This window comes from Podarcis bocagei (genome assembly GCF_964188305.1).
Source record: "Podarcis bocagei genome assembly, chromosome: 10".
Lineage (NCBI taxonomy): Eukaryota > Metazoa > Chordata > Lepidosauria > Squamata > Lacertidae > Podarcis > Podarcis bocagei.
The window spans coordinates 41865695-41926305 of record NC_138135.1 but is presented as its reverse complement, the minus strand read 5'-3'; the positions used below and the strand labels follow the sequence as shown (position 1 = coordinate 41926305).

The 60611-nt window shown below is 40.9% G+C and overlaps 2 protein-coding genes across 7 annotated transcripts in view; one reads left to right on the top strand and one right to left on the bottom strand.

Annotated features, from left to right (window-relative positions):
* The first annotated feature begins 22510 nt into the window (after window positions 1-22510).
* NTS (neurotensin) lies at window positions 22511-36795 on the top strand. Its single transcript, XM_081211930.1, has 4 exons — window positions 22511-22833; window positions 27719-27780; window positions 34771-34995; window positions 36431-36795. Exons 1-4 carry the CDS (start codon window positions 22764-22766, stop codon window positions 36575-36577), a joined length of 504 nt encoding a protein of 167 aa, XP_081068056.1. The 5' UTR covers window positions 22511-22763; the 3' UTR covers window positions 36578-36795.
* Window positions 36796-50962: 14167 nt separating this feature from the next.
* The window catches only part of MGAT4C (MGAT4 family member C), a 323744-nt gene continuing 314095 nt past the window's right edge, over window positions 50963-60611 (bottom strand). For all 6 annotated transcript variants that reach the window (XM_081211244.1, XM_081211245.1, XM_081211248.1 and 3 more), the window contains one exon: window positions 50963-59296. In XM_081211244.1, coding sequence (XP_081067370.1) covers window positions 58140-59296 — 1157 coding nt within the window. In that variant the 3' untranslated portion in view covers window positions 50963-58139. The remainder of the gene's footprint in view (window positions 59297-60611) is intronic.

Sequence of the window (60611 nt, the reverse complement as noted above, 5' to 3'; positions counted from 1 at the left end):
GGACCACAAGGGTCATCTAGTCCAACCCCCTGCAATGCAGGAATCGTTTGCCCAATATGAGACTAGAACCCATGACACTGAGATTAAGAATCTCATGCTCTACTGACTGAACTACCAGATAGGATTCCACTGGCTGCATCAATTTAGCATTGCCCTACAGTGGTACCTCTGGTTGCGAACGGGATCCGTTCTGGAGCCCCGTTCGCAACATGAGCAGATCGCAACCCTGTGTGTGCGCTGGTCGCGATTTGCCGCTTCTGCGCATGCGCGTGATATCATTTTGCGCGTCTGCGCATGCGCAAGCAGCGGAACCTGGAAGTAACCCTTTCCGGTACTTCTGGGTCATCGCGGGACGTATCCTGAAAGAACATAACATGAGGCGGACGTAACAAGAGGTATGACTGTATTTTGAAAAGAAAAAAGAAAAAATGAGGATGCTAGGACACTATGATGGCCATTAAAAGCAAATACATGCAGTTTGTCTCAAATTTTACCCCTGAAGAAGAGGACACATCTTGGAAAAAGAGGACACATGAACATATCTCTGCCTCCCCAGAGAAGATCACCTGCCACCAACTCTGTAAAGACCTTCCAAAGCCTTTAAAATAGTCCAATCTTCTAAGTTTTTAATTCTGTCTTAAATTGTGGTTCTGTTTTATTTTTATTTTTGCTGGAGTTTGTTTGTTCTATATGTGGACTTTTGGGGAGAGGATTTTTTTTGCTCTTGGTTTTTTGTATAACTCTTGTAAGCAGACAGAAATAGAAGGGAAGATTTCTCCATGAGAGAGGGGAGAGTGGATTTGTGGAAGTATCTGTACCTTGAACACAGTGCGGTGGGAAAGATATCTCAAGCAAGTTAAAATAAAAAAATTCCTTCCAGTAGCACCTTAAAGACCAACTAAGTTAGTTCTTGGTATGAGCTTTCGTGTGCATGCACACTTCTTCTGAAGAAGTGTGCATGCACACGAAAGCTCATACCAAGAACTAACTTAGTTGGTCTTTAAGGTGCTACTGGAAGGAATTTTTTTATTTTGACTATGGCAGACCAACACGGCTACCTATCTACTCAAGCAAGTTAGGATGCAATTCTGACTCTCCCTGAGAATAAGGCCCATTACATTCAATAGGACCTCCTTCTAGATATGATTAGTACTGCAGCCTGGAAGTAGCATCAGACATTAATAGAAATAATAGGAGTGGGAATGGGGAAATGTGTATGCTCTTGGAATGGTTACAGCATATATTTTCTTTCCCTGGGGAAGGTATAAGAGAAGAGTCCTGACTTTGAAAGTTAATTATATACTTGAATACAGGAAACATGGTTCATTCACCCTTCCTGTAGTGCCGGATTTATGTATAGGCTAAGAAGGCTGAAGACTAGGGCCTCTAAATCTAGGGGGCTCACCAGCCCTCCCACTCCCCAGCGGGCAGTCTCCCGTCTCCCAAGATTGCAAACCCAAGACTTCATACATGTAGGTAGCCAGCCATGTTGGTCTGCCATAGTCAAAACAAAATAAAAAAAATCCTTCCAGTAGCACCTTAGAGACCAGCTAAGTTTGTTATTGTTATGAGCTTTTGTGTGCATGGAGTGGCTTGCCGGTTCCTCCTCCAGGTGGATCACGTTTAGGCAAAACTCTCCACTATGACCTGTCCGTCTTGGGTGGCCCTGCACGACATAGCTCATAGCTTCTCTGAGTTATTCAAGCCCCTTCGCCACGACAAGGCAGTGATCCATGATATTACTAAAGTGCAAAGTTACTTTTAAGGCCCCTTCCAGTGTCTCCTGAGAAACATGAGAGCCTTGTGTTTGTATTTCTTGTACTGCCACAACAACATAGCAATGTAGCATCTCTCCATGCCAGCACTTCCCAAGCATCATGGGGGTCAACACTAGTGTGGGAGGCAGGCACATTGCTGGATCTTCCCACGTAGCCTGGTACTTTCAACATGACAGCAGTGGAATGAAAAAGAAAGGACACTCCTGCAGCTCCTATGCATGCTATTCAAGTATTTATCAAGTATATATGATTTTTTTTTCATTCCATCAAACACTTGTAACCAACTATTCATTTGAAAAGCTCTAAGAACAGCTTACAAATCAACAAAAATTAAGACAATCTAAAAAGACAAATCACAAAAGGAAAATTGATGGTGAGGGAAGAGGAAAACAAACTCAAATATCAAATTATTGATGTTTTCAATGACCAATTTGAATGAAAACTAACTGTTCACAGTTAAAAACAAAACAGGCCTTGTCAACCCCTGAGAAAAATTAAACAAAACATGATGACTGTACCTACTGGACTGGTAGTGTGGCAACAATTTTTCATCTTTCACGGTGCCCCAGATCTAATGTTATTACAGAACACTGCAGAGAAGAATGACAGTTGACACAAAAATATTTAGAGAGCATTTGGCAAAATGTCTGCAGGTTGTTTGCTTATTTTTGGAGGTGGGTAGTGATAAAAAGATGAATTTTATTTTTTTTAAAAAAAAAACTCCCCCAAGAAATTTCAAGTCAGCTCTAAATGCAATGTAAACATTTATGGCATGAAAATATGGACACACAAAACTCCCAAGTCAGCTTTGTGGCACAAATCTAAAGTACCCCTGAACAAGAAAGTCATCTTTCCCTCTGAGGACAAAAAAGCAGGCAACCAGCTGTGTATTATGCATCCAGCCTATACAGGATCTCACCGTTATCCCCATCAACTCTAGGGGAGATGACAGCAGATTGACAGAAACTGAAATTACCTGTGAGAGGCAGTGTGGAAACGAGATATAGAGGACAAATGAACAGGTGTAAAAACCCATCAAATGAGGGTGTGGTGCATCTTCTTTAATCATTTTTACACATCACAGACATAAAGAGTTAGAAGGCAGCTTTGATAATTTTGGGTATGTTTTACTATTTTATCTCTTATGCTTTGTTGGTATTATTATTCTTTCTGACACTTTAACAGAGTCCTATAGTGCAGGGACTGTGCAAAAAGCTTTAAATTAGAATCCCAATTCTTTTCTCCTGTTACTCTCTCATTGAAGGAATGGGGAGGGTCATGAGGCACATTCTGCCTTTTTAACATTATGGGCTGCTTTGCTCACTGACAAGTGAAAAAAATGAAAAAAATAATAACATAATTTGCATGAAGATAATAACTTGGAAGTCAATTGTGATGCTCTAACAACAACCTATATTTTCCTCCTCTCACCTCCCCCATATAGAAGGAAGAGTTTTCCTTGTCAAATTTTTGTAAATTTGTGAAACAGCCATGAATGATGGCAAAAAAATTAGTGCCAGCATCATCCCTCATGCTGCTATAGTGGCTATCTCAATCAGCCTATCTAGTTCGGCATTTCGTTTTTTAAAAAACGTGTCCTTGTTTTTTTAAGGTTTTCTTGGATATAGAGGTGTGGTAGCTCCATACTGTCCTTTTCTAAGGTTTTTGCTGCTGATTTCTTTTACAAATGCATTTGTTTTTAATGGTTGGACTTATCCATGAATGTTTTGAATAGGGGAAGGGCATGCTCTACGCCAGTCCCTAAACCATGGTCTGGCACCTCATTTTGTAGTTTTTCATCACATGCTGAAGATACGTAAGCGGAGCCTGCAGGATCAGGCCCCCAGCCCATCTATCATCATCATCTTCATCAATAATATACCGCCCTATACCTGCAAGTGTCAGGGCACTTCACAGAATAAAATAAAAATATAAACCACAAAATACATAATCAAAATAAAAACAACAACCCAATACCCCCCCAAACCCCACATTTTAAAAGGTTATCTAGTTGAGCATCCTGGAACTGGCACAATACCAGCAACTGGTATTCAGAAGCACCTCATTACTTTGACCTTTGACACCAGAGAGAGATATTTCTAGGAATCACCATATTTTCTTGATAGTTCATTTGTTTCTATTGAAATTAGTAGGGTAGCGTTAAGCTGTTGTGACCTGCTCTGGGACCTCATGATGAAGGGTGAGTAAAAAAACAAAATTAGGAAGGAAGTTAATATTTTGATGTAGAGAAAGGAAGAAGTTGAGTGACTAGGGAAATAGGGACCTGTTGTTTGCATGAAGAGGTTCATTGTGTAATTGTGGCAAAGAATGAAATAAAAGAATGATGCCTAGTATTGTAGCTGCACTGAACAATGTTGAAACTCATTCCATGGATTACCTATTACCAGCTGGTTTGGGAATACCCTACATACTTTCAGTTAATCCCATGGCACTAAACTGTGACTACAAAAAGAAGAGACAGAGGAGAGGAGAGGGGAGGAGAGGAGAGGAAAAGAAAAGAAAAGAAAAGAAAAGAAAAGAAAAGAAAAGAAAAGAAAAGAAAAGAAAAGAAAAGAAGCAAATAAATTCCCTAAACTTGGCAATTGCACAGCTGTCCTTGTTTCATATCTCCATAGAAAGCTTTCTACTGATACCTCAAAACTGGGGTTTAATTCAACCGGAGGGAATTTCCACACCATTCAATGGTGACAAATATTTCTCAACCACCTGAAATGCCTGCCAGTCTTTTCTTGGCACAGAAACCTCATTCCGCAGCTGGGAATTTCTCCAATACACATTAACTTACTTTCCCCTCCCTTTCCCCTCTTTCTTTGTCTGACTTACAATATTATAGGCAGATTGTTTCAACAGGCAGTTTTACATTATGGTCCTAGGTTTCTCTTATTACAAAGATAAAAGGTAACATTATGACAGCTACGGCTTATCTGACATTTGTACAATTAGCCAATTACTACTGCAGAACAGAAAGTGGTGTAGCGTGGTGTCTAAGAAGCTGCACTACAAATGAGGAAATCTGTGATCTCAATCTCGTTCCTGACATAAATACCCAAAGTAGTCTTAACCAAGCTCTCAGGTTGGAGTAAAACCTGTGTTGGGACCACGGTACAGTCAATCCATTTAACACATGTCCAGCTCAAGATTTCTAGCTTTTGAAAGAGGGCTGTGGCCCAGAATCAGAGCATCTGCTTTGCATGTAGAAGGTCTCAGGTTCAATCCCTGGCATCTCCAGGCAGGGCTGGGAATGTAGCCTGTCCAATACCCTGAATAACTGCTGCCAGTCAGTCTGGACAATACTGAACTAGATGGACCAATGGGTTTTTTTAAACTTAAGATAAGACAGCTTCCTATGGGCCCTTCTGGATGTCAATATATTGTGCATTCATGATAATTTGCAGTCATGATAGTACTGGGGTGGTTTGATGCGTTCAAGACTATTTGCACCTGCAAAAGTTTCAGAGAGGACATACTGCTTTCATTCCCAGTCAGTGCATGCCCTGTTCAGCTTCCTACTGAAATCCTGTAATTTTTTATACCACAAACATTCCAGGAGTTTTGGTCTCGCTTTTGTTGTGCAATAGTGCAAGAGTGCCCCTCCAGATGACAATGGGGCAGTAACTTTGGGGAAAGGATCACAGAACAAGGAATAAAGTGGAGTGGTGTGTGGACTTTCAGTGCAAATCCACCACGAATGTGGGAGCCGCCCCAGGCATTAGGCAGGGTGAGGCCACTGCTTCAGGTGGCAGAAGCACACATACACACCCCGGAGTGGGCACGCCCACAGGTGCCCTGCCATCAACACCAGTCGGGGGTGTGATTATGTCCATTTGGGAGAGATGTCACTCCTCCACATGCAGCTGCTGGGTGACCTTGGGCCAGTCACACTTGTCTGAAGTCTCTCAGCCCCACTCACCTCACAGAGTGTTTGTTGTGGGGGAAGAAGGGAAAGGAGAATGTTAGCCGCTTTGAGACTCCTTAAAGGGAGTGAAAGGCGGGATATCAAATCCAAACTCTTCTTCTTCTTCTTCTTCAACATTTGTACTGATGGCGGTGCTGCTTCTGTAATTCAGCAAAAACTGTGAAATTGATACTGATATTCTGAATCCCAGAAGCCAGAACAGCAAGAGGGATCGCTGCGCAGCAATCCCTCTTGCTGTTCTGGCTTCTGGGATAGCTGCACAGCCTGCATGCGCTCCATAAGACGCACACACATTTCCCCTTACTTTTTAGGAGGGAAAAAGTGAGTCTTATAGAGCAAAAAATAAGGTATACAACTTGAGCCTATGATGGAGAGGGTTACAGCATTAACACCCCAAGAGGGTCTTGCTTCTCCCACAGCCACAGCCTTGGATTCCCATACTTGAGAGGATCTGTAGGGATAGAGGTGTTCTTTCAAATGTTTGGTACCTTGTTTGCCTTGGATTTGGCCCAGAAATGAACTGGTAACCAGTCCACATGTTCTAAATGGAACCCAGTTTTGCAGCTGGTGGTTATGGGAGTTGGAGTTCAAAATATCTGCAGGGCACCACAGAGTCTGAAGAATGTGCTTAGGGCCCTCAAACTGCAAGTTGGTGATGCCTGTTGTAGGTGCCACCTCCTGACTCAGGGTTCCTGTGCTTCTGATAGTTGTCTGACAGGAAGTTTTTTTTTACTAAGTATATATTTTGCCATTACAGTGCTCCAGGATGTCTCTTCCATCTAGCGATTATAGGTACAGAAAACCCTTTAAGGCCAGGTGTTGACATCCCTGTGAGACTATTATGACGACTGAACTTTCTTTGAAATATACACCTAGTTCTCTCCTCGACCGGATGTTTGTTTTTATTTCTTGTTTGTATAAAATATTTATATACCACTCTTTACCAAAATTGGTTCCAGGACATTCGACAAAATTAAAATGATGATAAAAGTACCACAATAAAGCAATTAGCAAATAAAAGTGGCGGTTGAGGTTTTAAATGTGTGAAATAAATAAAGAACTACCTAAATGAATCTTGATAAATCTGGTTGATTCCCAACCACCAAACTGCTGACCATACTGGAAGCGTTTTAAATATAACCAATCCATAAACAGCGCCTCTGTGAGGATAATTCAACATTCATGGTGGTAAACGCTTTGACAAGAGCTATAAAATCTGTAATGAATTGGACTCTTTTCATATAGTTTCAGGGCTAAAGGCAAATTATAAGAAGTCTGAAATGTTCTGCTTTCATGTGCCTCCTTTAGAGCAAAGACAAGCCTCGGCTCATTTGGATGCTATGTTTCACCGTGAGGAAATACGTCATTTACATAAATACATTTTTTTTGTAGCCACAAACATGAAAAACAAACCTGTTTGAAATTCACCAGAAATCATTTAGATGGTTCTCAAGTAATCTGAACACCTGTTCAGATTACTTGAGAACTATTTAAATGATTTCTGGTGAATTTCAAACAGGTTTGTTTTTCATGTTTGTGGCTACAAAAAATGTTCTGCCCATCCATGCTTGTTCCCCACATTACCAGTATGGATTCCAGGAAAAGTAATTAGCAATTTGGCAAAGGAAACTCTGGGCCATTGTTTTTGTGAACATAAGGGAGGTGTGGGAGATCTGAGGAAGAGAGCTGGGAGCGGGCCCAAGTGCTGCTCATTGGTCAGTTGGGCCAATCCCGGGGAACACCTGTCTGAAGCCTGCTGGGAATGGCCAATTGCCAGCAGCTGGATGATCTGGCCTGCCATTTGTCAGATCACTGGCCTGGCCTGTGGCCTGGTTGCAATGCCACCACCACAGAAGATGAGCAGACTTAATAAATTAATGGTGCGAATGCAGTCTAACAGTGTAATTATATGTATGTGTACTCAGAAGTGAGCCCCATTTAGTACAGTAGGACTTACTCTGGTTACATTTATATAGGATTGCAGCCTGAAGGAGCAATCCCTTCTCAACAGGCAGGTGGGTTTTGCAAGCCTGATGATAGCACACTGCAGACTGACAATGGTTATTTCAATAAGTAGCAAGAGACATGTACTTTCATCTGTGCACACATGCTAATTATTTTGTTTGCAGCATGCCATATTTGCAAAGAACCAGACTGATTTAGTTTGATGACTGTTATTATGTATGGTTATCCCTGGTATAACTTACTATTAAAGCAGAGGCAAAATATGCATGTCTCTTTATCAGTTGATATACAGAGTCTGTATATAAAAATAAGTTCGCAGTGTTTCATAGAGTTCCCAGCAAACCAGAGACAGAAGGCTGTGGTCACTGGTGAGAATTTGTGATCTGTCCAATCTGTTACTGTCTGTTTCAAACAGGCTGGGACATCTCCCCTGTCAATCTGACATTGTGCAATATATCCACTTATGGGTATTTGAAGGATCTGAATCTTTCCCCAACTAGGTAAGGAATCAAAACCAGGGCACAAGACTATGATCGCATTGAAATTAAGCCTTATTACATTTTTAAAAATCATTGTCTTATTTTCAGACTGCACTCCTATAAATATACACACCAGGGAGTAAATGCTGTTGGACACAGTGAGACTTACTTACGACTCAGCATGCATAGGAATTGTACTGTAAAAACAGCAGAGTTAATAGATCTAATCAAAAGCATTCAAGAAATGGCATGTGGATGCCATGACTAATCACCCTTCCCAACTTACAAGTCATGAAACAATAAATCATAATTTTGCAAAAATGTTATTTAGCAAACAACTCTAAATTTTCAGTGGTTTCCAAACAGGTATTAATCAATTACTGGATGAATCATTTGGGAGATGTGTGATACTGCTTTGAAAACAAAACAACAATCCCTAACATGATGAAAGTAAAGCTCTGATCTTCAGACTGTCCTGCCAAAGCAAATCTTACTCATTTCTGGCAGTGCCAGGTATTTTGACTTCCCAAGCAAAAGGATTTCTGGATGTTCCAGCTTCCTCCCACTTCAACCAGCCCTCTGGACTTTGCAGTACCAACTATATCATTGTGAGCTTTGCCTAATTGCTTGTGCATTTTCCTTTCCCACCAAATAACTTTGAGATTCTGGAGTGCAGCATTCATGTCCTGCTCTAGCTGCTTAGTACAACCATCATGCCATCTTCTCTTGCTTCTACAGGTGTCCCCATTCTTAACCAGCTGAGATTCAGGGCTTACCTAGATGGAAGCTTTCTCAATGGATGGTTTAGACCAGGCCCTGCTTGCAGGCATCTGGTTGAGAATAGGATGCTGGACTAGGTGGGCCACTCTCCTGATCTAGCAGTGCTGTTCTTATGAATGCAAAGCTGGAAGTGAATGAAAGGCACTTCTGAAAATCCTTTGGGTCCCTTCAACCTCCTGATTTGCTACAGGAGAGATGTACCAACTACCTTATTCTAATTGTGCCAGAAATCCTGCTTACCATTTTGACAAGTGGCAACAGTTGAGGCCTGATGGGATCAAAAAGCAGAGTGGGTGGGGGTGGAGGCATCCTTGGCTCTCGTGTGACTGCTGGATAATGTGTTTCCTCCATTGGCTGCATGAGAGGCCTGTAAAGGTAAAATATTTTTTGGGCCAATTGCAGGCCACCTGTAAATTTGAAAGGCCTAATCACATGCCAGTTTGGGGCAAGTCACTCAAGGTGGACCTGAATGAAGCCTTTCCTTGTCTGGCTTCAAACAAGTTCACCTGCTATCCATAAAAACTGATTGTGCTTGCACCGGGCAGTGCAGTCAGCAAATGGATGTCCCTTATCCTACCCAAATTCTGGCCCTTCTTGAAGGAAACGAGCAGTTTGTTTGAAAGTATTTGCTATGGAATTACTGGGTCACCATATTCAGTGCCATGGAGGAATTTCCCTGCAGACAAAATTGGGCTTGTCTTTTTTTTTATATATATTTATTAAAATTTCAGAAACAAAAAATTACATAGTTAAAAATAAAAGAGACAAGGGAAAATATAGAAGAAGAAAAAAACATACAAAATACAAAATATAGGAAAAAAAAGTTAGAAAAAACACTTAAAGACAGATTAATCCCTCCGTATCTTACATTTCATTTCCTTGCTTCCCTGACCTCCTCTCACCTCCCTTTTTTGTATTCCAGTTCAATTGGTTAATTCAGCAATTCCTTTCCCTCTTTGTTTTTGTCTTAGTCCTTTAACTTAATATTTTATAGCTTTAGATTCTCACCTATTAACCAGCCATTTTTTCATACACCTTTATGACATTGCTGCTAGAACCACTTAATTTCATTCTAACATCATTCTAACATTCATTAATTTTACAATATTTCTGTAAATAGTCTTTAAATTTCTTCCAATCTTCCCTGCAGACCAAATTGGGCTTGTCTGCAATAGTCACAACTTGCTAGCAGAAAAAGGCATTGGGTTGGATCCTTAGTCTTCTTGAGTAGGTGGGTTGTAACCCCACCCCCCATTTCCTCCGTCTGTGTATCAGGTACCAAATTAAAAGGGTACAGGGGGAAGATTCTGTCCAGTACTCAAACAGGGGCTATCAGGTCATAGAACTCCCCAAAATGGCATCCTGGAGAGATTGCCCATACATGGTGCTCATCATAGGGTGATCCAAAAACCCAGGATCAACCCTGTAGCAAACAAGCTGGTTGATTCAGGATACACACCCAATGACTTTGCCAAACATACTGACATCTGTAATCAATAAAATTGTCACCAATTTGATTCCATTAGTCCTGTTGTTATACAACCCAGCCCACTGTGCCTGGGAACACAATTGCTGATTTGGCTCCATCTTTCGAGATCCCATTTTGTCATCTAGACTAGCAAAGATCTGTTTGGGCATTGTCGTCAGAAAGTCTATGTAGTTTGCTGGCAAGTAGCATGTCTAAGCTCTTCACCCCCGCCCACTGCCCCCCACCTTGCCAAAAGAACACTGTGCGACTCCACTGAGTTTCCAGCCAATTAAGATGCTCAGGCTCACACATGTCTGCATTTGTGTAGCAACAAGAGTTCTGCTTGAATCAGAAATGTGTGCTTATGCATCTGGATGGGATTGTAGCTATACCTGTGGTTTTACTGGCAGCTTTTGCGGCTGACAGATTGGGGAAGGCGTGATTACAGCCAGCATAGGGAGCAGCAATGGATGGCATTGTGGGGCATTGCTGTTCACCTGTAGGGCATGATTGAAATTTCATGTTTCATCCTTGCAATTAGAGAAGACCAAGGCCACTGTATGGTTGGTTTGTATTATCATGACCTCTTCAGGTCAAACCTTTGAATATGCCCAAGATAAATTGATGCAGTGATAGAGCTTCATGCTCTGGCACTGGGGGGCGGAGAGCAGGCGGGGACGGGGCTGACGAGCATCCTGGGGGTGCGACACGCCGCCCGCAGGGGTGTGGTGCGCGCTGCCTGTGGGGACGTGGCACCCAATGCAGGGGGAGGGAGCAGCCATGATGGCACCATGCCGGGATCGTGCTGCCGGGGGCGGTGCGCTCCCTCCACACTCCTCTTCCTCCACCAGTGAATTGATGCAAAATCTTTGCACTTAAAAATGCACGGACCAAAGTTGAAAGCTCAAAATGCAGAACACTGTAGCAGAGGTACCATTGATGAATTAGATCTAACAGCTTACAGCACAATCTTAACCATATCTACTCAGAAGTAAAGCCGATTGACTTCATTGAGACATTCTCTCAGATAAGTGGATTTAAAATTGCAGCCATAGCTGGGCATAGTGTTAAGCAAATGACAATGCAATTCTGTTCATGAGTTGCACTGGCTAGCTATGATCAAATTACAACAAACCCCATTATGTTTGCATAATTTTCCCCCAGTCAGTGTGATTCATATACCACCTTACCTAGGATAGAGTTGTGGGTATGGTGAAGCAACATTTTAGCCAGATGGGTATGTTTCCTCAGTGAGAGGGATTGGTGAAACTCTCTGTTTCAATTTCTCTGCTTTGTTCACCACCACTGATCAACCAAGCAGGCACATTGCAACTTCCTGAGAACTTGTGGTTGCCAAGTGCACTGCTCCTTTCACAAGTAATGTATTTCCAAAGTGCTTGCTGCCACCATACAGACACCAGTAAATACCTACTGAGTGCAGTATTACTAGCACTGGTTCTACAGCAGGACTCAAAGCTTTATTAGGACTGCACTGTTGTCTATGGATTCCAAATTCACAGCTGATTCAACTGATATTTTTATTGTTGTTTATTTGCTTCTTTCCCAGGCTGCTTCCTTATATGTCACACTCAAGCTTGTACTTTAGATCAAGCAGGCAGTGCACTTGATCTTAGCCTTGCTTTCTCCATCTGTCAAGCCATCAAGTGAGGTGCAGGCTGAAGATGCACAGCTGAGGGAGCATGTGGCTTGTGAAGCTCAGTTGTGCTCATCCAGAGGCATTTATTTACTCTCTTCGTTACAAAACATGCATATTGCTCCTTATAGGCATAATGAGAACTAATCACTGAATATTGCCATACTGTTTGGCATAGACTGCTCTTATAAATGTGTAGCAGGGGTCACAAGTGTGTCATCTGCAGGTACCTCTGTGCTCACCAACATCCACTCCTTAAATATCCTGTTAACTCTGGCTCAATGGTACTCCTGGGTAAGCATGCAAAGCATTGCAGCCTTTTTATAATCCACACCAGTCTATCAGACAAAGATTAACACCACCGGAGCTCTTGTCTTCAAAGATTTGCACCCTGTCCCCCTAAGAAAACCTCTTCATGAAAATTCACCAGCATTTTAGTGCCAATTTCTCATTATATACACATTTTTGTATGCAATTTTCCAACTCACACATTCTTGCAAATGATTTCCCCCATTATAATTCATTTTTCCCAACATAATGTACTAATATATGCATTTATTGGTGCACATTACTCTCCTATACGCATTTTTGTACACATTACAGTGGTACTTTGGGTTACAGATACTTCAGGTTACATACGCTTCAGGTTACAGACTCCGCTAACCCAGAAATAGTACCTCGGGTTAAGAACTTCGCTTCAGGATGAGAACAGAAATCGGGCGGCGGTGGTGCAGCAGCAGCAGCGGGAGGCCCCATTAGCTAAAATGGTACTTCAGGTTAAGAACAGTTTCAGGTTAAGAACGGACCTCCAGAACGAATTAAGTTCTTAAACCAAGGTATCACTGTATTTGGCTAGACAACTGCAGTGCAAAATTCAGAGAAATGTGAATTTCTTTTTTTTTTAAATAATGTTTTTATTGCTTTTTTCCAGGTACAAATATAAAGTCAGATATATAAAAGAAATAACAGAACAAGAAAAAGAAGAAGAAAAAGAAATTCATCTTTCCAAAACATTTTTTCATAACCAACCGGACTTCCCCACATCTCCCCCACCCTGCATTCTTTACAATAAAGATATCAGCAAATTGTTACCTTGTTTCATGCGTTCTTTGTACTTTCAAATAATTATACTTTAGGTTTAAAATACTTATTATCAAATTACTTTTACCCTGAAATAGATATAAAATTACTTTAAACTTTGGTCCTTTCATAATTATAACTTAATTTCCCATATCATCAAATTTTATTGCTGAAGCTAGACTTTCCAAGTCATGCAAGTTCTTAACATTCGTATAACTTATGATGTTTTTGTAGATAGTCCTTAAATTTTTTCCAATCCTCCTCCATTGTTTCTTCTCCCAAATCTCGGATTCTGCCAGTCATTTCAGCCAGTTCCATATAGTCCATCAATTGCATCTGCCACTCTTCCAGCGTGGGTAAATCTTGTGTCTTCCAATATTTTGCGATGAGAATTCTTGCTGCTGTAGTTGCATACATAAAGAAAGTTCTATCCTTCTTTAACACTTTCTGGCCGACAATGCCCAGAAGGAAGGCCTCTGGTTTCTTGGGAAAGGTATACTTAAATACCTTTTTTAGCTCATTATAAATCATTTCCCAGAAGGCCTTCACTTTTGGGCAGGTCCACCAGAGGTGAAAGAATGTCCCTTCAGCCTCCTTACATTTCCAACATTTATTATCAGACAGGTGATATATCTTTGCAAGCTTGACTGGGGTCATGTACCACCTATATATCATTTTCATAATATTTTCTTTCAAGGCATTACATGCCGTGAATTTCATACCGGTGGTCCATAACCTTTCCCAGTCCTCGAACATGATATTATACCCAATATGCTGCGCCCATTTTATTATGGCTGATTTAACTGTCTCATCCTGAGTATTCCATTTAAGCAGCAAGTTATACATTCTTGAGAGAACCTTAGTCTTTGGTTCAAGTAGTTCTGTCTCTAATTTCGATTATTCCACCTGGAAACCTATTTTTTTGTCCATTTTAAAGACCTCTTGTATTTGAGCATAATGTAACCAATCTTGCACCTTGTTTTTTAATTTGTCTAAGCTCTGCAGCCTCTAATTATCTCCAATTTTTTCTGTTATCTCCCAGTATTTTGGCCAACCAGCCTCCATATTGAGTCTTTTTCGGGCTTTAGCCTCTATTGGTGATAGCCACCTCGCGGTCTTGTTTTCTAACAAGTCCTTATATTTGGTCCAGACAATAAATAATGCTTTTCTGACAATATGGTTTTTAAACATTTTGTGAACTTTTACCTTGTCGTACCACAAATATGCATGCCATCCAAAAGCATTGTTGAACCCTTCCAGATCTAGGACATCAGCGTTTTCTAATAAAAACCAATCTTTCATCCAGCAGAAAGATGCAGCTTCGTAATATAACCTTAAGTCCGGCAGGGCAAATCCCCCTCTTTCTTTTGCATCGGTTAGTATTTTAAATTTTATCCTGGGCTTTTTGCCCTGCCAGACAAACTTAGAGATATCTTTCTGCCACTTTCCAAAGCATTCCACTCTGTCCACGATCTGTAGGGTTTGAAACAAAAACAACATCTTTGGCAATACATTCATCTTTACAGCTGCAATTCGACCCAACAAGGAATGTTTTAATCTTGACCAAGTTTCTAAGTCCTTTTTGATTTCTGACCAACATTTTTCATAATTATCTTTGAATAAGTTCAAGTTTTTAGCAGACAAATTAACCCCTAGGTATTTCACTTTTTTAACCACATTTAACTCTGTCTCCTTCTGGAACCCATCTATTTCTGAAGGTGTCAGATTTTTCCCCAAAACCTTGGTTTTTTGCTTATTCAGCTTAAATCCCGCCACCCGACCAAACTCATGAATTAGTTCTAAAGCTCTTTTTGTACTAGATTCTGGCTCCTGTAGTGTTAAAACCAAGTCATCTGCAAAAGCTTTCAGTTTGTATTGTTTCACTCCGACCTGTATTCCTTGCACCAACCGGTCCTCCCTAATCAAATTCAAAAGCACCTCCAGGACTGAAATAAATAACAGAGGGGACAGAGGGCACCCCTGTCGTGTCCCTTTTTCAATTTTGAACTCTTCTGTCACCACATTGTTCACTATCAGTTTAGCCTTTTGCTCTGAATAGATTGCTTCTATACCAGTGTTTCCCAACCTTTTTTGGGCAAAGGCACACTTGTTTGATGAAAAAAATCTCGAGGCACACCACCATTACAGCCCCGTGACGTCAGCGCGCAGCGTCACGCCGGGAGGGACGCACGAAAGTGAAAGTTTCAATTTTTCCCTCCCCCTTGCCGGGGAACCTCCAAGCTTTGGGGGTGGGGGGGGGAGGCAGCAAAGCGAGGGACTGAGGGACTCCTCCAACGACAAGGGTTGGGGAAGAAGAGAAAGGGCTATTCCGCTCCAGTCACGGGAGGGGAATATGTACTGGCCCAACTGGTGTGCGGTCTTCGGAAAGCGGGGTGCGGGAAGGAAGCCTAGGCTCGGGGTCCACTGACCTCGGCGGAGAAAGGCAACAACCGAAGCCTCCCGACGGTTTCGGGGGAGACGTTCAGAGCTTCCCTGGGAGTTTCTCAGCCTGCCTTTCGGAGGAAGAGGCGGAGGGGGCCTGGGGATGGCGGTGGCCTCGGCCTCGGCCTCCCTCCGTCCCTCTACCTTTGTAGTGGACGCGCAGGTTGTTCTGCGAGAGGCCGATGTAGCTGAATTTGTCCTTCGGGCTCCAGGAGCGCGGCAGCGGCGTCTCCTGCTCGTCCACGGCCGGGTAGAGCCGCTTGAGGCGCCGCTTGAGCTCCTTCTCCTGCTCGTTCAGGGCCGAGTCGTCGCCGTGAGGGAAGGGCGCCGGGGCGCTGCTGCTGCTGCTGCCGCTGCCGCCGCCGCTCCCGGCAGGCATGGGCCCAGCTGAGGCGGCGGCGGCTGTTGTGGTGGTGGCGGCGATAGCGGGCAGAGGAGGGGGCGGCGGCGGGGCCAAGGTGGCCGGCGGCGGCGGGGGAGGCCCCAAACCGGAGTGAGACCCGGGGAAGAAGGAAGAGGCGGCAAAGAGAGGCTCCGCTACTTCGGCTGAGGGACCCGACTGAGCTCGCGCGAAGGCGAGCAGGGGGGGTTGGAAACAGACGGAGCTGATGACGAGCCGGCGCGTGCGTGCAGCGGCTGGCCTCGTAGGGAGCCGAGGGGCGGGGCTTCCTTTCTGAAGGAGCTGAGGGTGGGGGGCCTTCGGCGAAACGGCGCCGGCCCAGAGCGCTTCTAGGAGGCTGCCTTTGTGCGCGACGTAAAGCCCTCTTTCCCTCCCTCCAGCCCCGTGTCACCTGTGGAAAAGGGGGCTGGATCCAGTGACGCAACTCGGAAAACTGTTAGGGAAGCCAGAGCAGGAAAGTGAGTGGGGGGCGGCGTCGCCGCTTTAACCCACGTTTCCTTTTTGAAAGAGAAACTTAATCAGTGTTTCCCAACCTTTTTTGGACTCGCCCGCCTCCCTCCAGGCAACATCTCGCGGCACACCAGGCAACATCTCGCGGCACACTAGTGTGCCGCGGAACACCGGTTGGGAAACACTGTTCTATACTATTTTGAAACACCCGTCCCACTCCCATCCCTTCCAAATTTTTCTTCATGAACTTCCAAGAAATGTTGTCAAAGGCCTTCTTTGCATCTATAAAAATTAAAGCTGCTTTCGTGTTGATATTAGTCTGCAATAGTTCCAAAATGTCAATAATATTCCTAGTGTTATCAAACAAATGTCTACCTGGGAGAAAGCCTGCCTGGTCTTTATGAATTACTTCGTTTAACACTTTTTTAAGTCTATTTGCCAAAATATCAGCAAAAATTTTGTAATCCACATTAAGGAGTGAGATGGGACGGTAGTTCTTAAGTTGAGTCTTTTCAGATTCCAGTTTGGGTATCAATATGATGAAGGCTTCTTTCCACGATTCCGGTGCCTTTTTCCCCTCCATAATCTGGTTACATACCTCCATTAGTGGTTGAATCAAAAAGTCTTTTAATATCTTATAATACTTGGAGGTAAGTCCATCTGGGCCTGGAGATTTACCTAGTTGCATGTTCTGAATGGCACCCTCGATTTCCTGTTGTGTTATTCTGTGGTTCAGGATTGTTCTCTTCTCTTGAGATAGTTTTTGTAATCCATTAATTTTTAAAAATTGGTCTATCTCAGTCTCTTCCTGGGGCCCTTGCGTAAAAAGTTTTTTGAAGTATCTCTGGAAACACTTTCTAATTTCTTCTGGTTTCTGAATATTTCTCCCTTCAACCTCCAGGTTGGTAACAAAGTTCAATTTTTGTCTCTTTTTCAACTGCCATGCTAGCAGTTTTCCACATTTGTTTGCCGATTCGAATGATCTTTGTTTCATTTGTTTAATTTTCCATTCAACTTCTTGATTTATCAATTTCGCATATTGTGCTTGATGGAATTTAATTTCTCCAGACGTGGCACAGGTGTTAATTCAGAGAAATGTGAATTTCAATGGATGGTTGTGCTTCAGCTAATATATTGTTTTAGAATATGAGACTTATGAGGTGGGTTCACCTTTAAATGTGAACTGAATCAAATTTCTCCCCCATCCCTCGGAGAAAACAGTAAGAACAAGCAGCCTCACACTTTGCTCTTTAAATTTCTTCCCATTTCTAACATTATTGGTCACAATTCAGTTTTGTTTGGGAGAAAATGAAACTGCGACCTGGATCAATAGTGCCAGACCACTTCCAGCCTGTTAAAAATATAGCAAGGACAGACTGTGCATTTTGAGGGAAATGCAAAGGTGCAGAAGACTTTGGGTATCAAAACACTCTTGTCTGCTAAGGTGCCAAATTTGAGATAAAAATAGAGGAGAAATCCAAAGGCTATTAGCTGGAACGGAAATGCATAATAGACTGAATCATGAATTGTTCTGGAACACAACCTCAAGAGCATGCGTGGTCCTTTTTGGACCCTATCATTTGCCTATTTAAACCAGAGAGAGAGAAAAGTCATCCCACTGTTTAAAATGGCATGATCTTGTAGATGGTGCCAGAGTATGCAGCATTAGTCCTCTAGGGGATATAGTTGATTCCCTTTATGAAATTGCCATGTTGATTCTCATTGTATGCTAAAGGTAAAGGGACCCCTGACAATTAAGTCCACCCGCATATGACTCTGGAGTTGCAGTGCTCATCTTGCTTTACAGGCCGAGGGAGCTGGAGTTTGTCCGCTTCCGCAGACAGTTTTCCCGGATCATGTGACTAAGCATGGTGAAACCAGAACAGCACACAGAAACGTCGTTTAGCTTCCCGCCAGAGCGGTACCTATTTATCTACTTGCACTGGCATGCTTTTGAGCTGCTAGGTTGGTGCTGTGGGTTAAACCACTATGCTGCTTGGGCTTGCTGATCGAAAGGTCAGTGGTTCGGATCTCCACAATGGGGTGAGCTCTCGTTGTTTGGTCCCAGCTCCTGCCAACCTAGCATTGTATGCTAATGAATGTTAATTATTAAATCAAACACTGTCAGAACATGATTTTATTTATTTCATTTGTTTTTAAAACTCTCTAGTCTTCGGTGAGGAAATGAAGTATGGGAGGAGGCTTAAAGCAACCCAGAACTGTTGAAATGAGGCTGCTATTCTAAACTCACTTACTTGGGAGTAAGTCACATTGAACTCAGTAGGACTAAGTAGATATGTGCATCATTGTTCTGAGCTTAGGTCCACATCAAGGGAAGGGATAGTGACTTGCTATGGTGGTGCAATTTCTTTGTCATGGGCATTGATGGTGCACTATAAATTATAAATAATACTAGTACATCTAATGAGGATGGTGTAAGTTATCAGCAACTCTTTTGACAAATCAGGTGATCTTTCTTTCCTGGTAACCAATTATGCATAACAGGTTGTAAAATTAATCCCTCACCTTTTGCTTTCAGATTACATTGAAGCCCATATCATACCTGCCAACATTTCTCCAATGAAAATAGGGACATCCTATTTAGTAGTAGTAGTAGTAATAGTAATAGTAGTAGTAGTAATAATAATAATAATAATAATAATAATAATAATAATAATAATTTTACTATTTAGACCCTGCCCATCTAACTCAGTTGCCCCAGCCACTCTGGGCAGCTTCCAATATATCTAAAACATAACAAGACATTAAACATAAAAAACCTATACAGGGCTGCTTTCAGATGGCTTGGGTGGTGGATACCCTCCAACATTTCTTCAATGAAAACAGGGACATCCTAAGGAAAAGCGGGACATTCCAGGATCAAATCAGAAACCAGGATGGCTTCTGTAAATCTGGGACGGTCCCTGGAAAATAGGGACACTTGGAGGGTCTGTCATATGCACTGTTAAGCTGTGTGTGTGTGTGTGTGTAGAGGCCCCCGTTTGTGTGTTCATCTTGCACCCAGCTGGCATTGCCAGCTGATGATATCCCACTCTACACCCCATGCCAGAAAATGACTTTTCTTTCTGCAATGTTTTGTCACGACTGCCTATTTTCTTTTTGCCTTTTTTGAAAAGAACATTATCTACTTAGCAGCAAAACGACTACCTTTCAAAAAGAAAATAAAACTATAAAACTGCTTGAAGGGGTGTGTTTCCTGATGTTAAGAGTAAGCAGGTCTCTCTCACAGCATGTTTCTCTACAATACCCTTAGGTCTGGCTGCAATCTGAAACAGATATACTGGAGAGTAAAATGGGGCTTCCTTCTGAATAGACATGCAGAGAATTGCACTCTAAGACTGTGTATACACCATGCATTCAAAACACCCCTCTTAAGAAATCATGGAAACTGTAGATTTCCCCTTTCAGAGCTTAAATTTGAAAGACCCTTAGGAAATTACAGTTCTGAGGTTTCTTAGGAAATATTTTTAAGATGTTCTTTAAATGTATGTTGCAAACTTCCCAAATCTCTGTCCTGTCTTCAGGAAGTAGAGTCTTGAGGGTGGGGTGGTGATGGAGGAATTACATTTGAAATCAATATTCTATTCAAGTTTTAGGCTGTAATTCTAACCACACTTACCTGGGAGTAAGCCCAGTTGAATATAATGGGACTTGCTTCTCAGTATGCATGACTCAGATTGCAGGCTATAGCATCATGTTCTTTTCCTATACCTGTTTATCCTCATCTTCACCATTAATGAAATCCATGTTTCATTTCTTGCTGAGTGATCATGTCCATTGCAGCATGCACTCCAAGCCAAGTAAGTTACGGCAGAAAATGCAAACAAACTTGAGAAATGTTTCACAAGCATGCCTTACACAGTCAATGTTCTACCACACACTGAAGTCACTACTTGTCGTGTTGGTTTGTACAATGAGCTCAATGGAGCAAAGTGTATTTTGACCACATGGTGGTTAGAGTTTTTCTCATACTTCCACTATGCCCCCTAATGGAAAAAAGGTAGATAGATGAATAAACTTGACTTATTATGCTAACCATGGCCAAGTGTATGTTCATTTCATTCATCGTCTGGGTCTACCTAATAATATCCTGTGCAATGTTCATATTAAATCATTCAATAATTCTTTATTTTTTCCCTCCTGAAGTATGAAGTTTGCATATTTTGATGTGCAACTGATTATGTTGAAAGAAACAAAGTCACATACATGTTTGTAAATCAATTTTTTTAAAATTAAATATCAGCAAGGGTGCAGTCCTACACATACTTGCTTGTGAATAGCCCCCTTCAACTTACTGGGGTTTCTTCTGGATAGACATGTAAAGTTAACTGGACCACATATCGAAACAAACAAACAAACAAAATCCTTCCAGTAGCACCTTAGAGACCAGCTAAGTTTGTTCTTGGTACAAGCTTTTGTGTGCATGTACGCTTCTTCAGATACACTGAAAGAGAAGTCACCAGACCCTTATACAGTGGTACATCTGGTTACGTACTTAATTTGTTCCGGAGGTCCGTTCTTAACCTGAAACTGTTCTTAACCTGAAGCACCACTTTAGCTAATGGGGCCTCCCTCTGCTGCTGTGCTGCTGCTGCTGTGCTGCTGCTGCACGATTCTGTTCTCATCCTGAAGCAAAGTTCTTAACCCGAGGTAATATTTCTGGGTTAGCGGAGTCTGTAACCTGAAGCGTATGTAACCCGAGGTACCACTGTATATAGTGAGAGGGTGGTAAGGGGTATTACTCAGGCATGTGGTGGGAATGGGTGATTAGCTGATAGGTGTGGTAAACCAGTTGACGACTGTAAACGACTGCAATATGTCGATTGTATTCTTGTTCCCCTCCATCAAATATGTAAAATGATAACATTTTGAATACATTATCAGTGTATCCATCTTGGAATCTTTGATGAGATACATTTAAATATTATTGCACCTCATTGGGGACTGGGCCATTGATCCAGAAGAACCTGCAGGATCAGGCCAATGGCCCATCTAGACCACCATCCTGTTCACACAGGGGTCAGCCAGTTGCCTGTGGGGATAAGCATTTAAAAGAATAGCAATTACACACACACACACACACACACACACACACACACACACACACACATTTAAAGGCAGCAATGCTTCAGAATACCAGTTGCTGGAAATCAGCAGAGGGGAAGAGTGCTCTTGTCTTCAGGTTTTGCTTGAGCCAGTGTGGCGCAGTGGTTAAGAGCGGTAGTCTCGTAATCTGGGGAACCGGGTTCGCGTCTCCGCTCCTCCACATGCAGCTGCTGGGTGACCTTGGGCCAGTCACACTTCTGTGAAGTCTCTCAGCCCCACTCACCTCACAGAGTGTTTGTTGTGGGGGAGGAAGGGAAAGGAGAATGTTAGCCGCTTTGAGACTCCTTAAAGGGAGTGAAAGGCGGGATATCAAATCCAAACTCTTCTTCTTCTTCTTCTCTTGTCTTCAGGTTTTGCTTGAGGGATCCCCACATGCAACTGGAAGGGTCATTGGCTTGATCCAGGAGGCTCTTCTCATGTTCTTAGGTTCAATGATCCAATTCCCAATGTGGCACAATATTATTATTATTATTATTGGATCCCCACAGGCAACTGGCCGGCCACTGTGTGAACAGTTTCCTGGACTAGAAGGGTCATTGGCTTGATCCAGGAGGCTCTTCTCATGTTCTTAGGTTCAATGATCCAATTCCCAATGCGGCACAATATTATTATTATTATTATTATTATTATTATTATTATTATTATTATTATTATTATTATTATTATTATTATTATTTGGAATAATGATGCTGGTACATCATACCTACCGGATAACTGTGTCACTACTTATATCGTCTAAGTTGCATAGGACATATGCATCACAGTTCGACTTTCTTGTTATTGTTGTTCCACTTATCGCACCTCCCGGTGTCCCTCTCCCTCTCTCTGCGTCAAGAAGCGCGGAGCGCAATTAACGAAGCGCGTCAGTTTCACTCCGGAGAAGGGGAGGGAGGCGAGGAAGGAGGAGCGGGCGAGTGGGTGGGTGGGTGTTTCATTAGACAGTGGCTGTTGTGCGTTTATGACATCAGCCCCCTCGCTTATATACTTAGGGAATGACCCAGAGCTACCGTTATGGTCCAGACCTTCTGAAATCAGCTCAAGGCAGTAGGAAAGCCGAAAGACCTCTCAACTCTCTCTCTCGCTCTCTCTCTTTCTCTCTTTTCCGTGCGTTTCCCTCCCTCTCTCCGCGTGTGTGTCTCCCTCTCTCGCTCACACAGCTTGTCCTTTCTTTGTACGGACTTTACTTTCTAGAGGGAAAGAAGCATGGCAAAACTGAGGATGCAGCTAGTGTGCGCGATGCTCCTGGCGCTCGCCTCCTGGAGCCTGTGTTCAGGTAAGTCCCGTTACTGAAGCCTCTCTCTGCAGGGCGAACGGCAAGGGGCGCCTCTTTTCGGGCTTGTCTCCCTCTCTGGCGAGGAGGAGGACGCGGGGCGATTTTATGCTAAGATGGGAAAGCCGCATGCAGGGGAGTGTGCGTTGCGAAATGCCTAGTCAACCGCGAAATACTTGGCCAGTTTCAAAGATTGGGCGCTCAGCAGGGCGGATGCTGTGGTGGAGCCTCTCTCAGGAGGTGTCTAAACTCGGAGATTTATTGCAGTGTGCGTGTGCGCGCAAGACTAACATACAACTTTCAAGGGAGCGTGTGCGTGTGATTGCCAACGCGCGCGCGCTTTTCCTCTCTGCATCTGCTAAAAAAACGGACCAAATGTACCAAAATAGTTCACTATAAGCTATCTTGATATCTTCCCTTGATATCTTCACTATAAGCTATCTTCCCATCGAGGAAGATTCATTCTAGGACTCTGAAAACTGATGAACCACACCTGAAACCGACTGAAAAATTCCTATGGCTTAATCCAGGCTTGGATAGGCTTGCCGTGCGCTCAGTTCTACACATGGAGAAAGAAGGTGATTCTAGATCAAAACTGAAAGAAGACCCTTTAATACGAAACAAACAATAGATCAATTTTGAAGACAGGCAACTGGGCTCTGGTCCTCAGGTCTACTATAAGTTTGCTGGCTAGTTTTAGGGCAAGTCACCTTTTTAACCTGTAATTCAGTTCTTTTTTGGTAAAATATAATGAGGAAAGTAATCTATCTCATAGGCTGTTGTGAGAACGAGGGTGCTTTCAGATGGGCACTTAATATTGTTAATGGGTTGTTCAAATATAAAAGGGTTATTGTCAACAGGAGGTGCACATATATGTGTGCACACACACACACAGTGCTATTTTTCTTGAAAAAGTGGTTCACTATGAAAACCTCCCTCGTTCTCTTAGAATGGCAATGGCACCCACCTTAGAGGTGCCAGAACTGAGTTCCCTGCATTTTCCCCAGAAAAAGCAAATCTTGATTAAGTGAGGTGGAGGTCGAATTGGGCTGGCATTTTGATGCCTTGACATCTTATGGATGCTGTGAAAAGCATGCATACCCAGGGCACACCCACCCATAATCAACTCCTATCTGAAAGCACCCTGAATAGGATAAGAATGTATGATTACTTGATTTGGCTCATAAGGTGAGGAATGGCTGCAAGGTAAAAGAGAAGGTTCTTTCTGAAACTTTGGGCAAGATTTCCTGAAAGGGCAAACTGCATCTTTCCAGTCTGTCCATAGCTGAAACTCATCAATGACATGGTTGATTTCACATGAATTTAAAGGATCAGAAATAACTTTTCTCAATGAAAATGCGGGTTTAAATAAATGTAGCAGCAGATCACCATAAAGAAATAAAGAAAACATAGGGATATTTAATGCAAATATACTGCTTTAAATAAACTCTCCTCACCTTCCAAGAATTATCTTTTAGTAACTTGTACTTTGGAATATCATTTCCCATAATGAAAAAAGCTGCAGTGTGCATAATGCAAAATAGTCTGATATTCCTATGATACACAGAGAGATATAAACTAGGGTAAACCAAGTTCAAATCAAATGTACATGTGTTTCATGACTATTCATGAAATATTTCATGGAGTAAAGATGTATTTTGTGTTCAGCTGCTTCATGTAGAGTTCAAAACTCTATGATACATGGTTCAAGACTAGAGCAAAAGTATTCCCAATCTCATTTAAAATGCTTATGCCTTAAACCTTTGTATCTTTATGTGGATGTAGTGAAGTAGCAACCCAGAATCCAGTGCAGTTACAGTGAAGGAATTCTTTTTTTAAATCAGTGAGGTTTAAAGTTAAACAGCACTTCAATTTTTGTGTCATGCTGAACCCAATGAATCTTACTTTCAAAAACAGTGTTTAGGGGAGCACCTAACAGCTCTCTCCCTTTTTAAAATCAGTTTTTATCTCCCTTTTTATCAGTATATTGCATTTTCCTACCAAAAGAAATGTTAAAAGTACATAAACCATTGTTTAAGGGCTTTACAGATATTGGGTACTATAATAGCCCAATTGATAACATGGATACTTTGATATAAACTGTTCTCATCCCAGTGTCAGAAACAGAGCTTTCTCAACTTTTTAATTTTTTAAAATAAATTCTCTGTTACCAGTTAAGTGTTAAGAAAGTTGTTGTAGAAAAGTGGCATTTAGATCTACTTAAAACAGCAGGAGCTGTTTTCTTCAACGGCACAGCACTTCTCTTTTGCAAATGTTCTATTGCAATCCGCTGTTATTATAAAGCCAAGGGAACACTTATGCAAATATTCCATATTTCCATTTGAGAACATTGCTTTCCTTGTACTTGATCATCTCAAGCATAATCTAGTGATAAGTACTTTTAAATCCCACTGGATTCCAATGGGAAGTGCAAGCACTTGCCAGAAAGCTTTCATTAAAACCAGTGCAGTGCCTTAAGTTTGACAGAATCATACCAGTGATATCCATAGACAGTCCATAGAACATTGAATGATTGTCATAGAACTCACTGAGCTTTTAATCTGAATACTCAGATTTACATATTTATAGTTAGAACTGGACAACAAATAAAGTGGAACACAGCAGGGTAGCAAATACTACTACCATTGATCTCTTTAACCCTTAGGACATTATATGTCAAGTATGACATGAGGTTGAAGGTGACTCTAAGTTTCAAAATCTGATTGTGATTTCATGGAATTAAAACAGGATGCTTTTCATACAGATTATAGTAGCAGTTCTCAAGTGTAACTATCATTTTCAGTTGTCATTAGCATCGTTATTCTAATGTGCACATCTCTGAGTTGTTTTCACTTATTCTGGAGATATACAGATATAACCTCAGGTTACATACGCTTCAGGTTACGGACTCCGCTAGCCCAGAAATATTACCTTGGGTTAATAACTTTGCTTCAGGATGAGAACAGAAATCGCGTGGCAGTGGCACAGCAGCAGCAGGAGGCCCCATTAGCTAAAGTGGTGCTTCAGGTTAAGAACAGTTTCAGGTCAAGAACGGACCTCCAGAATGGATTAAGTACGAAACCAGAGGTACCACTGTATGCGCATAGTATTACTTTTGCCTAGATAGATATCTTCCCAGATCTTCCACAGTTCACCCATAATTTTTTTTGAAGGATTGTTTTTCCTTACAGGAAGATGCACACTAATACGATTTCTTAAATTCACTCACATGCCTATATACCCACATGTGAGAGCCAGTGGGATGTAGTGGTTAAGAGTGGTAGACTTGTAATCTGGTGAACTGGGTTCGCTTCCCCGCTCCTCCACATGCAGCTGCTGTGTGACCTTGGGCTAGTCACATTTCTCTGAAGTCTCTCAGCCTCACGCACCTCACAGAGTGTTTGTTGTGGGGGAGGAAGGGAAAGGAGATTGTTAGCCGCTTTGAGACTCCTTAGGGTAGTGATAAAGCGGGATATCAAATCCAAACTCCTCCTCCTCCTCCTCCTCCTCCTCCTCCCTACCCCAGTGTTCTTTGTTATTATACACCAAGTTGTCCAGATTCCTTCACTACAATATAACTGCCTACTTTGGGCAACATTCTTTCAGCAATATCGTTTCTCATATGATTTGTATTGCAATCTAGCTCCATTAGAGATGATGAAAAAAAATGTTGATTTTAAGCAGATGTGGCTTGCACCTATAAGTTGGCATCTGTCTGCCACTTATAATTTATACCATAGACCTATTAATAACACTATGCCGAAGATACTGTGTTCATTGTGTGAACTTAATACTGTAATAGATATGATCAACAGATTATTCTGTTTAAATTTTACTAGGTTAAATCACTATAAGTATTATTGGGTGGTTCCAACCAAGTCATTAGTTTTAATAAGTCCATTTCATTGTTGTTGTCAGCTACTGGTGCCCTTGGAAAAACCCTGTGGCAACATAATACCCCTTAAGTATCTTCATACATGTTTGTATATCTTGGCCCCCAATCCTAGTTATGACTTAAACCAGTTAATGATTAAATTTTATTGCTATCAATGGCACAGTGATCTTGATCTTATTCATATTTATTTAGAGAGAAGTCCCAGTACTTTCAATGAAACTCAATCTCAATAATTGTGCATAGGGTTGCAGCCTTAGCCACAGCAAACCATAGCTGCATTGGGGCCAAATGAACTTAGTTGCTCTTCTCCTTCCTCTCTTGGAATGCAATAAATTTCCCCCTGCAATTCAGTGTTGAAATAAATTACTTCTTATTCATGGATCGGTCCTCCAGACTTATCCTTCCCTTGGGGAAAAAGGGGGGAAAGAACTTCAAGACTTGCTAGCATGCTAGTATAGCGGTCACCTATGTTAGCAGAAAACTCTAAACCCCATTGGAACCATAAATCTCTTACTGTTCTAGTTACGTGGATCCATACATACAAACTCACTGAATATGGAATGTTTATTGTGAAAAGTGTCCTTTCTGCCAAAAAAAAGGTTCAACGCTATTTGACCTCTTGGATTTAAATATTTTCAGGATGTGCCTCTAGGTAAATGTAGTAGGAACTTAAAATAATTAAGTCATTAAACCTACCCCCCATCCCAAAGAATCAATGGGGTCTGAGCTTTAAAATGGTGGTGGAGCCCTAAAAAGTTGCAGTGGACCAATAATAAGCTGCTTACATGACTGAGCTGCACTTTTCCAGAGAGAGAGAGACTACATAAATCAGGGAATGTGTATTAAAGAACAAACCACTTGCCAAGCATTTATTTTAGCCAGTGCTTAACCCTAAAATCCCTTTAAAGGATATTCCTAAATCCTATGTGTTGAAACCGAAATGCTAGTGATTTATAATGAAATAGCAAACATATGTTTCTGATTAACTCGCAGATTCAGAAGAGGAAATGAAAGCCTTAGAAGCTGATTTATTGACCAATATGTATACATCAAAGGTAACGTTTTTCCCCTTTTTTGCCACAGAATGCATGAATTCTCAAACATATTTGTTTTAGCATACAATCATAAAACCACAGTTTTACAATATTCTAGACAAGGTATTGTGCAAAAATTCTCTTCAATTTCAGACAGTAGAAAACCAAAATGTATGGGTGAAGGGATAGTGAAAAATTGATGTTTTCTCAGCTGAACTGTTGATACACGTACTGAACAGCCAGCATGGAATTATGGCCTGAGGTACTGTACATTTATTTGAGGAAGATATATTCCTGGGCAGAATATACCTGATGAAAGTTAAGGTAACATAAAATCAAATAATGATTTTGAAAAGGTGTGCAATTAGCATATCAAGCCAGTGAAAATCCATCCCAAGAACTGCTAGTTTTATCCATTTTTAGTGAACCACAAATTGACAGAAAAATTACTTCCATGGCATGAAATCAGTGAATGATGGTTCCTTCATTTTGAGGATATTGTATCCTTCATGTTTGGTCTCAAATGGATGGCCTCAGGATCCCACAGGTGACATATCAAAATGTGGAACATATGGTTTGACAGGCAGGTAGCCAAAGAAAGGGTACCCAAGTAATATCTCCTTAACGTAAGTGAATAGTTAATGCTTTGCCATCGAAAGATTTATTGCACAGGTTAAAAGCAGGATCTTTGAGACACAAATGGCTATCCCCCCCACTCCAAAAGAAAACTTAATCAAATTTTTAATCTAAATTTTGGCAAGCTATAGTCAGTATTACCATTTTCCAAGTCTTTCACCTGAAATCCATATGATCAGGACCTTTGTCTTTGCTGGATCAGATGATTGCAGTCTTGTAGCCTTGGTAGAAATAGCATTTGTGCTGCTATTACTAATTGCTCTAAAAGAGTTCTCTAATATAATTGGGGGGGGGGAAGATTCTCTCACTCTCACTCTCTCTCACACACACACACGAGCCACAGGGTTGTGTTTTGTTAGGATGATGTCTCAACAAAATACTTTTTCTTTGTTAAACTGGGTGATACCTTGGAGGAAAATTTAGACTAATCCTTACTGGAAGACGTGATCAAAGGCATCAAAAGGCAATATACACTCTCACCTATGGCTAAAAGAGTCTTCACACTGAAGTGAAGCATAGAAGGTGGGAGCCTGTGGTCCTCCAAATGTTTTTAGACTAGAACTCCCATTATGTCTTATTATTGGTGATGTTGGTTGTGATTGACATTAGTTGGAGGCCACAGGCTCCCCAGCTCAGTTATACATGGTTGCAGAGGCATTAGCAGCTGCCCTAAATTGCCAGGAAAAGGTATAAAACAGAAAGAAAACATGAATATTTATATATGGGGAAGGGGAGACAACCAAAGAACCTTTCTGACACAAAAATGAGCAAATTGGTTTCAACAAAAAGAGATGCAAATGCAAACTGAAGTTGTGTGGACCCATAAAGACAAGCAGATTTATTGTGGCATAAACTTCCATGGGTGGCTCTAGTCATTAAGCCTAGTCTTCAAGGTGACTCATGACTTTTTGTCTGCGTTTGCTACAGCAGACTAACTCAGCTAACCCCCTTTCGGATTTATAACAAAGGGAATTGCTGGCACTTTTTAATTTAGATATTTGAAAGTGGAATGACAAATACATCATTACTTCTGATGTACATGCTTTTTCCTTCTCTGGGCCACCACCACCTACTGTCACCTCAAACAGGTTTTTGAAGGCCAAATTCTCCAAAGCCTGTTGAACATAAATGATGGTGGGCTGAACTCTGGCACTCTGGCAACTATGGATCTAACAATCTACCAACAGCTATCTGAAATAGCAATCACCTAATTCCCCACCCTCTTTTACTCTGATAAAATACGTGGATAGCACATCGGTAAAGCATACCAGAGGATGGCATTAATGAGGCAAACCTTTTCTTCTGGTTTGTGTGATATCCTTTGGGATGAATTATCATGGCTAGGTTCACAACCCATCCAATGGCCTCAAACTGAACAGCATAAAGGGATGAAGAGAAATAAACATGAAAGAAAACTGAGTGCTACAAACCTCAGGACTGAGCAACAAAGTATCCAACTGCCATGCTGCCTCAATTTTGAACATTTAAAAAAAATAATTCAGAAATCTTAAATTTATTTCTGGCAGGGTGCATGCACTTTCGTGAATGCTTTATTTCTTTTTCTTTTTTTCTCTTTTTAAATTCCTGACAGTAAGAGCTGTTCGACAGTGGAATTTGCTGCCAAGGAGTGTGGTGGAGTCTCCTTTTTTGGAGGTCTTTAAGCAGAGGCTTGACAACCATATGTCAGGAGTGCTCTGATGGTGTTTCCTGCTTGGCAGGGGGTTGGACTCGATGGCCCTTGTGGTCTCTTCCAACTCTATGATTCTATGATTCTTGTGTTCTCCTGTGATGAAACAATTCCCTGGACAGGGTTTTTCTCTTGTTTTGAAAGCCAGATCTCTTGCATGCATCGTTCAGCAAATTGTTCCACAACGCTTGAAAACTTCACACCCTGATTCTCTTTAGGGCTTCTTCAGATGAAGTGTTTATTGAGCATTCATCCCAGTTTGCTAGTGCAAAGCATATGCAGAGGTTTGCTAGTGCAAAGCATATGCAGAGGTTAAATTATGGTCTCCCATTCAGAGCTTTCATCCTGCTTTGTGTGTGGGATGTTCATATGTCATTTCATTACTCATTAATTCATCACACACTGTCCAGTGCAATTCATTTTTGCTCTCCTAACTTCAAAAAGTGGTTTGGTTATTATTAATATTTTTTAAAAAGGTTTTGTTGAGCAACATAGCCCATTCAATCCACTTCAATTGAGCAAGCCTAAATCTCTGAATCCTTCCCACAAAATAGTTACTTTCTGGAGGCACCATTATTTTTCATTCATTCATTTTCATGGGGAGCCTGCTTGTCCCTCCAGATGTTGTTGGGCTCCAACTCCTATCAGCCGTAGAAAGAAGGTCCAAGGATCAAGGACAATAGGAGTTCTAGACCAGTAATCTGGAGGGCAGTAAACCCATAAGAATAGCCTGCTGGAGCAAGACAATGATCCCGCAAGGCCTCTCCTCTTCCCAGAGGGGAGGGGTTGTGAGTGGGAGCAGCTTCCTGCAGCAGCAGGGAGGCGTATTTGGCTCCCTGTTTCTGATTTGCCCCGCTGCCGCGACAAAGCCCTTCAGCAGGCCAATAGGGCTGGCTGGTGGGTGGGGTTAGCTGCATTTAAGTAGCCGTGGCAGCGCTCTGTCCCCAGTCTATTCCTGCTTGCATCTCCCGCCCTCCTTCCCTTTAGGTCAGTTTCCTCTGTGTATTGACCTTGCTATGGACTTCGGTTGGTTGCCTTGGTTGCCCAAAGGACCTGGTAGGACTTTTTTTATCCATTTAGCAAATTGGCACCAGCCTCTTGGTTTTTTTGCCTACCTCATAGCAACTTGTCACAACTTACTGGTATTTGTGGTTAGGCATTGGAATATGTGTACAGTGGTACCTCGCAAGACGAATGCCTCGCAAGACGAAAAACTCGCAAGATGAAAGAGTTTTTCGTTTTTTGAGTTGCTTCGCAAGACGAATTTCCCTATGGGCTTGCTTTGCAAGACGAAAAAACTCGCAGAACAAATTAATTTCGTCTTGCGAGGCACCACTGTACTGTGTTGGAGGATTGGTCATGCCCATTATCTACCCCTCCTCTTTTGGGTATTCCATTAAAGGAATCCGGCGGTCATGGATCCTGTCAGATGCCCTGCTGGTGGCTAGGGCCATGAAACAACCCCCGGTGACATCATGGGGAAGCTTCCAGTTGTATTTGCATCAACAAGCTCCTCCCACTGGTTGTTAACCCTGAAATGACTCCCTGCTGAGCGGGGTGGAGTCATGTATTGCTGTTTTATCCAATGCCTAAGCCAATACTACTCACATGATGTAACCAATAAAGATGTGGCCTTATTTTGCCCATTAACCAAAAATAATGTGTCTTTGTTTCTTATTATAATCCTATGCGGGTGGCAGGTCTTCGACTCACAACCTGTCCTCGCAGTGGCCAACCAGCTGCCTGTGGGAAACCAGTGAGCAAAATAAGACCACAGAAGCATGTTCCTGCCCCATGGTTTCCAGCAACTGGTATCTGGAAGCATTGTTGCTGCCAGCTGTGGAGGTAGAGAAAGCAAGCATGGCTAGTAGCCACTGATAGTCCACGAATTTGTCTCGTTCTCTTTTAATGCCATCAAAGTTGGTGGCCATTGCTGCCTTTTAGGGGAGTGAGTTCAATAGCTTGACTAGACGCTGCACAGTGGCATAGCGTGGGGGTGCAGGGGGGGCCGGCCGCACCGGGCGCAACATCTGGGGGTAGGGTTAGGGGGCGCAAATCCATGGGTTAGGGGGCGCAAATCCACGGGTTAGGGGGCGCAAATTACTTGCTTTGCCCCGGGTGCTGACAACCCACGCTACGCCACTGACGCTGCATGAAGATGTAGTTGCTTTTATTTCTCCTGAATTTTCTAACATTCAACTTCGTTGGATTTCCACACATTCTAGTGTTATGGAAGAGGGACAAAAGCTTTCCTCTAGTCACTTTCTCCATACCAAGCATAATTTTATAAACTTCGTTCATGTTGCCTCTTGCTTGCTTTTTTCTCTGAACTAAAAAGTCACAAATGCTGCAGTCTTTCTTGACAGGGGATTCATTCATCCCCTTTGGTTACCATTTTGGTTACCCATCCTTGCTTTGGATCATCAAAATCAGCAGCTGTTGCCTTAAGAGTGCTTACCTGAGCATTCAGGGTTGTATCCAGCTAAGCAGATAGAGCAAGCCCACTGAAAGTAATGAATCCATTATCATCATATCCAATAACTTCAATCTGTCGGTTCTGCATGGAACAAGCACTGGATACAAACCCCCTGCAAAACAGAGATGTATATGAGTACCTTAATAATTGTTCATGTTCATGCTCAATAAAAAATATCATTTAGATGAAATCCTAAACAATCTTTCAGAAGACCAGGCTTTGCCACTTTTTTGTTTTGCTTCCTGGAACCATCTGTTATTGCATCCCGGTAATTAAGTTGTCAAACGATCCTGCAAGGCTTGGACAGGTTCAGTTCCAAAGTAACCTTGCTTCAAAATGTCTTTCTTAATTAATTAAAATTGTCACTTCATGGGTAAAAGAAATTCAGGGAGGTCTTGACTGCAATTTCAAAACAAAACTTTGATAAATTTAATATTGGTGGGATGAAAAGGCTCAGTTTGTAGGATGTGTAGATCACAGAGTGGGTGCAGTCAGGCTGTCAGAAGCCATGGATCATTTTAGAGGAGATCATTGTCTTAAAAGAGGCACTACTGGATCTTGGAAAGAATCCTGAATATGTGGATTTAATCACATAATGTATTTCAGTTTTCCATTGTGGATATTGTGATGACAAAAATAATAGATTAAATAAACACAAGCTTTTTGTGATACTATATAGAAAACACACTCATTTATGTCTGCTAGCAAGTTTCAATCCTTCATCCTACAAATGAAGGGACAAAGGAAGATGTGGGAAACCTGCGGTCCTCTAGAAGTTGTTGGATTCCAACTCCCATCAGTCCTGGCCACCATGGCCCAAGTTCAGGGATAATGAGAGCTTAGCAGCATCCAGAGGGCCACATATACACCATCCCTAATTTATATGTACAAAGAAAAGAAATTCTGAATGTTAGAAGTAAGCTTTCCACTTTGAAAAATCTCTTAAGGCTCTCTTGAATTGTCACTTATCCAACAGTACAGATGTAACAAGGTTTATTTTAACTGGTAAAATAGCAGAAGTCTGGGGAAATGTTTTGCATTTGGAGCCAACAATTCATGTCTGTACATCCATAGTGGAAAATTGCTCGATAGAATGAAAGTACTCTAGAGAGAGAATTGTATCTTTTTTCCAAACTAATTAACAAAATTAGTTACAAAGTGTTAATGAGCCGACAAAAAAACCTTCCCAGTGTAGTAAAAGTGAAGTGTTTTGATGTTAACACACTTTCCTCATTTGCATTCTTAAATGCAAGGAACATTGTTTAGGTAAGCAGTGAAGGTGAGACTGACTAAAACAGAAAAACTGGTGATCCGTAATCGAAATGTCAAGCGCAAAGCGGAAGAGGTGGCTCATCTGTAAGTGATGGAACTTAGAAGTTCTCCAGATAAAATGCATCCAGTATTAAAACAGCCAAAGTTTACTTGAGTTACTTAAGGGATTCATCTCTATTTACAAAGCACAAAGACTTTGTAAATAATGTCCAAACCAACCTTAGAGCTATCAGGATCCAGGTAACATTTTTAAGAAGCATCAGCAGAAATGTAGATATTCAAGATATGATTAAGAGTTAAGGACACAGGATTGTAACCATTTCATTTCTACTCAAATTACACCTATGAAAATCTATATCCATTCACTTCAATAGGTTGACTCTGAGTATGACTGGCATTGAATACAACCATAAGCTCAGATCACTCAAAGACTGAGCAATGACAGTTGGGAGTGGACAGGCCTAGGAGGTAGATATTTGATTAACTGCCCATGACTGGGTTGGGAAGATGAACCCTATAATTTTTTTTCATGTATGCTATCACTAGCATGCCATCATTTTGGCCCAGATGGTGAGCTTAACAAGCTGCCAGGATCTAGAGCTTTGTGAGTATCACTGTGACTCTCAGAATCAAGGGAAATGAAATTCTGATATGCTGAGAAGCATCTCTAACCTTGTGTCAGCTTGCAGCCTGAATGACAGCTGCTGAATCTGCGCTATATAGGCAGGGTGGGTGGCAGAACAGAATAGCAGGCAAAACCTAATCCTCACAGTTAAACCTTCAGCCTCCTGTGACATATGAAGCACTTCTTGGCATACAGGAACAACAGCTATATGGAAGCCTGAGAGCACATTCAAAAACCTTATTCTGTTATTCAAGTGGCACTATCTACTGATAACAGGCAAGAACATCTGACATGCTGTGCCTGCTGATCTTTCAGATAAACAAGGCGAAGCCTCCTCAGTGGAAAATGACCCTTCTAAATATCTGTGACCTCATCAGCAACATAAACAACCAGGAAGAGGATGTGGGTGATGTTGAAGAAGAAGACCTCCTGTCAAGAAGACAGTTTCCCTCTACTCTTGATGGCTCTAGTTTGGAAGCATTGTTGACGTTGTACCAGCTTCAGAAAGTCTGCCACAGCAGAACCTTTCAGCACTGGGAGGTAAGTCAAATCATGCTGGAAACCCAAGTTTTGCTTTACTTTGATCATATTACTATGAAAAAACATTTTTATTCATACAGTGCACAGATGAAATCATTTGTGTGTTTTTTAATGTTAAACAACAACTGATGAACTCCTTTTACCGGTCCACAATAGAAAGTGTCCTTTCATATTGTATCACAGTGTGGTATGCTGGCCTGACAGCCACAGACAGAAAGTCTCTACAGAGGGTGGTGAATAAAGCACATGGTATCATGGGCTGTCCCCTGAGTCCGCTAGATGACATCGCAAGGGATTGTTGCCTTAGGAGAGTGAGAAAAATTCTCAGGGATGACTCACACCCCAGCCATCACCTCTTTAATCTTCTACCCTTGGGCAGGAGATATAGAAGTATAATCAGCCGTACCAACAGGCTAAAAAATAGCTTCTATCTGTGGACTGTTAGGCTGTTGAACGAAAAATAACATAGTGAAATTGACTAGCGAGGTGGTGCGTTGTTCGATAAGAGATTGAATGTTTTCTGGGTGAGGCTCGTTTAATTTCATTGTACACAGGTTGTATAATGACAATAAAGGTATTATTATTCTTTTCCAGTTAGCAAGGTATTGAATGAAGACCGCCCATAGTTTAACAGGTCTTCAGGCTGGTATTTTTATTCCTTGATTAGGAATGTCATAGATTTATTCCTAAATGATGAAGGAAATTGTATTGGACCCAGTCTTGCCCTTAAACCTCAGAGTCTGACTTCTGAAGCACAGTATGCTAAGTAATACTTTAAAAGACAAGGCATTAAAAAGTATGAAGTCCCATCTCCTTGACTACTGCAAATCCCCAACTAGTTCCCATACATCTAGAAATAGATGGAAAGAGTTCAAAAGGAGAGGGAGTGCAGGTAACATCCAGTCAGTCTTTATTTCTGCATGCAATACTTTTCTGATCCTTAGGACACGAAGGATATTATTTTATTATTATTCATTTCACTTCTATACAGCTTTCTATTTTTAAGGGGGGAGGGAATCTCAAAGCAGTTTACAAGACATTAAAACATCAAATAAAACAATCCAGAATAAAAGATTCAAATATTGGAAGTAAGTCAGATATAAATTATACATTCGAAACAACACAATTAACAGGAAACTAAAATATTTTCTTAAATATTTCAAATGATTTCTCCAGTTGGAGTTGGGGGGGGATCCCTATTGGCTAATGGGAGTTGTTGGGGAAAGCTAGTGTAATTGTTCACTCATGTTGACAATTCTATAGTAATTGATTAGCTCATATTACACGGTATTAACTTTAGGCAGCATAGATGATAGATGATAGATAGATGATAGATAGATAGATGATAGATAGATAGATATGATTCAGATGTGCTCCTCTCACCAAAAATCCATAGGAAACCAATGATTCCATATTATCTTGTTATTACCAACAGTTACTTCAGCAAGATGTTTATGACCCTGAAAATGCAAGCCAAGATAAAGATCTGATGAAGAGGAAAACTCCTTACATTCTGAAACGGCAACTGCACGTCAACAAAGCCCGACGACCATACATACTGAAGAGGAGTTCATATTACTGACTCAGCAGTTAAAGTAGTGTTTATTTAGTTTCTAAGTAACTGTGCTTTATGGTTACCTTATTTCAACCTTAAATCTTATTTGTGTGGAAAATAGATTATGGAAAGTGACTGTGTCTTTCTTGCCACTGTTGTTTCTTGGTTGTGATTTTTTCCTACTTAAAATTCATTGGAATAATACATTTGAAAATAAATCTAGTTTCTAAGCATTATGCATTGTACACCACTGAGAATTTTGAAGAGTTGGCAACATTGTTTACTCTGTGATACACAATCCTTTCAGCAAGTAGAAGAGCATAGTTGTATAAAGCCTTTCAAGGATATTTCATAATTCAAGCCATGTTGAATTATCCATAGTTATTACACAAGTAAATTGCAATATAAAACATTTTGACATTCATGATGATGAGTTATTCCATCAGTTACTATAGAATGCTTATTAATAAATTCATAACACCCAAATGCATTTTTATCGTCCATTCTAGCTCAAACTGATTCAGAAAATGAAGGACAAAGCCCATAGAAATTATATACACCTTAAACCCCAGACAAATCAGGGGGATTGACAGCACAATCCTATGTTCAGAAGTAAATCCCCTTCTATCCATTGGGGCTGGATGCAAAGGATTGGAGTCTTTATGACACAATTAAAGCTCCAATCCTTTACTCGTTTTCTTGGGGGCAGAGACAGAAATAGCTGTCAATTTCAGTTCTATCCATTTCTCATTTTTTCCCCAATCTAAAATTCAGTTCTCCACATTTCTGCACCAATTTCCATTTTCTGTCTCTAAAAAAATCCTCATGAAATTTTATCAGCATTTTTTGTATGAATGTCTCAGAAATGTATGTATGCAGTTCTAACTAACGTACACAGTGTTGTAAGTAATTTATCCTAATATAATGCATTTTGTACGATATTTTCACAAATAGCCTCATCTTTAGGCACACTTTCCCCTAATATATACCTTAGAGAAATATTATTTGGTCAGAGAACTGCATCTCATAATTCAGATACATGCACATTTCAAAGGATAGCTGTGCTTTTGTTCTCATATTGTTTCAGAAAGTGTGGACTCACTCTGATAGATTTGGCCTTCAATTAGAACTGAATTGAATTTTCTTCCCCAGCCCCACTTTGGAGTAAGTGCCATTGAACTCAGTGTGACTTACTTCTGCAATGACATGCCTTGGATTGTACTGTGAATTTATAAGGAGCACTTAACTGTCTTAGGATCACTATCTCCTATGCACTAGAACCCAATGGACACAGTTTGGAAATGAAATATTGTCAACTGGTTTGGAGAGCAAAAAGTATGGGGCTGGGCTTGATTTCTTAACTGGAAGCTACACTGATTGCTTTGATATGGAAATTGATAGGATAGGTTATAAAGTGCTTCAGGTGCTCCATTTTACTGAACTCGTATGGCTAGGATATGATAGGATATGATTTTAAGTTATAGAGAACTCTTCATCAGGCATGAAGTGAATATTCACTTCATGAAGTGAAAGAAGAGTGAAACTGGATGTGAAACTTCCTGCAAAGTGGGAAGAGTATAAAGGTTCATTAATGTGGGGGAACTCAAGGGCAAATCCTTACTCAGTCTTTAAGCTCATTAGGTATCGTCGAACCAGTTGCTATCATTCAGCTTAACCTACCCTCACAGAGGATATAGAATACAAATTTCATACTGATAATGTAATTTTTTTAAATATAAAAACACATTTTAAGCAAATGAAAGGTGCTAAAATGTTTTCAAAAACCTAATGAGACTCATACATTCACTAAAATTGGATTATACTTAGACTTCCTGAAAGCAGAACTATCACCAGACCATATGCCAAGATAAAGTAAGCACTTTTAATACCACACTGATCAATCAAAGCATCAGTATCGGACTGATAACAGCTCTGCATGTTCTCAGGCTGTGGTTCCTCTCACCATCTGCTGCCTTTCAAGTGGAGATACCAGCACTGGAACCTGGGAATTTCTTCGTGAAAAACACATTATTTTCACCAAGCTATGAATGAGAGATGGGGAATCAATGGTCCTGCTAGACTACCACTCCCATCTTAACTGGCCATGTTGACTGGGGCTGATGAGAGCTGGAGCCCACCACCATCTGGAAGGTCACAGGTTCTCACTCCTTCCATGAGCCCTTCCCAGCTCAAAATATGATAAGACTTTTTGAACTGCAGGTCTTTCCATATTAACTGGCCATGTTGACTGGGGCTGATGAGAGCTGGAGCCCACCACCATCTGGAAGGTCACAGGTTCTCACTCCTTCCATGAGCCCTTCCCAGCTCAAAATATGATAAGACTTTTTGAACTGCAGGTCTTTGTATTTTGAATACCCTCCCTACAAATTTACCCCATCACTAGCCCTTATTAGTGCAGGTTCTGAAGGTTCCAAAAAGGTTGGAAAGCCAGTGAAACAATCTAGGCAGAAAACAAATGGTAGATAACGTAAAGGAAATCCCAGTGGCACAGGGAAGCAGCAAGTAGAAATGATGATGGATACAAGAGTGAATGGATGCTTGTGTTACATACATGCCCACTGAAAGTGAGAGATAAAATGAAGTCCATTGGGAATTGGACTGGAAAGAAGGAAGATGTAATATCGCAATGCTACCAAAGCCTTCACAATTGGTCTGTGAGTTCCTTTCTTATTTCATGCTGGTAGGATATCATAAGCATAGGAGCTTTAAGATTAGGATTGTCAAGAGACACTGCAATATTTATTTTATTTACAAAAAAGCATATGCCATTATTTCATAAATAAATATCAAATAATCACAAATAATACATAAAACCACACAATACAACAATATAAAAGGTTAAGATAAGAAAGCAATTTACTGTCGTGGAAATATGTATTTTTAGTTACCTGCTGAGGCATGGGAGAATAGAAGAGTTTTGAGCAGGCATATAAAATACGAAATAGAAGGTACATGACATCTTAATGACTTCCACCAATAAAACCAAGATTTTAGTTTGATATTGCGTGACCAAGCCATGACAGCCCCAGCCCCCAGGAATCATAAGAAAGGAATAAACACTCTGACGTGTTATGGAATTAAAATTAGGCCACAACTTTATTAAACTTCCGAATGTAGGAAGACCTTGGCTTAGGCTGTGGGCATGTATCCCTCCCAGTCCCCCAGCTGGGGGAACAGGGGCACATCAGGGTAAATTTAACAGAACCACCTTTACCATTGGGGCATTGTAAAGATCCCAAGATCTCCTGCAACAATTTTGCAATTTTTTTTTTTTGCAGATAAAGTCACTCAGATTTGGAAGGAGGTAGACACCACCGTGGGAGCAGGGCCGGGACGGGAGAGTGCTAGAGCCCTGTCTGGTCGAGTTGCATGGAATCAATTTCAATCCGTTACCCCCGAGGATGTGGACAGGCTGCTTGGATGCGTGAAACCAACTGTCTCCTTGATCCTTGCCCATCCTGGCTAATAAAAGCAAGCCAGGAAGAGCTGGGCGATGGGTCCTGCGGGGTGGTGAATGCTTCCCACTGTGAGGGAGTGTTCCCAGACCTGCTGAAAGAGGCGGTCATTAAACCACTTCTTAAAAAAAAACTTTACACCCAGCCAGTATGGCCAACTATTGCCCAGTCTCAAATCTTCCATTCTTGGGCAAGGTGATTGAGTGGGTGGTTGCTGAACAGCTCCAGGCATGCCTGGAGGATGTGGACCATTTGGATCCCTTCCAATTCAGGCCTCATCATGGGACTGATGATCTCTGGCTGGCTAGGGACAAAAGTGAGAGCTATTTCCTAGTTTTGCTGGATCTCTCAGCGGCTTTTGATACAATCGACCATAACATCCTTCTGGACCGTCTAGAGGAGCTGGGAGCTGGGGGCACTGTTATACAGTCGTTCCGCTCCTTCCTCCTGGGCCATGTCCAGAAAGTGGTGGTGGAGGATGAGTGTTCAGACCCCTGGGCCCTCACTTGTGGGGTGCCTCAGGGTTCCGTCCTCTCCCTCATGATTTTTAACATCTACATGAAGCCACTGGGTGACATCATCAGGGAGTTTGGGCTGAGTGTCCACCAATATGCGGATGATACCCAGCTCTACCTATCTTTTAAATCAGAACCAGTGAAGGCAGTAAAGTCCTGTGTGAGTGCCTAGAGGCAGTTGGAGGATGGATGGCGGCTAATGGATTGAGGTTGAATCCTGACAAGACAAAAGTACTGTTCTATGCAGCCTATAGTATGTTTAAAACACCTTATCCCCCAATGACTCTTGTAAAATTCACAGAGCTACAATTCCTAGGACACTTAAGAAATTAATATTCCTGGAATTTTTTTATTATTTTTTTTTTGGGGGGGGAGGTTGTGTGCTTTAAATATTTTTAAATGTATGGTGTTGTATGCAGCCAAAATCAAAACAACTCCCTGACTTGCCTCTGAGCTGCTTGCTTAGAATAAATTTACATCTCAGCAGGCAACAATTTAACACTGCACTTTCACTCTTCTGATTTTCATAGGGAAATTTACTCCCTCTGGTCAGAGTTCTACTATGCCTCAGTATCTTTTGCTGTAGTTCTATTAGTCCCCCCCCCCCCCTCAGTAAATGATAGAGGACTTTACAGTTCTGTGAGCACATGTTGAAGCTCAAACCAAACCCTTACACTGAACAGAAAGCAGTGAGTAACCTCACAGACCCATCCTCTATGGATCTCTAATCCTCTTAAAAGCTATCCAAGTTGGTGAATATCATCACATCTTGTACTAATGAATTTTGTAAGTTAATAATAGTGTGTGAAGAGTCACTTACTTTTGCCTGTCCTGAACCTACTATCCACCATTCTCTCTGAATTATAATAGAATGAGAGAGGGAGGTCAAAATGTTACCAAGTCAACTTTCGCCATGAGATGCATCATTTGCAGAACAGAGCTGAGAGGAAGACAGACTGAAGATGCAATGCTATGGAATTTAAATCAACCACAACTTTATTACAAAGCCCTAAAAAAGCTATTATAAACAGTGTGTTACAGGGTAGGTGAGCTTATTTCATTTCCTTTGTGAATCGGCGTCTGTCACTTGATAACAGAAGACCCAAATTCTATCATTTAAATGTCACTCAGTTTTAAATGTTCTGTGACTACTTTAGAGGAATTTTCTACTTTCGACCAGAGTAATGTGGGGTGTGTGAATTGTTCTTACTTCTTCTGTCAGTCTAACTCTAAATAAAAACTCAACACTTAAGAGTGTTTATGTCAAAGCTGGCATGCATTCTGAAAACCTGGGTTGCCTATACGTACAGTGGTACCTCGGGTTATATACGCTTCAGGTTACATACGCTTCAGGTTACGGACTCCACTAACCCAGAAATAGTACTTCAGGTTAAGAACTTTGCTTCAGGATGAGAACAGAAATCATGCTCCGGCAGCGCGGCGGCAGCAGGAGGCCCCATTAGCTAAAGTGGTGCTTCAGGTTAAGAACAGTTTCAGGTTAAGAACGGACCTCCAGAACAAATTAAGTACTTAACCTGAGGTAGCACTGTATATGTTTGGCTAGCCACTAGATTTTCAGTACTTTCCCTTATGGGCTAAAGATTTCTTCCTGATTGGACTCCAGGTCTGATTGGATATATTTTCAATCAGAACTGGGGTCCAATCAGGAAGGACTGGTTAGCTGGGAGATCATAAAAGCCCACCTCAAGGAAAAGTGAATTTCACAAGCTCTAAAATTCTTCTTCAGCTATAATTAAAATTAAAACTGGAGATGAATTCCAGGTTTCCACCCACAAGTCCCCACTAGCTGGAATTACCTGGAAAAGCTTTATTCTGCCCCCCTCCCCACATGCTCTCCTCTTCCATTGGCTTATTTTGCAAGTAGAAGGAGTCACAATAGAAGATGGAGAACAGAGAGGTGAGAAGGATTTCCTCTTTCCATCCCATTTGCTCCCTTATTGTGATGGGTTAGGCAAAGTGCATCAGGGTACAAAGCCCAGGAACTATGGAAGATGCTGTTCTCCTAAGGATTGCTGCAGTGTGGGACACCCACTGCATGATAAAATAAATTATGACCCCTTGAGGTAAGATAAAATAGGCTAAGTGCAGAGCAAGGTCTCATGAGAATGAATTTCTTACCTAACTTCTGAAGATCCCAAGACTTTGGGTCAAAACTGAGTTAGACCATCTATCTCCATCATTGACAACACTGATTGACAACGGTTCTCCAGCGATCCGAACAAGGATATTCCCAGCTCTACCAGGAAATGCCAAGGGTGGGAACTTAGGGAACTTCCATATGCTTGGTTCATCTAGCTCAATATTGTCTACACTGACTGGCAGAGGCATTTCAGGGTTTCAGGCAGGGTTTTCGCACAGCCCTATCTGGAGGTGCCAGGGATTGATCTTTGGCAAGCAAAGTCAATACTCTACCACTGAGTTATGGCCCTCTCTCAAACTTTGAAAAACATATCTCCATTTCTAAATGAGCAGAGATGGGAAATGCAACTGATTTGTTTTAGCCGTGACAAATCATTTTGCAGATAACGGGATTTAATCAACATCTTCCGTGGGCCATTCTGAGGACCAGTATAAGTGACGACACACCAGGCAGTAAAGCTCATCTGAACTATTTCCCTACAGAAAGCTATGCTTACTGTGCCCAGGAAAGTCCAATTTGTTCTCTTTTGTCCAGACGTGGTTCAGCTATGCTTGAGTGAGTCCTGTGAGTCAATGACTAAATTTCACCTTGTCATAAATATTCGTACCCATCAAAACCGTGGGACAGAATGAAAGATGAGCAAAAGAAAACAGCAAAATGTATCTAAATAGAGTTTTGTGCACTTCAAAGGCACGGCACAGCATCACTGCACATAACTATGAGAACTTTACCCCTCACAGAACTACTTTTCTGAGCACTCTACAGGTCCCATGATTCTTTGGAAAATCTGTTTTAAATGTGTTTTAAAGGTATGGTGTGTACACAGTAGTTATGTTCTTATGACATTGTACCTCATATTTTAGGGAACTCTAATCACTCAGGGCAGCAGTTCTTTGTAGAAATGAATATACTCAGTTTCATAGTGATGTGAATTGGGAAACTAAGCATTAAAAAAAAAAGCTTCCACATTGATTACCAATAAAATTAAGTGAATATTCCATTTTGAGATGAAATTTTAGAGGCCAAAACAAAATGATTTATTTGTATTCATGTCATTTTTTTATGTTATAGCATCATCTGGTGGATATTTCTAGGAACAACTATTTAACGAAATAAAACTGTTGTGGCTCCGAGGGAGAGAAGTGGATGCATAAAAACATAATAGGACTCCTGCTGGATGAGACCACAAGGCATATTAAGTTCAGCATTCTGTTTTCATAGAGGCCAACCAGATGAAAACTCAGTCCTTGCAACCAGCACCTGAACTGGAAACAGAAAGCACCATTTTGGAGGACTGACTGGTATGACTGGCAGTTCCTGGTATGACAAAAAGACTACCAAAAAACCTCTCTGCCTAAGTCAATGCAGATATGTTTATTTATTGCTGTACATGTGCAGTTGATGGTCATCCCCACATTTCCTTTTTGTGCAGTTGTCAGCCTGCCAGGTCTCTTGGGACAGTTTTTTCAGTTATGGTGCATCTCACAAATGAATAGGGCATGTAAAGAAGGAAACTACAGTTGACCATAAACTACAGTTCAATTTGTTTTAGTTTTATTTACTACAGTAAGGTAAATAAGATGGGCATTACTTAAGTCCACTCATTTTGGTAGGATATCATCAAATAAAATGCCATCTGCTGAACTTCTGGTGTTAACAATTTCTGTCAGTACCAATTAAACTCAAAGTAAGTACTCCATTTTGATTGTTTTAATATTGTTTTCTAAATTAATTTATTAGATTTCTTCACCATAAGCTCCCAGGGCAGATTGCAACGATATAATATACAATTATAAAAACAGAACAGTTACAATTAGGAAAAAAATCCAGTAAAACTATCCAGCTAGAACAGCACAGCACAGCTTCAAGAAAAGGGTTGCTTCCACAAAACAAGGGTCAGGGCAAAGAGGTGTAACTTCAGCATATGGTGAAAGCTATACAAAAAAGATGCTAGTCTAACCCCCATGGGGATGGAACTCCACAAGTTAGGAGCTGCCACAAGGAAAGCTTTGACCAGGCCACCATTCCCCACACTTTGAGAATGGTGGAGCTACAATGAGAGCCCCCTCTGCACATCATAACCCACCAGATGGTCTGTAGACATCTAAGCAGCTTTGCAGTAATTTGGGAGACCTAAGTTGTTCAGGGCTTTAATCACTAATGTGAGAACTCTGAATTGGGTCTCCTAATGAACTAGCAATGGGTGCAGCTGTTTTAAAATGTGTGTGTGTGTGTGTGTGTGTGTGTGTGTGTGTGTGTGAGAGAGAGAGAGAGAGAGAGAGAGAGAGAGAGAGAGAGAGAGAGAGAGATGAGCTCTAAATGGAATCTTGGCCAGTAGTCTGGCTGCGGTATTTTGGACTAGTTGAATATTCTGAATCATCCTCAACAGCGGCCCCATACAGTTTTCAAGTTAGCAGAGCAGGAAGTAGAGTGGTCATTCATATCACAGATGGCATATATTTCGATCAATCCACACTATGGAAGCAAGCTAAGCAACCCTGGATGCTTGTGTTATGTACTCAGGGTTAACCTTTGTGCATTTTGCATTCAAGAACTGAAAAGCATAAAAAGAGCTTCAAAACAGGAATTTGTGCTATGTCAATTCGGGGAATTCATGGCATTTGAAGTGTGTTGTGTAACTTAAGGCAGCCACATCAAAACGTTAGGAAAGATCAGCAAGTAAAGTAAAAGAAAGTCTGAACTATTTCTGCAGCAAGCAAGAATCCAAGTGGCCACTAGGTGCTACTCCTACTCCAAATATCCAGTGGAAAATACAAATACAAATCAAGAAGCAGCACTCTGTGAATATGAATTATATGTTCATTTGCAAACAAGCTATTTATTCATTTTGTTTTATACTGGCAATCACTACACCTTTCAGCAAATTCCCCATAATGGAAACAATTAAGCATAAAGAATAGTGTGATTTCTTAGGGTCACTTCTTGCTATCTTTGGGCAAATATCTGATGGCTTATTTACCTTTCTAGGTCTATATTTTTGTGAGCCTCCATTTCTGTAGACTTGTGGCAAATTAAAAATATAAGAGCCACGCTGCATCAGACCAAAGGGCCATCTATTTCAGCATCTTGTTCTCTCAGTGGCCAACCAAATGCATACCCATCAACTGCCCTGATTTGACCAGGACACCTCAGAATTATAGAAGCCATTCCAACTTCTGATTGGTTCCCAAGTGTGCTCAGTATGCTGACAAAACTTTGGGAGTGGGGCCCTGAAAGATGTGTAACCTGATTTTCTTCTGCAGCATGTTGGAGGGTATGCAAATGTCCATGGGAAGCCTGCAAGCAGATTTTGAATGTAATAGCATCCTCCCCACTTGTGAATCTTAGCAACTGGTGTTCAGAGGAATATGTGCCATATGAAGGTTTACTTTCCTTTTTTTTGTCCTGTATCTTCCAACATACAGCTTCAGTGGATGTCCTCAAGTTCTAGTGCTATGAGAGAGGAAGAAAACTTTCTGCTGGGAGATAATTTGATACTGGCTGGTTCTTCATGCCAGAATAATGTGAAGACTGGTACTAACTGGTACATTCACAGAAAGCTTAAGTCAAGGATGGGGAACGTGTAGCCCACCAGATATTGTCAGACTCCAACACTCAACCCGCTAAGCCAATATGATAATTGATAAGGGGTTATGTAAATTGTAGTTCAGGAAATCTAGAGGACCATAGGTTCCTTATCTATGGGATGATGGCTAATTATCCATGTTGGGGGGGGTGTAATTCCAGTCATTTCTCTCAACATGATGTTTCTTACATACCCTTGGGTAGTTCCATCACACACACAAGAGTTATTTTTATTTGATCTTTAAAAATGGCATAGATTACTTTTCAAACAAAATGCTTCCCAACGTGATTTTACAAAATAGAACCATAATACAACTTTAAAATCAAGTTAGAAACAGACATTTCTTTATAGTGCAAAACTTTACAAAAACCAGCATGAACGAACATAACCATGCAAACAAACGAAACTAAAACAAAACCCAGATATAGCACAAAGTAGCCATTAAAAGCAGCAACTAAAATATAGATTTTGAAGGCCTGCTTAAATGTGTTAATGGGTAGAGCATCCCCAACTCCATGTAGAATTGAGTTCTTTTACTATGGAGTTACTGCCAGAACCACTAGAACTGAATAGCAATGAGCCTTGGGTCAAATTAGGGCATATATTTTCTTCCAGTGAAAGCTTAGCTTTTTAATACATTTGCATAAGGATTCTGTCTAAGGATTAGGAATGTGTTCTTAATTCCACATTTCCTAGATTCTCAGAAGTGGAACTGATGTGTCGTCGTCATCATCATTATCATCCTAAGGCTGGTTCAAGCATCTTCCATTGCTCAGCACCGGATTTAGGGTGGTATGGCCACAGGGTGCCAAACTAAAGCGGTGCAAAATTGAGTAGATCCATAAGTGAGAAGATCCATTTGGGGGCACCAAAATTTGGACTTGGTCAGGGCACCATATTAGGAAAGATTGCCGAAGTCTGCCCCTCCATTGCTTAGGTTGTGACCCCATACATTGTGGGTTGGGAACCTCAGGTCCTGGAGCCAAGTCCAGGCTTCTCTATTTTACCCCCAGAATTCTCCCTAGACTACAGTCCTCACCAGCCCTGTTTACTGCCTCATCAAGTGCTTTTTGTCAGACAGGGGATTGGTATTTGAGCTGTCATGATGACTCCTGCTTTGATGTGAGTGAGGGTTGCAGAACCCTCTGACTTGTGTGCTAAAGGATAGCCTACTGAATGAAGGTGAGAGTTGCATCCATTGATCTGCCCATTTGTTGTTGCCTCTTTGACCTCACATACCTTTGCCTCTTGTCCTGCCCACCAACAGCATGAAGGTTTGCTGATGAGGGAATGTGGTCTTCAGATGAAAACATTTCCCCCACTCCTTCCATGCACTTAACTGTCAAGCACAGCAATGCATTCCTGTAGATACAATATTGGGGAAAGTGCCTTGATGTGATGACATGCATGATCACATCCAGATTATATTTTAGTGGTGTGTGTGTGCATATGTTCCCTTTAGATATTTTCAATCACTGGCATATACTGGAGTAGGCAATGGGAATACATGTTCGTATCCATGTGTACCGTATGTCATGTTAATAGAGCCAGTGCTATGCATTATTTCACAGACACCCAAAGAATCCGACCCTGTCTTTGTAATCTTTGAGATAAATGCTGATTTGTCTATGGCTCTCTGAACCTTTTTTTAAAAAATAACAGTCATGATCAAGAACAAAGAGGAAGAGGGGAAGACAATGACACCCCAAATCTATATGGAAACTGAAGACATAAATGAAGATGTAAATATTTTTCTTGCTCTTATCTGGTCTAAAGGAGAAATGGAACTGTGTTGGACTCTGATATCATGAAATGAGAGTTTTAAAAAGGAGAGGTCGTGTGTGTGTGTGTGTGTGTGTGTGTGTGTGTAGACACTTTATCACCATGGAAGCTGCAAAATCACACTTTTCAAGACAGATCTCTGTGCCATATGGAAGGACGGCTCTGTTTCACAACAAACAGAAAACAAATAAACAGTTACTTAAGATGTCAAACAATTTTACTAATTGTTTTAGCTGTCCCTGCTGTTCCTTGTTTCACAGTTACAGTAAAGAATGGAAGATTAGCACATAGGTTAGGGAGGAGCAGCCATAGTTGTAGATATGTACTTTGCATGTAGATTCAGTCCCTGTTACTTCTTCATTTACTGACAGACATATATAATCCATATTTTTTCAGCCCCTTTTCCTAAGACCTGGTCTAGATTTGCCATGCAATGAAGAAAATGTAAAAAGAACATAGAAGAGCTGCTGGATCAGGCCAAAGGCCCATCTTGTTCAGCATCCTGCTCTCACAATGAAAACGCAGATGCCTAAGGGAAGCTTCTGAACAGGATCTGAGTGCATCAGCACTCTTCCTCACTCATGCTCCTCAGAAACCAGTAATTCCGTGGCCTACACCTTCTTCTGTTGGAGGCAGCAAACAGCCATTGTGACTAGCCGCCATTGATAACTTAATTCCCCATGTATTTGTCTAATCCCCCCTCAGTAAAATACTGAGGTTCTAGAGTGAATTCTACAACAAGTTGGGATGCTGTTAAAAAGTTTCCCTGACCACCATTTTACTGCCACCACAATGTTCAATATCTTGCATCATTCCAAGGTACAGTAGTGGGTAATGGGGCACTGGCCACCACCAAAAGAAGGAAACAAGCAGAGAATAATTGGCGAGAATTCTGCAAACTTTGTATTCTTCCAAGTCTTTAATTCTGGTCATATTTTTATGTGCATTTTAGATCTTGACATTAATTCCCCGCCCCCATTCCTGGTTCTCAAGCTATTATCAACACTAATTTCATGCTGCTTGTTTGTTTTGGTGTTTTGTTTTGTTTTTTAAAAAAGCTGTGTTGTTTTACTTTATGCTGGGCTCTGAGTCTTTAAGGAATTTATGTTGTGATTGTTTTATTTAATTGCATTTGTGTGTTTCACTGCTAATTTGTAAACTGCCCAGGGTACCTTGGTTGTCTGGTCTAGAAATTTAAATCAATCAATGAGTGATTTATTTTTTAAATTGCCTTGGCCAAGTCTTTGCCCATTAAGTCAAGACATGTGCCTTGGCATGTGGCTGGATGCCAGAAAGAAAATAACATTGCTGGCGAAATTCAGCTATGTTCTGCAAGTGGTTTTACAAACTGAGATTCTATTTTTGTGAGATGTTGCTTTCGGTCAACAAATAATACACCATTGATTATGCCCTGCCATCTACATTGCATTTTCTTTGCACTGAAATGAGTGGGATGGGATAATGTAATGATAACATACTTTACACAATTTACATAATTATTTATGTAAATTATATAATTTCACCACAGCAGGCAGTGAGATGAATGGCAGAAGATGAACTGCAGAGTGGCAGAAACAGTATTGCATGTGTCGAATACAGGCAAACAGAAGAGTATGGTTTCTTAAGGCCCTACACACAAGTTGTACTCTCATTTTGTAGTAGAGCAAGGGTGCATACACTTTGTATGCACAACTACTTCCTCAACTGAGCTGCCTTTTCTCCCCACTGGCTTGATGAGGAAAGCAACATTCACAGCTCTGAGTGACTCTTCACTTTCTGAACATAGCAGCTCTACTTGCCCAGGGCATGGCTTTGTAAAACTGAACACATTATGGTAATTGATAGAGGAAGCAAAGGTGAAGCCAAATGCTGTCTGAGCAGCCATCTTTTTCTTAGAGGGGTTAATAGAATAATGGTGCTTCTGGCAGAAAGGAGCATTGCTCAGGCTTGCAATAGGTCAAAAGAAAGGGTTCAGTTCTTCAAAGAATATATAGCTACCTGATCTAGTAGCCTGGCAACCATTTATTTTTTAAGCCCCTGTCTACATGTGCATACATAGCTCTTTCTTATTCACGTTTCCTTACCTGATAATTTCCACATTTTATCTGATCGTTCACACAATGTAAAAGTTACTTTGGAAAAGCTAGAAAAATTTGTGCTCATTTCAGTCTTACATGCTTCTCCAAATTGCAAGCCCACGAACACAGCTTGCAAGTCCATGGACACAAAAAATCACAATTTTTTTTTCTGTTGTATTTTCATGCGATGAAATTGCTGATGAATATTTCAGGCAGTCTTCTGGCATAAATTGCTCTTTTGGTTTGTTGTTTTTATATGGTGTATTAATTTGTATGCATTGCAACAACTAATAGTTTGAAAAAGCTGCCTTTGAATCGAGATTCAGTTATTTATGGAATATTAACAGAACAAATTTAAGAAGTAGTTCCATTATTTCTAGAGTCTGCATCTTTGGAATTCTATCACATTTTATCTTATTGTACACCACTTTGAAGGGTTCTGGCTTTGATGTGGTTTATAAATCTTTAAAACAACAACAACCTGTACTTCCCCCCGCTGATAATTCTGTTAGCTGTCCTTTTAGTTGAAGGTGTAAATTAGAAATCATGTAAATGAATAAGTAAAATCTATTTGATGTCATTGTTAACCCTTCAAAACAGTGTATAAGATATTTTTGAAACTCTATCCAACAATAGCCAATGTGGGCATTTTATGATCCAAAGGAAATATCTCTCTAGTAATAATAACAGTATTGCACTCAAGCATAGAATGGACAATGCTCTGATTTGTTTCATACCATTTGCAAGCAGAACTTGTCCAGCTGGCAGCACCCTCCTTAATGCAAAATGTCATGCATATTTAACCCTATTTCCCCCCCATCTTGGATCAATACTGCACCAGAATTTTTGACAACTGATATGAATTAATTTCAATAGACACAATAGTTGTCATACCCCTGTTTGTACTCAGAAGAAATGGACACTGCTTCAGCATTTGACGGGAAGCAGCAAATATAGAAAATTATAGCCAGCTTCCCAAATAACACAGTATATGATTTCCCACACAAGCTAATAAATAACTGCCATTTATGGTTTAAATGCATTGACAAAATTGTTTCAAGCATGGGACATTTAGTTCACTGTGTGACTGTAAATTCACTCAATTACACATGACTTTGATTAAATGGACATATTACATCTTGGTATGTTGTGTACTGCTTGTGCCAATGTGGGATGTGTTTGGAATATGTGGTGTGTACACACGGAGAGACTCATGTTGCATTTCTAAGACTATTTTCCTTTATTTCCCACACAAGCTTATAATATTTAGTCTGTCTTCTCTGATCAGGTTCCTTCATCACCAATATGGGCAATGAGACAAAAAAGAATGGCAGTATGTTTAAGAATTATGTCTAGCCATAAAATTAGCCAGTTACTATAGAAGGTAATTTTAAAAATAGTTAGCCTTTTATGTATATTTAGATGTGTGTTGATTTAAACTTAGTGGCTATTTTTTAATTTAGAGAAATTGCAGGGGCATTTGAACTTGAGCCTCCAGAAGGTATTTAAAATGCCTTGTTTGACCAGGGATTAGAGAGGTGGATGGTTGTGAAGGAATTTGAGAAAACAAACAGAGATTCTTCTCTTTGGGAAAAAGAAGCTTTCTGGAGTGCTGCAGTGCTACTCACTAGACCATTTATTTAGTGGGACATTGTGCTTTTAAAAGGCCTTTGCCAAACCACCCACAAAAGTTAGCAGGATTTATGAGAAGAAAGCTATGAGGTTCCTACCTCTTGGAGCCACATGAATAATCTACCCTTGTGAAACAGCCTTACAGGTACATACAGTGCTGTGTTTGATTTCTTTTCCTGTTGGCATGTTTGCTCAGGACAGGCATTCTTCCCAAATGTTGTTGGTTTTTTTACTAACTTTATGCAAATGACACCAATACATTTGCAAGCACAGATGACCACAACATTCCTGTGAGTATTGGTACAATCATCTTTTGCACTTGCTTTAATGGGCTGAGGACTGGGAAGCGAATTGAACTCAAAAAATGAAATTTTCATCCAGAGAGGAACAAGCCAACCAGAAAATATATCTCCAGATTTGAAAATTGTTTATGCCATAAAGTTTATGGAGAATAATCTTTGCAGGGTGAATAGGTCTATTCAGATGTTACTTATTGAACAGAAATTGGTGAAGGGGTTGACAAACTCACAGCAGTTATATTGTCTGGTCATCTCATGTAAAATAGCTAAACTGTGTGGTGTGCCCAGATTCTGATGGCATCCTGCAGTCCTGCTTTCTGCAGTTGAGCTATGGGTCATGTACATAGGTTGCAGTCAATAGCACAATGAAATGCAATGGGTCATAGCACAGAGGGAGAGCAAGTGATTTGTATGCAGAAGGGTGCAGGATCAATCCCTGCCATCATTTCCCAGCCTTAGCCTTTGATCTCAAATCCCTGAGAGCCATTGCTAGGCATTGTGGCCAATATAGAGCAAAGGGACCAGTGTCCTGACTTAATATATTGCAGCTCCAATGCTATCCTAAATTAGATAAAATATAGCTAGCTGCCTTTGTCTCCTGGGTTTTAAAATAAATGTTAAAATAAATCATTTTACTGCAGTTTCAGATAACCGGTCCTCACCCCACCACCCCAATAACTGCTGGTGTTTCAGTCAATAGGCAATGATAATACGGTGGAACTGGTGTGTCTGAGAAGGCCAACAGGCAGTGGTCTCCTCCACAACCTCTATTTATTGCACCAGTTAGATTTTTTTGCTTCCTTCCCCATGAGTAGCAGCCGATTGCAGAACCATTATTCGTTAGATCCCTTTTGACATGAGCTGCATCCTTTAGAACCAATACACAGAACATATATAAATGACATGAGTTGCTGATTTTCTGTGTGAGTGGGGCACAGATGCAAGTGAAGAAATAAGGTTTATGCCCGAGTTAGGTGCCCAAAAGATAAAGGGGATAATATACAAGGAATGTCTGGCTAATAATTAAATGGTTGTAGTCTTCAAACATCCAGACCCTTTCTGGTGCATCTTATTGAAGATTGGATTTTGTAAACTGGTGGTGTTCTTATGCTCAGTTCAGAGACTGTCCAGAACTAGCAAAGTGTAGCTGTAATAGTTTCTTCTCCCTGGTTCTGGGAAGCAGAATCACTATATTGTCATTTGTTCAGGTAGGACTACGCACATTTTGAGACGTATACCTGGATTTTACTCTAGCATATATTTTTCTAATTTGGCCTCATTGATATTTTGCCTTTTTGTTGTCTACTAGGGGTTTACTAGGGGTCTTAGTAGACGACAAGCTTAACATGAGTCAACAGTGGGATGCAGCAGCAAAAGAAATTAGTGCTCTTGGGGTCTCTTCCAACTCTTCAATTCTATGATTCTATGGACACATGGGCATATTGCAGAAAGTGTTAGAATGTGTGTAGGGCAGGGGTCAGAGCCTGCCACTGAGATGATGCCCTCAACCTTAAGTTCTATGAACACATGACACCCCAGTCCCCACCTTTAAGAGGGCTTCATTCTTTTTTAATTCCTTCTGCCAGGGAAGGACCATTCGCACCCTCCCTTGGCAGTGTTCCAGGTACAGCCTATGCACCTGCACCCACAGCTCAACTTGTGGAAATCCTGTACACATTCTAGTTTCACCATAATAGAAACAAGGAAGACTTAACTTTCAAGTAATGAAGACAGTCTTCCATTCTGTCAGTTAAATCAATATTAGAATGGAAGTTATTTACTGTTGCTTCCATAGAGATTTATCACTGCTGCTGTCACAATTGACATCACTTGTCATGATGAAGACCACCTCCAGCACCGGGCTCAGAAATGCCAATTTCACAGTTCATGCACAGTGACAACTGCTTCAAGCTCAATAAAATGAAATATTGCTGCAGTTTGGTGTTTTGTTTTGTTTTTTTAAAAAAATGTCGGATGTACTTATCTTTGAAAGATAACTCAAAAACAGTCGGGGAGAGGAATATGGACTAATTTTTAAAGCGTCTTCCATCCATACTATCCCAACGGCCGATTAACTTGAGCCAAATTTTCTCACACAGAACTTCTGTAAATGCAGGGTTTCTTCGGGGATGTCTTCATCTGTGCACTGGGAATGCATATGCAGAGCGGCTCAGCAAGCTAGGAGAAAGAGTTGAATGCCATCGCTAGATCAAGCGGGGAAAGAATGTTAAGGGCATCAGAAGAGGTGTTGTTAAAAGGATGCCCAGAGAGCCTGACCTCTCTGAGTCTTTTATGCACCAGCCTCAGATCTCTTCCCTCTTCTCTGTTTTTTTGGGAATTGAAAAATAATGTTTCACTTTGCTTTCAGGTCAGCTGGGCATGCTGCAGAAGTGCAGTGCCAGTGAGACTGCAGCCTCCACCCGCACCTTAATTTCCACAGAGGCACTCTACACATTTATGCAGATTTGTCCTATGAGCTGGTGCCTTTAATATCTAGCAATGCCCCTGAGCATGAAACAGAATGATGGAATGGGGAGAAATTCAATTCACTTTCCATTTAAAAGTGAACCTACCTAACTTACACTTTCTCTAACAATACACAATATACTTCTCCCAGTTTTGCAATGCAATATCCAGCAAAGTCATATGTACAATGATGCATATAAGGTTTTTTAAAAATGCTTTAAAATGCATATATTATAGAAAGCAACATACATAACTCATCATACTGTATTAGGAAAAAAATGTTTTGTGAAAATGTGTATTAGGCAAAATAGCATACAAAAAACTATATATTAGGAGAAATTTGTTGATGAATTTTCATGAGTTTATCATGACTATCATCATTGTCAAAGGTGAATATGTGGAGAACTGAATTTACGATTGGGAAAATGAGAATCTGAAACCAAAATTGGCAGATTCACACATCCCTAGAGGAGAACACCAGCAAACAGTGAAGGGATTCAAATTCAAGGATGCAAGGCAGAGCTAGGCAAAGTCAAGAGATGAGAGAGCAAGCAGGTTTGAGCCACATTCTGAAAGACTGTAGCTTATTAGAAGTTTTTTTTAATAGGGTTGCTGTGAGCCTGGAGCCTGGAATGGGAAACTCAAGAGGTCTCAGGTGAGCTTTCCAAATCTGTTAAAAGTAAATACACAAGATTGTAGCCAGAGATGTAGCAACAACATTTCATTTTTAGTACCAAACTACTAGATATTATGTCATTCTGTCTCCTTGTTGTATGCCCTAGATCGTCCATGGAAAAGCACATGAATTTATATTGGGAGGGGGGTAAGAAACTACAAATGAAATTTTTATGAAGGTAGTGTTGGAAAGTATAAATATGCTTCTTGTTTCTCATTTTCAATGAACCTTCTACAATTATCAAGATAAAAGCATTCCTAGTGGAATATAGAACCATCAGCAACTGTACATTTTTTACACTATCAGCCTAGAACACTTATTCATTTCTTCAAATATAAATGAAAAATGAAGATGATGTTTAGTTGCAGTTTCTGTTATCTCTTGCTCCTGTTTAAATTATTAATTTATTATCTGTATATTATTGGCAGTATTAATGTACGGCTATAATAAGAAATTTAAAAAAAAAATCTGTAAAACAAAACAAAAGCAAAACAAGGTACACTTTACATGCATTAAAGCTGCAAGCGGTCATGGGGGAGGGGACCCTCATGAGGGGAACTGCAATGAGGACCGAAGATTTAAAAGTAGTGTTTTTAAAAGTGTGACTGTATTTTTCAACTGTATCTCCAAAGCAAAACTGTTATAGTGTGCAAGAGTTTTCTATCATGCTTTGCACCAGCATGTCCCACCCTGATGCACTCCATATATTTTTGAACTACAACTCCCACCATCCCCAGGCTGCATGGCCAATGGTCAGATATCTGTTTGTTACTTAGAAAAGTATTGATGTACTGCCATCTCATGTAAAAAAACAAGGCAGTGTACAACAAAATGTACAAATACAATAAAACATAACGTACCATCAAAACAATACAAAAGAATCATTAACAAAATTTAACCTGACTTTTGGCATAAAATAGAGAATGTGCCTGCAAAAATCTCCCCTGGAAGAGCATTCCATAGCATGAGACAGGCAACACTAAATGCATGACCTGGTTGAGGACACTTGGGCCTCTGTAACAACTAAGAGTACTCCTCCGGGTGTTCTCAGTGATCAAACTGGAATATAAGGGCTGGATCTAAACTGTTAATATGAGAACCTTGAACCTGGATTGGTAGCCTGCTGGCAGCCAGTACAAGTGATTTAGCAAAAGTGTTGTATACTGTCTGCCATTTCTTCCTATCAGAAGTCTAACTGCTGCATTCTACCCTAGCTGGAGCTTCTGGAGGAGGTCCAAGGGTAGCTCCACACAGAGCACATTGCAGTAATCCAGTCTTGAGGTCAGCAGTGCACTGACTACCATGGCTAGGTTATCTCCATCCAGAGGACGCTGTAGCTGACATGCCACGTGAAGCTGATAAGAAGGACGATGCACATTTTAGTCCAAATCACCTGGAAGGCACCAGGTTGGGGACACCTGCTTTATTGGGCGGGTGTGTGTGTGCAAAGTTGACTTATTCATAATGATTAAATCAACCACAAAAATAACAAAAAACTCACACCGGGGGAAACAGCAGTGAATGACAGATTTCTAATTAAAAAAAAACTGCAAAGGAAAAGCTGATCTGGATGGCTGGGGAAATGATTGGAAATATCTCACATGGTAATACAGCAAAGATATTGTATGAAAAAGAGCTCCTTGTCATAAACCCACCTACTGATAGGTCTTCCATTGACAAGAAGAGCAAAGGGGAAAAGACTCACTGAACTGAAATGGAGCTGTGCAATAGTAGTCTCTTTTGTTGTTCTTACTGGCTACAATGCATAGCACTACAGGAATCCTCTGTGCTCACAGAACTCAGTAGATCACTTTAGTAGCACACTTTACCATGACCCGGCCCCAAGGCTGGGATGGCCTTCTTTCCTACAGCTGTCTTTGCCCCTCTTATATTGCAGCCCCCAATAACTTTGATTTAGTAGCTCTTAGGGTTGGAGCTCCATATGCACATCAAATCCTATAGGGAACCTATGGCCCTCCATCTGCATTGGCCATGCATGCTGGGGCTAATAGGAGTTGGAGTTCAGCAACAACTGGAGGGCAAAGGTTTTCCACATCTTCCTTGTAGGTTACAGAATTGTCTGCGTTTCTGCAGCTGTCACATATCTAAGCCTCCTCTGTGCTGAATATGAAGACCAAAAAGAACCCTAAAGTATAATACGATGGATAATGCAAAACAGAAAGGCTACTCCCGTAATTCAAACTGAATACTGGGGAATGAACCTAAAGGCAGATAAAATTGAATTGGTGCATCATTTCAATGTAATGAATCATGGTGACTGAGATCAAGACTAGTTTACAGAACTTGAGGTGAACAGAATGAGCATTACATATTTATAGCAGAGCATGTATTTTCATTTTAAATAAGTTGCAAAGGGTATCAACACTACTTTCATACAGTAGAGATTACCACCTTCATTAACAGAAGATCTGTCACCAAAACTTTCTTCAAAACAAAACAAACCACCAACCACTGTACAAACACAAACCACCATTACATTTTTAATTTATATGTGGATACGATGGAGTCAAATTCTTTTGACAATATACTGGCACAGGCCTACAAAACCTTTAAATAATGAAACAGCACTTGCTTTGTTTAGTACATCGGATTTTCCCCCAGAGGGGAGATGAAAACAACAGAGAAGAGGATTTGGAGCTTGAGAGATGAACAAGAACTTGTTTGCACTTCCTAAAAAAATTCAAACATTCCATCAAACTAGTAGTTGTATATTGCCTGACTGAACTAGTAAAAACTAGATTGCTTTTGTTTGTTTTATGATTTCCAAGATTGACAATGTCTTTAGTAAAAATCAGGTTGGGTGGAGTCATTTAGGGAGTGGCACCATTTTTGGGATTCAAGCGATGGGGCCAGCTTCCCTTATAAGGAAGGGGGAAACCTACTGTGGTACATTTGCCTTATTGACTTGGGCTCTGTGAAGTCCATATGCTAATGCTCCGAATGATCAACCATTCCTTTTGGCTTTTGGTAACAAGTATTCTCATACAGTTAATATCAAAAAGAACTTTGTGCTCCACATTTGTAATTTCAAAGTTTCCATTTTTAAACTCCCCTAGCCGCAAGAAAGTAGTACATTGCCTCCCTTTTTTGCCACCAACAATTTTTTCCCCAACTTCCAGAGCCCCATGATGCAAGATATCATTTTGCCGGTCTTCTGTCCCAGTGACAACTTTAATTCTGCTAATTTTAATAGGTTTTTCAAAGACGATCATATAGAAATCTCCAGTCGAGGGAGCTTTGCCCCAGAAGTACTCGTCGACACTACTATATGCCTTGCTTGCCTCGTAGTTTTCAAATACATTCATGTTAGTGTGCAGGTTGGCAGGTGGGTTATCAGGAAGGTCAAATGAATCCTCTTCAAAGTCATCATCTTTCAATTTATTCTCAGCACCCTTGTAGGATGAATAATATCCCATATGCTGGAAGAGAGATGGTTTGAAACGTATCACATCCTTTTGAGCCAACAGCCCACGGAAATGTATCAGCAGCCAGTCACAAGGCATTTCCTGGTAGAACATCAGCAAGAAATGAGCCAGGCGAGGGAGATCATGGGAATGGTACAACTTCCCAATGTAGCCCAACTTTGAAAATTCTAACGTCACCCAGTATGTTCCTTCTCGTGAGGTTATGACTTTCTTAACAACAGTCAAGAAGTTTTTTGCACACCGAACATCATCTTCTAGCATCACATAATAATCAGAAAGGTTAGCACAAAAGTTAAGCAGGAAAGCATAATCTACATTTTGCTTGGAACGAAATTTCACTCGGTCCTCTGGGTCATTATAATTTCTCTTAAGGCCATCCAATACAGGATAGTATTCTTCAGGCGTATGGATCACCATTAATCTCCCAGCAATCACATGATGGGCAAATTTCTGTGAAATATCCTGAACCATCCCATCACACCAGGATGAATCAAACTCTGCCAGGTGGACCACTACTGCAATTTCCTTCAGCTCTTCATAACTTGACTGCTCAAAGATGGACTTGATTGTCTCCAGCAAATAATTCCCCTTTTTCCTTTTGACAGAGGACAGTCCAATAGTAAGATATCCTGAAAAGGAGAAGCAAATTAATAATAATAATAATATTTAAAAATAGAGACTACAAATATTGTCAGAACATGGGGACATAAAGAAGAGCCTACTGGATCAGGCTGATAGCCCATCTAGTCCAGCATTCTGTTTTCAAAGTGGCCCACCAGCTGCCTGTGGGAAACCTACAAGCAGGCTCCAAACACAACAGCACCCTCTCCTCTTATGGTTTCCAACAGCTGGTATTCAGAATCATTACTTCCTCCAGCTGTGGAGACAGAGCATAGCCATCATGACTGGTCTCACCTTTTATCTCTACAAGATAAAAGCAGAGTTGCTGTTTTATTCAAAATAAGTTACCTGAATCACAAAGGCCATGGGAAATATATGGCCAGCAGGCCTTCTGCCTTTCCCCCCTTTTAGATAGCAGATCCCACCCCGATATCACATCATAAATGGCTTTTGAAACTACCTAGTTTTGTGTGTCTGGTGGGTGGGTGCGAGAGATTTTTTTTTACAAAGTAAAAGCTCTCCTGAATGCATATAATTGTGAAGATTTTTGATTGCTTTAAGGGTAATATATATTGGCTAATCTTGATACCTTTTCTCCAGAAAGATGTATTGGGAGCACATAGAGGCTATTGCATTAAACATCAGTTGTTAACTGCAGGAAGTAGTGTGAGATGTGAACTAAAAAGCCAGGAGGCATGTGTACAAAGATGCTGGCAGGAAAACAATATATTTACAATATTAATGCTATACACTCTGTTTGGGGAATGGGAATTTTAAAGTTATGGCTCACAAACTGTTTACAATTCCATCCATTAGGGAATAAATGGCAAATTAATGTCTCCCCTCCCCCTTTTGTACTTAAAAAGGAAATAAAGCAAGGACTCTGATCCAGTCATACTCATGCATTTTAAATTGTATTGGTGTCAGTGGGAGAATTAAGCTCTGCTGAAGTCTTCACTGTTTAACTCAATGCTCCTGAAATATCCTGAACCATAGCTAGATAAATAGATTTTAAAAATAGCTTAAAAAATAGATTTGGGGTTGGTCGGAGAAAATTGATCCATATTCATTTTGTATGGGTATTCAAAGACTAAAAAAACAGGCATTTTCTGAAACAACGTGTGAACCAGAACACAGCTATCCTTTGAAATTGTGCTGCTCTGAATTTTGCAATGCAGTTCTCACACCATGTAGTGTGTACAAAAATATAAATACAATGGTAAAGTGTGCATATAGATACATATATTAGTGAAAATAATGTACAAAAACACATCACATTACGGAAAAAGCACTTTGCAAAAATGTGTATATTATGGAAAAATG

What these genes read in the sequence shown, in the direction of transcription:
- NTS (XM_081211930.1), top strand. Translation starts at nt 22,764, where the DNA reads ATGGCAAAACTGAGGATGCAGCTAGTGTGCGCGATGCTCCTGGCGCTC. An exon ending in CTCCTGGAGCCTGTGTTCAG is followed by an intron (nt 22,834 to 27,718) that starts GTAAGTCCCGTT and finishes ATTAACTCGCAG; the next exon opens with ATTCAGAAGAGGAAATGAAA. An exon ending in GAACCTTTCAGCACTGGGAG is followed by an intron (nt 34,996 to 36,430) that starts GTAAGTCAAATC and finishes TATTACCAACAG; the next exon opens with TTACTTCAGCAAGATGTTTA.